At 41.0% G+C, this 60948-nt stretch overlaps 1 protein-coding gene and 1 long non-coding RNA gene across 2 annotated transcripts; both read left to right on the forward strand.

Annotated features, from left to right (window-relative positions):
- The first annotated feature begins 20332 nt into the window (after nucleotides 1–20332).
- Nucleotides 20333–56904, forward strand: ctnnb1 (catenin (cadherin-associated protein), beta 1). Its single transcript, XM_041183828.1, has 16 exons — nucleotides 20333–20483; nucleotides 45770–45826; nucleotides 47165–47392; nucleotides 47678–47931; nucleotides 48179–48417; nucleotides 48903–49104; nucleotides 49191–49335; nucleotides 49419–49522; nucleotides 49844–50182; nucleotides 51292–51450; nucleotides 51543–51662; nucleotides 52807–52957; nucleotides 53698–53819; nucleotides 54038–54098; nucleotides 55739–55965; nucleotides 56136–56904. The coding sequence occupies exons 2-15, from the start codon at nucleotides 45814–45816 to the stop codon at nucleotides 55945–55947; spliced, it is 2346 nt and encodes a 781-aa protein (XP_041039762.1). The 5' UTR covers nucleotides 20333–20483; nucleotides 45770–45813; the 3' UTR covers nucleotides 55948–55965; nucleotides 56136–56904.
- A 1112-nt stretch (nucleotides 56905–58016) lies between these two features.
- LOC121275655 lies at nucleotides 58017–59075 on the forward strand. The gene is made up of 2 exons (XR_005942533.1): nucleotides 58017–58125; nucleotides 58684–59075. It is a non-coding gene; the product is annotated as an uncharacterized LOC121275655 (long non-coding RNA).
- The last annotated feature ends 1873 nt before the right edge of the window (nucleotides 59076–60948 follow it).

Below are 60948 nucleotides of genomic sequence, written 5' to 3' on the forward strand. Positions count from 1 at the left end.
CACCATCCATCTGAATGTTGGTGCAGAGACCTTGGATTCCATCAGTGTGGCAAGAAGGGACACATTGAGTGTGCCTGTAAAAACAAAAAAGTAGCAGTGAAACAGAAAGGCAAACCAGAGAAAAAGGAGTCTGCTGTCTGGGTAACAAGAAGAAAAACCTGCATGTTATACAGCAGGAACAGGAGGATCAGTGAGACACAGGGTCTGAAGAAGAAGACCACCCCCCCCCCACCACATCTTGTCTGTGGCAGGTGGTTCACAGGGCTGATGGGTAACATCACTGCTGGAGAACCAACCAATATGAGTGGAACTGGATACAGGGGCAACAGTTTCTCTGGTCCCAGATGCTGTGTTTAAGGAGAAGCTTAAACATCTTCCTTTGACCTCTGCAAAAATCGTTCTGAAAACATATACAGGTGAATCTGTACCTATGATGGGCAGAACGGAAGTTAAAGTGGAACTAAATGGACAAACTGCTAAGCTACCATTGTTTGTGGTGAAAGGCAACTACCCAGCTTTAGTTGGACGGTCACAGCTTGAGAAGGTCTGGTTAAACTGGGCAGAAGTACGCAGTGCTGCAAAAGAAGAAACTGGTCTGACAGCTGTTATAACAAAACATGCTGTTGTTTTCAAAGGAGAATTGGGAAGCATGAAGGGAATCACCGTAAAATTGAATATCAAAGTTGACTCTCAACCAAACTTTCTGAAGGCCAGCATCGTGCCTTATGCCATGCAACCAAAAATCGAAGCTGACCTGGAGCATCTCATCAAGATAGGAGTCTTGATACCTGTCTCCCATAGCGAATGGGCAACACCAATTGTTCCAGTGCTCAAGAAAGATGGCTCCAGATGCAACTGTGGAGAGTTCAAGGTTCCTGTTAACCCCGTGTTGTGTGTTGAACAATATCCGCTTGCCCATTTTGAGGACCTTTTTGCTGGCCTAGTCGGTGGACAGGAATTCAACAAAATAGATCTATACTATGCCTACTTACAAGTGCACATTGATGAGAAGTCAAAAGGACATTTTACCATCACAACACACAAGGGACTGTACCGATATTTCCATTTGCCTATTGGAATAACCTCATCTCCAGCCTTGTTTCAGAGCGCCTGGTGTCAGATCCTGAGTGGCTTGCCTGGAGTTCAGTGCTATCTTGACAACATCTTGGTAATGGGCAGGACTGATGAGGATCACTTCAAGAACTTGGATGCCACCCTATAAAGGCTAAAGGAGTATGGCCTATGGTGAGCTTTCTCAGCCCTCAGTGGAATATTTGGGTTGGGGCACGTTATTGACGCTGCTGGGCTTTACAAGGCACAAAGTCAAGGCTATTGTGGATTCTCCAGCTCCTCGGGAAACCAGCCAGCTTCGCTCGTTCTTAGGGCTGCTGAATTATTATGGGAGATTTATTCCACAGCTGACAATCCTGCTGAAACCCCTGCATGAACTTCTGCATCAGAACAAAGTCTGGAAATGGCCAGAAGCCTGTGATGTTACGTTCAAGAAGAGTAAAGCGTCACTGACGGATTCTGAGGTACTGACACATTTTGACCCCTCCTTACCTCTACAACTTGCATGTGATGCCTCACCTTATGGGGTTGAGGCCGTTGTTTTACGCATAATAATGCCCTCAGGTGTGGAGAGGCCCATACAATTTGCTTCACAGTCTTTAAGCCAAGCAGAAAGCCAATGCGCTCAAATTGAATGCGAGGCACTGAGAATCATTTTCAGAATATGGGAATTTCACCAGTTCCTGTTTGGATGGAAATTCAAGCTGCTGACTGATCATCCGCCGCTCACCTTAATATTCGGTCCACACACAGAGGTATCCCTTCTTTAGCTGCAAGCAGGATGCAGCATGGGTCATTGGTGTCAGCTACTCCCATATATGAGATCAAATATCGAAAATCTACATTGCATGATAATTCAGATGACCTTTCGAGGCTGCACCTACCAGTTAGCCATGTGGACACTGCTCAGAAAGACATTTGGACCTTGTGATGCATGGCAACTCTTCCATGAACTTTCAAGTCTCACCTGACCTTCATCCTTACGTTTCCAGGAGGATGGAGTTATCAGTCACTTCAGGATGTTTGCTTTGGGGCATGTGAGTTGCTTTCCACCAACATTGAGGAAACCAGTGTTGGACCAGCTGTATGTTGGACACTGTGGAATAATTTGCACGAAAGAGATTGCAAGAAGCTACTTTTGGTGGCCTGGCCAGGACCAAGTCATTGAGGCCAAGGCAAGATCTTGTTCTTCATGTCAAAACGTGAGAAACATGCCTGAATTGGCACCCCTCCATCCATGGGATTAGCTGAAAAACCCTTGGCAGTGCATCCACATCAATTTTGCTGGTCCATTTGAAGGAACAATGTTCATGGTGGTTGTGGATGCTCATTCCAGATGGCCAGAAGTTTCAGCGATGTCCTCTACTGATGCTGAGAGTACAGTTCAGAGGCTCAGGGAAATGTTCAATCGTTACCAGAACAACTCGTGACCGACAATGGACCTCAGATTGTCTCACAAGAGTTTGAGAATTTTTTGAGAAGTAACAGAATTTGTCACATCATCTCAGCACCATACCATCCCAATGGATTAGCAGAGAGATTTGTTCAAACCATGAAACACACTATAAGTTCAGGCTGAGGATATCCCTCCATTCAAAAGCATCTGGACATATTTCTGCTGACATACCGTAACACACCACATGCTACAATTAAAGCATCCCTAGCATTCCTACTAATGGGACAGCAACTGCGCACTTGCTTTGATCTGCTGAGACCAACAAAAACACAAGTTGAGCAAGAGTGGAGAGAAGAGGACAAAGATCAAAGCCAAGAATTTTCTGTCCTGGACAAGAAGTTCCAGCTGTAATTATGCTAAATGAGTTCCTGCTACTGTAATTGTTCAGACAGGACATGTTTCGTACACAGTCCCAACTGCAGAAGATCTCACCTGGTGGAGACATGTTGTCCAACTTTTGCCAAGTCAAGCACTATCTAAGGATACACCTCTTATGGAAGAGCCATCTCCAAGTCAAGGAATGCCATCTCCAGTCCACCTCCTCAGTCTAGTTCAACTGACGTTGAAGTCATCTCACCTTCACCTGCATTAGTCACAGCTTCAGATTCAGTTGTAAGTCTTAAATTGCCATCAGTCTCTGATGAACATTAGCCTGTAAAAGCATCAGATGTCCACCATAACCCATGCCAGGAGAGACCTCCTAAGCATCTGAATTTATAAAGTCAGAGATGTTATGGCCCAGCGGATAGTAAATGCCGAGCTGCTCAAATCCCAGAGGGAAACTTGAAACAGCTGCCACAACTGTTTTGCAATTTGTATTTTATTTCGAGATGTGTGCCTTGAATTCAGTAGCAATAAGTCCACCAAGTCTTAGAGGTTTTTCACAAAACCAAATTAAACATTTATTAATTTAAAAAATGATTTTAAGCACATACATAGGTCTACAAATCACTGCTATGATAACTCCCAAATCCCCTAATTAATCTAGCTCCCAGTTACATCTCCATTAAGACATCTGTAAAACAACATAGATTTCAACAGACCCAGGCAAAGCAAAGAACACCACAACAGTGATATTTAAAATTAATTCTCTTCGCTTCAATTCCTGAAGACAGCAGCTTGTTACATAGAGACTGGAGACTTTTCATATTTGTTGGATCTTAGAATGCCTTCGTCTTACACATAACTTCATCTCCTTTATACAGGTTTGTTCCTTTTTAATGTAAATCCCGTTGTCCTAATATGGTCTTTGCAACTTTACTTTTTCCATAATATAAATCTTTCATTGCACTCATGTTATCAGTAATCTTTGGGAAAATAAATACACTGATTGGCATAGCCTCTGTTGGCTAGGTGTAACATCTTACCATCTCTTTGAAATTCACGACTCTGGTTTATCTAAAAATGCAAATGTTCTTCACACCTTCCAATCTAAAACTTCAGCCATGTTTACATATTTAGCATTTCAAACCCAGTTTCCCTTCTGATACATCAAAGCACTTAACACACACACACACACACACACACAGAAATCCAAACCCCACCATTAACCTACCTTTACAATAAACTACAATAACATTTAAGCAAAATTATTATATTTTCATGACAAAGGCTTGAGATGGGTTCAGTGGAAATAAAGGCAGTCTACCCTCTTTTCCTGGTTCAGAAAATGCTTTGTTAACTGACATTTCACATAAAGGGGGAGGAATATGTTATGTATTGAATGACTTGTTTAGCTTGTTGCACTTTGCAAGCCAGTGCATTATGGGATTGCAGAATCAATGTTTTTTTGTTAGTTCTGTTATTGCAGTAGAATAAACGAGAGCTACAATATTCAATCAGCACCACATCCTCTTGAGTATTGTTTAGTCTTTAAAAAGATATTGGTCGTACCAATATTAAAACATCTGATTGATGGAAAGTCGGTGGGAATAGTTTGCGTAGTGTACCCTAGACTAAGACATCTCACTGCAAGGGCGGCAACAGTGAATAGTTAGATCTGTACAGTAGTATGAGAGGGTTTCCCAGCTTTGTAGTCCTCCCCGAAGCATGTAGCAACTCAAGGGTATCTGTATTGTAGCCCCAACTGGTGGATATCTGAGTGATAAGTCAGAAAATAGAATCAAATTGGCACAGAAGGAGGCATTATGAGGATTTTGTTTTTGTAAAGCTACAGACCAGAATTTTCCAGCCCCTCTTGCCTGCGTGATACTCCAGTCCCGCCAATGTGAATGGAGATTTCAATGGCTCCCCAGCCCCACTGCGGGGGGGAACGCACCCTAGGGGGGCTGGAAAATTCCAGCCGCAATTTCTAATTTTTCTCTTTCTGGCTGGGTTTAAAAGAAAAAACTGAAAGCCTTTAAGAACAATGGGAGACTGCCCAGACAGATACAATATACAGCTTGCATTCCACCAAGTGGGACTAAACAAAATGACACAACTCCCTGGGGAGCATGAAAGACCCCATCTCCTGTTGGCTTTACATCACCCTGAAACTTCTCAAAAGTTTCTGAGATAAGACATCAAAATGCAATTACCTGTTCTAAAACAATGACTGCAATAGGCATGGACTTATATAATTTCTCTGGAATACACAGTCAGCAGACTACTTTAAAGGGTTGTTTTACCAAGCAGGAGAGAGATCTGAACGGTGCTGTACTGAAACAAGCTGAAGCTGTGTGCCCTCTCTGTCTCTCTCTCTCTGTCTCTCTCTCTCTTGGAAGTGGTGTGCTCAGGTTTGCAAAGTAACCAACCTGAGAAGGGAACCTACTGCAAACTGAGATCTTTTGGCAATAAAATGAGGAAATCTGCTCCACACAACTACACGCAAGAGCAAAACGGCCTCAACATGGAATCACCACACTGAGACCAGCCAAAGAATAGCTAACCATATACTCCTTTGTTTTATCTTCTTCGTGAACTGACAAAAATCCTTAAGTCTATCTTTTTATTCTGCTATCTGTACTAGTGTATGTATGGGGCCCAGGGAATGTGTGTGACTTAAGAATGGTGGTTGCAATTTACTTAGTTTTTTTTTAATTTGAGAAATAGTTTCAATAAACTTATCTTGTACTTTGTTTAACCTAAGAAAATCTGTCTGACTAATTCTTTACAGTCACAAAAAAACCCCGTTATGGCCAGACCTGGAGAGGGAGAATAGGGGTAAGTCCCAGTTTCCCATTCTGTCTTCACAACCCTTTCCTTCAAATGCTCATCTCTCACAAATGCCCTGACTTCTCCTTTGGAGGCCTCAGCCTCCAATTAATAACGGCTCATCTGCTTAACTCAGAATTGCAGAATAGTTATAGCAGGGAAGGAGGCCATCTGGCGCATTGTAACTGCGCTGGCTGTGCAAAGGAGGAATTTATTTAGTACCACACCCCAATCCTCTCTCCATAGCCATGCACATTCTTCCTTTTCAGACAATAATCCAATTCCCTCTTAAATGGCTCAATTGGACCTACCTCCACCACATCCTCAGGCAGCGCCTTCCAGATTTTAACCACTCGCTGTGTGAAATAGTTTCTCCTCATGTCTCCATTGCTTCTTTTGCAATTTACCTTAAAATGGTCCTTTTGGTTCTTGATCCTTCCACCAACACCTATTTACTCTATCCAGATCCCTCATGATTTTGAATACCTCTATCAAATCTCCCCACAACCTTCTCTTCTCCAAGGGAAACAGTCCCACCCTCTCCAATCTATCTAAATAACTGAACTCCCCCATCCCTGGAACTACTTTTGTGAATTTAACTCTAACATGCCAATTAAGAATATCGTGTAACAGGATGTTGTGGGCCTCACTGATGCCCAGTGGTCTGCTCCCTGCAAAGCACATGACATGTCAAAGCAGGACCCACCACCCAACAAGTAAAGGCAAGTCTCTGGGCTGAAGGTTATGCTAGCCAGTTGTCCACTCCCCATGCAAAATGGCAGTCGACCTGCCAGAAAGTGGGCAGAACCAATTAGCCACTGCAGCCCTGGATATGGCAAAGGCAATTACAGGCCCTCTGTAGTTGGAGGTAGTGGGGTAACCCAGATCCATCTAGCTACTTCTGAAACCTTACAACCACACAGAATCCAAGTGACCCTACGCCTAGCCACAAGCGCTGAGGGGAAGCAGTAGGATAAGTGGCACTGACATCACTGCTTCAATGACCAATGACACCAAGTGCGTAATTAAAGTGATAGCACTTTATTTGTACTCTGCCCAGTGTGTTCCAGTAAGGAAGGGCATCAATAGGAATGGAAGCGATAGTGAGGCCAAATGGGGAAGCCATGTTTTGCTTCACTTGATTTGAGTACATGTAGACAGGAGATTTTATCAAAGATACTAAGCTGAATGTGTTCTGACCGGCACAAATTTCCTCCTGCTGGCACTTATGTTTCGTCAGGGTCTTCTTAGCTAGTATCTGTTTCCTTATAAGCATAATTGTACTCTTCCTTCATGGTTAAATGTCTTCACAGGGCAAATATACGCAGCATGCATTGCAGAAACATAGAATTGTTACAGCACAGAAGGAGGCCTTTCTGCCCATCATGTCGCTGTTTAAAAATAAGGGGTCGCCCATTTGAAACAGAGGTGATATGAAATTTATTGACTCAGAGGGTTGTGAGTCTTTGGAACTCTCTTCCTGAAAAGGTGGTGGTGGAGGTAGAGTCTTTGAATATTTTTAAGGCAGGGGTGGATAGATTCTTGATAAGCAAGGGGATGATAAGTTATTGGGGGTAGGCAGGATGCAGATTTCAGTTCACTATCAGATCAGCCATGATCTTATTAAATGGTGGAGCAGCCTTGAGGGGCTGAATGGCCTACTCCTGCTCCTTGTTCATATGTTAGAATGCCTGTGCTGGCTCTCTGTACAAACAATGCATATGGTGCCACTCCCCTACCATCTCATCATAACCCAGCATACTCTTCCTTTGCAGATAATAATCAAATTCCCCCTTGAATGCTTCAATTGAACCTGCCTCCACCACACTATCAGGCAGCGCATTCCAGATGCTAACCACTCGCTGCATGCAAAAGTTTCTCCTCATGTCACTACTGCTTCTTTTGCCAATGACCTTAAATCTGTGCCCTCTCGTTCTCAGTCCTTCCATCAGTAGGAACAATTTAAATGGCAATGATTTTGGAGATAGAAAGAAAGAAAGACTTGCATTTATATGGCACCTTTCATGACCTCAGTAAATTCCAAAGTGTTTTACAGCCAATAAAGTACTTTTGAAGTGTAGTAACTGCTGTAATGTAGGAAACACAATACCTTTTTTTAATTCTTTCATGGGATGTGGGCATCGCTGGCAAGGCCAGCATTTGTTGCCCATCCCTAATTGCCCTTGAATTGAGGACAGTTAAGAGTCAACCACATTGCTGCAGATCTGGAGTCACATGTAGGCCAGACCAAGTAAGGTTGGTAGATTTCCTTCCTTCCCTAAAGTGCATTACTGAACCAGGTGGGTTTTTACAATAATCAACAATAGCTGTTATTACTTTATATCCCAGATTTATTAATTGAATTTAAATTCCACTAGCTGGCTGTGGTTGGATTTGAACTCTTGCCCCCAGAGCTTTAGTCTGGGCCACTGGATTGCCAGTCCAGTGATATCACCACTAGGCCACCATCATCCCAGAAATTGCACACAGCAAGTCCCCACAAATAGCAATGAAATAATGGCCCAATAATCTATAATCTCTCTAATCTACCTAATATTGATCAAGGATAAATATTGACCAGGACGCCTGAATAACTCCCCTGCTCTCCTTCGAAATAGTGCCGAGGATCTTTTACGTCCGCTTGAGCGAGAAGACGGGACCTCAGTTTAATGTCTCATCCAAAAGGATTAGGGTAAGGAAAACATTAGGTCAGGATTTAATAACCAGAATCCATGGCAGCGCTGTTTCTCAAGCACAGTCCTGTTTGAGCGTGCAAAGCTCGACTGCAACAGATACTTTGCAGCCAGGCATAGCAACAAGTTTCAGACTGGGATCCCAATGCAATCAGCCACACACAGTGAACTGGCAAGGGACTCAACAACAGTAACAAAAATGGAAAGACCACAGAGCAAGATAATAGACCTATTTTACCCCTCTTCCTCCAGTACAGACACAAGATTAATCCTTAGCACAACTCTTTCAGGGCATTTGGGTTGACTCATGTATGGTCGGCTTAATATAAAACATCTGATATAAAAAATCAACAAGGCACAACAATTCCTTTAAAATATTCTTGTACTCTGTTAAACTGAAATACAATTTAGTGAAATGGTTGGAAGGTCAATCCCCGGTTAGTTTGGTTGGTTAAAGCCAGCATTGTGACTGAGGCAGGTTCAAGCCACAGTGCAGATTGTGTTCGCCACTCTCAGCCAAGGAGATCATGAGGGAGGGGAGAGTTGTTTCGACTGGCCTCACCCTCTTTTAGCTACAGGGATGGAAAGTTAGCCACGATTCCAGCTCCTTATTGCTATCCAGAGGCCACTTACAGCTGGAAGCCCTGTGCCTACATAGCTGTGAGTTGGCGAGAGGACTGGACTGTCTGTTCAGATTGTCTCATCTGTGAGGCCTCCCAGACCTGGGTAGACTGCCAATGTCATTGTGACTTGCGCAAGAAGAATGTGAGGCTCCTTGAGGAGGTGCAGAGGAGCTTGACCAGACTAGTGGCAGAGACGAGAGATTTTAGCTACAAGGTTAATTTGGAGAAGCAGGGGTTGTTCTCCTTGGAGCAAGGGAGATTGAGGGGAGATTTGATAAGGTGTACAGGATTAAGACAGGTTTAGATAAAGTAGACAGGGAAAGGCTGTTCCCATTTGCTGTTAGTACAAAGACTAGGGGACACATGGTTAACATTATGGCAGGAGATGCAGGGGGAATGTGAGGAAGAACATTTTTACATGAGTGGAACTCACTGCCTGGGAAGGTGGTGGAAGCAGAGAGGGTGAATGATTTCAAAAGGAAATTGGATAGACATTTGAGTGAAACATGCCTGCAGGTCAGTGGGGATAGAATGGAAGTGACTGGACTGTTCTACGGAGAACTGGGACCGAATGGTTTTCTTCTGTGCCGTAATGACTCCATGGCTAGGAATAATATCCCCTTGGACAAAGTGTAAGAGAACAATCATAAATGAGAAGAGCAAGAATGGAACCAGAAAAGAGCAAGGCAGGAGTGTTAATGAGAAAAGGTGACACAGTCAGAAGCACATATGAGGAACTTGCACATGAATTTTCCATTCCTGCACAAAGAATGTTGAAGTGGAAAATCACCCCTTATACGCCTCAAGGATCAGAATGGACAGAGGTAGGGATTAACATCAAAATTCATCCAGAATATTTATCTGTTTCCCTCCTCTTTCCCCCTCCCTTGTCTGACGGTGTGGCCTTTTGTTGGAGTGCGGTTCCACAAGCAACAGGATCTCACCCACATGTCCAACATTTTATGCCTGTACTAATTTGCACAGCTTACCGCACTGCAGGACTCAGTGTGTCAGCACATAAAGCTTACACATGCAATGGGGGAGATTTTGACCTTGCATGCTAGTGTAAAATGGCAGTCCATTTTGCAACATTTGCAATTCAGGAGAGAGAAAAGATGATCCGCAGTTCCTCAGGGTAGTGTCCTCGGCCCAGCCATCTTCAGCTGCTTCAACAATGATCTTCCTTCCATCATAAGGTCAGAAATGGGGGTGTTTGCTGATGATTGCACAATGTTCAGCATCATTCACTACTCCTCAGATACTGAAGCAGTCCATGTCCAAATGCATCAAGACCTGGACAATATCCAGGGTTGGGCTGACAAGTGGCAAGTAGCATTCACGACGTACAAGTGCCAGGCAATGACAATCTCCAACAAGAGAGAATCTAACCATCGCCCCTAGATGTTCATTGGCATTTTCATCACAGAATGCCTCACTTAACATCCTTGGGGTTACCATTCACCAGAAACTGAACTCAATTAGCCAAGTAAATACTGTGGCTACAAGATCAGGTCAGAGGCTAGAAATCCTGCAACGAGTAACTCACCTCCTGACTCCCCAAAGCCTGTCCACCATCTACAAGGCACAAGTCATGGAATACTCTTCACTTGCTTGGATGAGTGCAACTCCCACAATACTCGAGAAGCTTGACACCATCCAGGACAAATCAGCCTGCTTGATTGGCACCACATCCATAAACATTTACTCCCTCCACCATCGATGCACAGTAGCAGCAGTGTGTACCATCTACAAGATGCACTGCAGGAATTCACCAAGGCTCCTTAGACAGTACCTTCCAAACCCACGACCACTGCCATCTCGAAGGACAAGGGCAGCAGATAGGTGGGAACACCGCCACCTGGAAGTTCACCATCCAATCACTCACCATCCTGACCTGGAAATAGATCACCGTTCATTCACTGTCGCTGGGTCAAGATCCTGGAACTCCCTTCCTAACAGCATTTGGGGTGTACCTACACCACATGGACTGCAGTGGTTCGAGAAGGCAGCTCACCACCACCTTCTCAAGGGCAACTAGGGATGGGCAATAAATGCTGGCCCAGCCAGCGAAGCCCACCTCCCATGAATGATTAAAAAAGGATTCATTTTTACCCATTTGAGCAGTTTGAGTAAAGAAAGGAGCGAGAGCAGATGGTCTGCTGGTGCTGGTGCCTAGTGAAGCAAAGTAGAGGAAAGGGAGGAATAATAACAACACTGAAAAATAAAGTTGTACTTTTTGATAAATTTTGAAATGGGGCCACAAATAAACTTGTCTGTTTAATAACTGCAGATAGTGCATCATTATAAAGAAAGCAGCAATGTGCCACAAGTTCTCATTCCATTTAAGCTATGTTCCCGTGAGTTCGATTTAGAGGCAGCACTGTATTTTCCTACAGTGGGTGGTGGGGGGAGGGAAGAGAGCATGTCACTAAAACTTAAGGAAGCCAAGCTGCTGGGCTCCCTTTATATCAAGCAGGAGAGCAGCAGGGACTCTCCCCTGTCCAGCTTTCTCCCGTCATGAGCCGAACCCTTTCATGTATTCTCACTCAGGGCAGACAAACCGTGCCTAAATCTGTTCCTGCTGAGAAAAGTCCGCACGATTCCACAAGCTTTTTCTCCCCCACCCCTCACATCCCAAGATCTTAATCTTCTGATAATAGCATGAAACAAGGCCCCGAGAAATACTGGGGGTTGCCTATTGGTAGAAGGTCTTTTCGAAGAGCTGAATTGCACTGTTCTTCATACCATAAAATGTTAAGTGATGAGATGCTTTAAAACAAATGTTACAGCAACAATGTTGAAGCATAATTTCACCAGCTTGCTGATTGTTTTTTAATGATATGATTTCATGGTCTTTATGTCTGCTAAGTACCATTCATCTTTCTCGAAATCTCTTGTGGGAGTTTTATCGCCCTAGTTCCATTTTGTGTCAGAGCATCATATCATACCTAAAGGGACATCAGATTCACTTTCAACAGGGCATATACCACAATTAGTTGTCACTCTCCCATATTTGCCTTCCAAAATTCATCTCAGCTATTGTGCTGCTACATTGCAACTAAATCAAAATAAAACAGCATCCTATAAATTTGGCTGCGACACATCATTAATAAAACCATAATGATATTTAGTCACAATAAGTATCGGGTTATGAAGTTCAAAGAGCAGCAAATTAATTTATTTTACCACTTTAATTAGCTTATTACTCCTATCTGGATTGCAGCTGCTGGCTCATCCACTCTAACAAGCACATACCGGTATTAATCTGCATTGTCTGCACCAGGTTATGTATTCCAGAGGATAAATTTGTAGTGTTTATTTTCTTTTTGTTCCTTTTGTTTCATTTTACGTGGGCACGCACACAAATAAATGTGTTCACTCAAAGAGGCCGGCAGTGAAGTGGCCCAGCGTTTAAATCCCCCTTTATTCGATATATGTGTTTTCTCTTGCTGATTTCAACAGTGAGGGTGAAAGAACATTCAAACAAAGATGGCGTAGGTTGAATTTATACGAGCGAATGTTATTCTAATATGCGCAGAGGGAAGATGGCGAAGGTTGGGGGGGGGGTTGCGAGTGGGGAAAGAATGGTTCAGTTTTCACAATATAATGGAAAAAGGCATACAAGTCTCGGTTTTCATTGTTGATAATACATATACACAGATGAATTCTGTCTTTCGTTTGTTCATGGTTTTCACTCTGCACAGCAGGGATGTTCTTAAGAACTTGCCCTCTGCGTAATTTCTCTAAATAGAAGCCACACACCCAGTGAGATGTGATTATATTCAGATCAGCCGTTCTCTCGGTATGAAAGTGTTATAATTTGAATCGATGAATGAATCGCACATTTTCATTGCCGGGGACTTATAAATACGCATTTCTTACTATTTCACTTGCTTGAGAAAATGCTGGGTACCTTCGTTGTTCAAAATAATTTTGTGATTGACAAGAACGTGTCTACTGCCTGCAGTCTCCGCAATAGCTCACCATGTCGCCTGCTGACCAGAGATCAAAAATTATCGATTTCATGCAACTGCGTGCTCTGGATATGTAAGTGAGATTTAAAATTGGATCAACCTGCAAACACAAACAACGAACTTTGCAAAACCAATAAATTGTGTAATTGCTGTTGCATTCCAGATGATTTTCCCTTCTTCTCCCCCCTACATTTTGCGATCCGAAATATTCGCTCTGTTTATTATTGAAGTATTTTGTCGCAGTCCACATCTGCAGTCCCAGGATCCTTTGTGGATCTAATCTTGCCTGCAAGTGGAATGTCTTCAATCTTTTCAAGGATTAAGAACTCAAATGGTTGCAAAAAATAAGAGACAGATATTAACAACTTAAAATTACAGTATTTTGCGTCGTATTTAGTAACAACTCAGAAAAATAAGTATTTTTAAAGGCAATGGAGCATGAAAGCTGCCCGCTTTTCTTCTGTTACTCGTTCAAAGACGCATTACCCTCCCCGCCCCTTATTATTTTGCTTTGTCAACTCACTTGATACGCTATTTTTTGGTTTGATTTCAAATGTCGTGGATACAATGTTCTAATCGCTTGCAATAACCTGTAAGTAGTTTTGAAATACTATATATATTCTTACACTGCCTCTTCCAAAGCTGCTTTTGGTAAAGGCGTTGGCCATCTACTGCATTCATCCTCTTTGTGCAAAGAAGATAGCATTTTGCCCAATGAATGCTTTGCAGATTCCTAGGTTTGCAAGTTTCATTTTGCACAACTTTTGAAACACAGTTCCTTTGTAAATTTGCAATACTTGATATTATAATGTTGAATTCTAGAACCACAAAGTGTGTTTTATCCACACAACACCTGATTGGAGTAAAATAAAAACTGAATGGTACCTTTGAAGTGTTGCCATAGAATAACGCCACCAGGCTTAAGGAGTTAAGAAGGATGTTGTGCGGGTTTTATTAATAATCTTGATGTGAGGGTCAAAATTCCAGCAATTCAAAGACTTTCTATGCACTGAGAGTTCTCATGAAAAATAGTGGAAAACATATTGTGTTTAAAAATACTTAATGAAATAAAACCTTTTCGCGCTTGAAATGGAGGAATATTTTTCATGGGAGGAAGAATCATCCTGATAAGAGTGTGATTTATTCTTTTCAGGAATAAAGGATTTTTTTTTTTACCACAACCAGGGGTAGCTTTTTAAATGGCTTAAGAAATACATAAAACTTTGCATTTGCCTGTGCCAGTGCAGCATGTACAATTGTTTCATGGTTGGTCATCCTGCAATTGTGAAAAATGTTTGATCATTCATTTACTACTTGTGTTCAGTGATAGTTGTGGTCATTTAATAGTAATTAATATGTAGGGATGAGCACACATACGTATTTATCAATGTACTTTGAGTATACTGTATGAATGTGGGTAGTTTATTTATTCATACAGATAAATATGTGCATTCCCTGTATGCCAGGTAATTTATGCTACCATGCTGAATGAAAGTAGCCACTTCAAGGATTAAACAGAAATGGAGAAAACCCATTTTATCATAAATAACGTTAAGCAATCCAAAACTATTAATATCCAGCCCAGTTTAATTATGCAACATATGTTGCCATTTTTCTTCCAACTTTCTATATAAAGCAAATTGAGTTTTTCCTAATTTTGAATATGTTCACCTTTTTTCCTTGTTAATATTAAGTACTCGCATTCATGCAAATAGGCTTTATCTTTCTTGCAAATATTTGTTAAACACACCTCTTTATGTATGCATTTCAGATTCTGTCATGTTTTTTCATACATAGCTCCTAAATGATGCAAGCTTTATATTGTAATTTAAAATATTAGTCTGGCCAAAGGCATTTGCCATGCATGTTTTCTTTATCCATGTTACAAAGGTGCTGTCACTTTTCTTTCCAAATGTGAGCATTTTTTTAAGTTTTAAAATATACGTGACAAGCCTGATTTCACTTTGAACCTTATTTTTTGGCAAAGTGGAACAGGAATGTAGTTTGCATTAAGCACAGGAAGGATCAGAGAGGTAAGCTTTTCCTTTGTGTGGGTTGTGTGTTCAATTCATAATGCAGCGGTCTAAGAAACACTTCAGATGTTTGAAAATAGAGCTATTTAACTAAAGAATATTGGTGTCCTCAGAGATTTCCTTAACATTGCAATACGGGTGGGGGTGGGCTAACATAGAATTACAGTTTTTGATATTAACTAAGACGGATGCATGTGATATTAAAAGTCAGTATTTGTTAACAGAGTATTAGTAATGCAAACATAAGCAACAAATCTATGTGAATTGCTTTCAACTTCAGAGTAAAATCTCCTCATTGTGCTGCCTGTATATAAATCATATAAGAACATATTTACAAATTCACTACAAATATAAAGCAACATGGCTTCAGCTAGAATCCTCTTATAAAAAGCACACAATATGTATTTCTGTATAAGGTGCAGTCCTAATATTTGGAGAGTTAATGTACTGTCACGGCAGTTATTATTAAATGTAGTGATAAAAAAATTAAACACTTGAATGATTTTAAAATGTATATGTTATTATCTCAGTACAAAGTCAAGTTAAAACCTATTCAACATATACCTTATTAATTTGGTTCACTGTACTTGAACAGGAATTAACTGTTTGGTAATAATCGAATTTCACCATGTTTATTTTTTTAAATAAAGGTAATAAATTCTCATACAAATCATTTCACTGCATTAATCTAAATTAATTACTTCAATAAGCAATAAATATGACCCAATAATACAGTATTGCAATGTAAAATAAAACCTTCCCTTGGGAACCATGCAAGAAACAGTGCTGAAAGGGGTATTTTATTCAGCTTGTCTGTAGTAAAGAGTTATAGACAATGTTATTGCAGTGAAAATTTATAATTACATGATTGATAATTGTGCATTTGCTTTTATAACGAAGGACTGCAACATAGACTCTCTTGGTTGTGGGATGTTCCAGATCACACTATAAGCCCCCTTGCAGTGGCAACATGCATGTTTACTTGTCTGGAGCTATGAATAGTGATGGTAGAGGCCCCAAATTTCCTTCCATCTCATGGCTGGCCAGGAATCTCTCCCACCCTTACCACCTACCATTGGCATGTGTTGAAAGGATTTGCAGATTGATACTCAACCTGCTTAGCCATGTTTACAAACACACCTTCCTTGACCATCAAGTCCTGATGTGGGATGTTGAACCCAGAGCTCCTGGCTCAGAGGCAGGGTTGCTACACACTGCACCACAAGACCTCTTCATAGACTTTCATACGTCATTCGAGAATGACATGACGTGATGTTGAACACTGCTGTTGCCAGAGATCTTACACATTCCATCAATGAAAATTCTAGATATGGGTACAATTTACTTATTTATTTCCATTGGTTTATGTTTAAAACACATCTTAGTCAGGATGCAAACTATTGAAATTCCTAGTGCAGCAATAATTTGCTTCCAGATAAACTATGTTGCTCTGACTCATACAGTCCCACTGTGAGAAAATAGAATACTTGGGAAGACTATTTTAGAAATGTCAATTTATTTCATAGCTGATGCAACTCCCTCATAATAATGTAGAGACATCTTGGCAGGAAAATAACTATCCGTTCACAGCTTTAGTTGTTCAGACGTTTTATGGAATCATCTTGGCTCCGATCAGATTTGTTTGCTGCATTCACACATATGCAGTTTGATAACTATCAATAGCCTAGCAGGAATAATCACAGGCACAACCTCAAGTGATTAATGACCCTCGCTCTTTCCTCCCCCTCCAAAAGAAATTTCATAGGTTCTAGGGGAGCCTAAAGTAAGAAAAACATTCAGTTCTTAATTATAAGAAAAAATATTCTTAGCCTCAAATAAGAAAAAATAACTTGCATTTATATAGGACCTCATCTCAGCCTCAGGATGTCCCAACATGTTTTAAAACCAATTGATCATGTTTGTTAGAACATTTAAATTAATGGAGCTTTGCTCTTGCAATTTAAAGTAATGCATGAACCAAAGAGGTATTTTACTGACCATGGTGCATGTATTCATGTGACTATGGAGAACCTGTGATTTGCCTTTTGGCTGCCATTGTCCAATTTCTTCACCAAGACTCAAACACTAGGATCAATTGCATGAGATGGCCAGATGCATTTGTTCCTGATCACAATCTCTTAATTTGCTCAAAGTTTAAAGGATTATGGTTTCTGTTCAGAAGGAACATTTTGTGCATTGTGAATTCTACAGAAGGAGAGGTCTACAATTGGATGTAATTTAACACATTGGTCCTTCTAGGCATTGGATCACATACATCCTTCACCATTCAAAAGAATTTCTTATCAACAACAACAACCTGTATTTGCATAGCGCCTTCAAAGCAGTAAAAGGTGTTTTTATAGGACCACTATGGAAAAAAATACACTTAAGGAAATATTAGGCCAGTTGACAAAAAGCTTGGTAGGTTTTAAGGAGTGTCTTAAAGGAAAAAAGAGAGGAAGAGAAGCAGAGTGATTTAGAAGGAATTTTAGAGCTTAGGGCGTAGGCAACCGAAGACATGGCCACCCTTGGTGGATTGAATAAATCAGGAATACTCAAGAGGCCAGAATGCCAATGAATCCTCAATCATCAGGCTGCATCAGATAACTGCAATGAAAAAATTAAATGCATGTTTATGTATAGAAAATATCAAGTACAAGATGACAGAAGCACTCTGCCTTAAAATGATAGAGTATGGATTTGATCGTGTAGTATCCTACATGTTGAGTTGCAGATCTTAATAATGCTTCCATTCAGTGGAACCAAGCAAGATCCAAGCATTTTCCTCTGAAATGAAATGTCAGAGAGCTAGTTACATTCTGCTGCCATCACACACTTCCTAATGCCTGGATAAAGGAAAGTATTGACAATGGCCTACAAACAGATAGTGAGCACAGCCAGAGAAAGGGGCATTAATAACAGCAGAATAATAGGGGAAAGGGAGTGAAAGACAAGGATATGATAATAAGACATAAACTGCCAAAACAAGTACAATATGTTTGCCACTGGATTCCAGAATGTCATCCAACCTAATTGGATACAAACCTGTTGAGATTGACTTTGATTGCTTATGAGATGTTAGGTCATGATCCCACTCTCCCAGTGGAGAGCTGTGTTCAATGGGAGCATGGCTCAGAGATTCAGTGTTGCAGCCCTGTCTCTGTCCCATATGCCCTTCAAGTGTGACAGGTTGCTGGGTGCACAGGATCATGCAATTACTCCTATAACATCACCTCAAAGTTGAATTACTGCCTCATAAACAACGGTTGGCCTTTCAGCACACTCTATGTTTGCAGTCAGCCATACAATGATGCTTATACATGATGGAGAATATTATAGATTTCCATTTATAAATTCAAGTTGTGGTTAATCAAGAGAATGAAGTATTATTCAAATATGTAGTTAAACATTTGATGTGAGGAAGCTGGGTATATGGTTCAATATTGGGCAGCTATTCTGTGACATATAAACTTTGATTGTTGTATTATTGACAACCATGTGGATTTAATTTTTGTTCACCAGCTGGCACATGTTTGGGCACCAGTTTACACGCTTGCTCTTAAGCTCAAAATTAATCTCTTGGTACTTTGACCATTATTTTGACCCTGACATTTCTCTTTCCTTCCCTGAGCTAATATATTTTAATGGCTCTTACAACAATTTAAACAGAAGTGATTTTTTGTTTGTTTGAGGGAGCTTGCTATGCGCAAATTGGCTGCCACGGTTGCTATAACACAACACTTGGAAACAGTTACGTTGACAGTGATGTTTTGGATGTCCCAAGACCCGAGTGGCCGGTATTGTTTATTATTTATATGTGCTCTTGAATAGATAATTCAGAATTATAAATTAAATACAGTTTCATACAGCACTTCTCACTAATAGTCCACAAGTCGTCATTTTCATAAATGATTAAAAATCTTACACAGTTCGGAGTTTAAACGTTTTATACGGGACCACTTCAGGGCCAGTGTGGTTATTTTAAATTAACGTAATAATTTTGCACAGCTCAAAGCAAACTTCTGTTAAACACCACGCTCAGAGCGCAGCGCCTGAAAGCGTAACTCAGCATTGCTGTACTTTTGTTTTCTCATCGGGCTGAGCCCGGCAGTCCATGTGGGAAGTACATGGGAGTCGAAAATTACATTTGTAAATAAAAGATCACATTGTCCTACTCTTTCTTTTTTTTTTGAAAAATAAAATCAAGTTTTATTTTCATTAATCAAATCAGGCTGCGAGTTCTGAAGTGCTTTTTGCAGACTGGAAACATTTTTTCCATCTATACTGCGGCATTCTTCCTTTGTGTAGGATGCCTAGAAATGAACTTTGTCCATGACCGTTTCCGTGAATTTAAGGGAGTTCATTCCTTTAAAATAAAAACGCAAGGCTGGACAAGAGGCTTTTATGTTTCACATTGAAAATGCAATAACCGAGAAACTTGTCCAGTTCCCGCCCCTGTCCCCCTAAAAAAAAAAATGGTGCGGGTTTCTACTTCTTTGCGTAACTCCGCAATCCTTTGTGTTTGCAGGAGGCTCAGGTCTTTGAAGTTTGGTGTTTACTTTAAGAACTCAAGTGAAACTTTTTTTGTGTGCAGAACGGTGGAGGGAGGGAGGGAGGGAGGGGGTGGTGCGAAGGATTGGAAGGAAGGAAGAAGTTGAATGCATTTTTTTTTAAAATAAAAACATAAACACATTCAGAATGCACGCAAGAGCATGAGCGAAAGAGGAGAAGAAGAAGAAGAAAAAAACAATATCATGAAAGGAAAGGAGGCTGTGCATAGGAGCTGGAGTTGCAAAGTTGCTCGGCTGAACTGCTACTTGCAGCTCCCAGACCACAAGGTGTTGTGGCCGCGGTACCCAGGCGGTATCCCTCCGCGGAGGTCCGGGCCTGGGAGAACGGTGGGGGGGGGGGGAAGAGGAGAAAAGACTTTTTTTTGAGGGGTGGGGGGGGAAGTTGGGAATGATAGATTTTCCTCATCAGACACAAAACACAGCAAAGTCAACCCAACTGCAGGCCGTGTTGGCCAAAATAAAAATAGAGATGTTTTTAAAATGAATCTTACGCGCTGCGTGTGACCAAGGTTTGGGGGGAGTTTTTATTGTTATCCCACCACCCCCCTCTCTCTCTCTCTCTCCCTTTCCCTTTCCCTTTCCCTCTCCCCTTCTTTCCTCCTGCCAGGTGTTGGTTTGGAGAGCGCCGCACTATTTGCCGCTGGCGGAGGGGCACTCCCACCACCACCACCACCACCACCCCCCCCCCCCCCTCCCCTCCCCTCCACTCCACTTCCTCACGCGCCGCCGCCGCCGCCGCCTCTTTAAAAGGCGGAGCTGGGGCCGGTCGCCATTTTGGTCGGAGTGGCTGGCGGCGGCGGAGGTGGGAAAGAGAGAGAGAGAGAGAGAGAGACACAGACACACATATATATACACACGGAGCACAGAGGGAGGGAGGGAGCCGCTGTCAGACCGGACCGAGGGGAGAAGGTAAAAAAAAAAAACAACCATCCTTATTTTTTTTTAAAAACACAAAAAAAAAAGTAAGTCCGAGTTTTTGCCCGTCCCCTCCCCTCCCCTCGAAACCGAGCCGAAGCCGGAGCCGGAGCCGCGGCCGCGGCCGCCGCCGAGTTTGGGAGCCCCCCCCCCCCCCCCCCCCCACGTCCTTCAGCAGCGGCAGCGGCGGCCGCGGCGGCGGGAGTGAGTGAAGGCAGCCAGCCAGCCGGCCGGCCGGCCTCCCTCACCAGCGACTCTCTCCCCCCCCCAACCACCACATTCCCTGGTGGTTAGGCTCCCCGCGGGGGGGGGGGGTCCGTCCAGATCCCGCCCGCCTCCCCCTCTCTCCCGCCCGCCCGCCCGCAGGATTAAGCATCAAAAAAAAGTCGATTAACTCCCCAAGCAACGTGGCACCTGGGGGGGGGGCGTGTGGGGGGGAGAGAAGAGAGGAGGAGGGGGGGGGGTGGGGGAGGAAGAATGTTTACCCCTACCCCCCCCCCCCCCCCTCCACCCCAAGGTGTGGGGGGGGGGGGGGGGGGGGGGGAGGAGAGAGAAGGGAAGCGAGTTTTACCCCACCCGGGGGAAGCATCTACCCCCGGGTTGGGGGGGGGGGGGGGGGTTGTGGGGGAGGAGGGGGGAGAGAGTACTTGACCCCTGCTAGGGGGGTGTGTGGGGGGGCAAGCAGTTAAATTTGGCCCCAGTGGGGGAGGGGGGGGTACAAAACATTTGCCCCTGGGTGGGGTTAGGTGGGCAGAGCATTTGTACCTCCCCCCCCCCCCCCCCCCCTTGGTGGAGAGAAGGGGGCAGAGTATTTGCCTAGAGAGGGTATTTACCCTGGTAGGTGGGAAAGGGAGAGTGCTTACCCTGAGGAGGGGAGAGAGCTGTTTATTTATGCTTTGAGGGATGGGGTTTGACTAGATGTTAACCCAGGCTGGGCGGGAGAGGGGTCAGTGTATGTACGGACTAGCTTTTTGATGCTGTTGTGGTGTGGGTAGGTGGGGGTGTATACCTGTTCTGGGTGAGATTGTGCAGCAGGTTTATTACAGGTCTGATGATAGTGGTTTGATTTCTGGCTCTGGGGTTGGGAGCTTCCCAATATCCAAATGCACGATGTGAGTGGATGCATGCTGGGGGAAAGTTGAGAAATTAAATTATTCCTAGAGTCTTGTGGGCCTTAGTTGGAGAAAATTGATGAAATGGGACAAAACTTGGGGTCTTGTTCATTAACAATCAAATGAGTAGCAGGTCATCGAGCAGTCAGGGATTTGCATTTTAAGAGATTTTCACTGAAAGAAGAAATGGTTTGAGCTTTAGACGTATAGAGCGATTTATGTTATACTGATATATAGTTTTTAAGCAGAGGGTGAGTTAAGAGGTTATTTACCTCAAGGGGGTTGGAGCAAATAAGCTGATGCAAATGCAGCTTCAAAACATGAACCTGCTTTGACTGGGGCTCAAACTGCAATACATGTACATAAGCAAGAACAACTTTTAAAGTATCTATTTTGTTGTGTAGTGTTTCTTTGAGCTTTCTTGTGATACGTAGGCTTTCTTCTGTCACCTCAGGTTTTATGTTCAAGAGGGTGGTTTTGCTGGTAATAAATAGAAGTTTAATTTGACCATGACTGCAACAATTATGGGTTGTTTTATGATTAATATTAATAGCTGGTGCCTTCCTTAAATTGTCTGTGATTGTGGCAATTGATTTAAATGTGATAGAAGAGTCAGTGTTCATGTTTGTTTAAATCCTGGGTCTTAGTATCAATGCTTACGAATTTACAAAACTCAGGACATAAGTTTGTATGGTTCCTAAGTTTGTTTATTTAAGAGGCATTAGTTACAGTTGTAAATAGAAATTAGGAAAGATGGGGCATATGGAAGCGTGAGCCTTATGACTTGATAAAGTTTAAAAGGGAAATTTAGGCACTTTATTGCTTTGCAGTTGAACGGAAGGGAAAGTATGATATTCAATACTAGACAATTTTGCTTGAATTTGGTTATACATTTAATTTAAAATTAAAATGTGGAATGGCTTGGACCAAATGTTGTTTATTGTGTGACAGTGACAAAAATCTTTTAGCGCAGTACTGTTAGTATGCTTGCTGTATTTAGTGTTCAAATTTCCTAGAAAATGGATGCAATCTCAGAATTCAGCCCTGAAATTAAGTTCCAGCATCCCATAATAAAAATGAAATTTGCCTTTAGTCACAAGGTCAGTAGTCATGATTTAAAGTTTGTATTTTAAATATATAGTTTTGTATAGAGTTCACTTTAAGCAATTGGCTCAACATAAAAGCTGTTTGTTCTGTTCGAGTTTCCACACTAGGTTTTCTTTACAGGTTTAATGTATTTTAGACTTTTGTATGCTACTTCTGTTGTAACTTATTAATAGCTGATTTCTTTTATGTAGTACCAGGCTATTTATAATGTCACAGAATTTATTTTATGGATTTTTAATGTGTACTGTTATGTTTTGGGGCATCTGAGGAATTAGTTAGATGAAATTTACATACCAGTGACTGATTTGTTTGTACTCTTGCCTCATTATTAATTCAAAGAATATCTTTATTTTGGATGTGTGTTAAGGTATATTGGCCTAACCAGGTTTTGTTGCCACAATGGGTCACCTTCAGTAATTGCGATTCTTGAATCATTGACCTGTAATGTTTGAAACCCTTTGGATTTTTTCTGTTACACTTACTAACCAATGTGAGAAGCTGAGAAACTGGATGGTAGAATCTGGCAATGTAAGGGCAGCCCTTCGATCACTAATCCAAGTTGCACTTTGATGTATGATGACTTCCATTGCTTGTAATTTAAAACCATGTTTTGTTTGCTTGTCTTGGATTTTTATGAATGAAATGGAGCTTTCAGTTAAAAATACATAAAATAGATAGGCATTTACACCATCCGAAAACAGTTGACTTCAGCTGTAGTATCATGAAAATTGCGACATCTATTGAAAGTGAGTTGTATGTTTTGAATAATCAGTGTTCTTTTCATGAGTTTAACCAAAAGAGATAATGGTGTGCAAATTTTATTCTTGTGTTTTGTACAGTTTTGAAAGTTGAATTTTATTATGGCTGTTCTGTCTGTATCTGTACTAACAAGTGTAGATATTTGGAAAGATAAAGGAATTTAAAGATGTTAAGTTAGCATTTGTATTCTGATAATTATCCCCTTATCTCTCCTTTCTTGAACACTGTGGCTCCAATTGGACCGCAGTTCGATGGCTGCTGGCCACCAATCAGTACAGTACTATACTGGGTGACTGTCTAATACTAAAGAAAAAGGAGAGCAGAGAAGGATTTGGCTGTTCAGCTTGACCCTCCCTGTGCATATGTTTATTGAAAAGCAAGTAGGGGGTCCTAGACTGTCATTTTTTTTGCTTCCTAGTCGATGGTGCTGACGGTAGTTTACTCCATTTAACATTAGCTATTCTTGAGTGGAAAATTGAATCTTCTTGATCAATGAGACGTCATGTAATGCATTTTCCACCAGGATGTTAGCATTTGTTATGGCATATCTACTATGTGTAAGAAAAATATTTCCGTTCTAAATAAGTGAACGGTTGAAAAAAATTGAGTAGTGTTCCTGATTGTGTTCTTCACTGGCCGTACTGCTTGCTTTGTAGCAGAGTTTGTGTTTTGTTGGTTTGTGCTGAACTGCAAAGCTTATAGGAGCTCTGTTAATCCAAATGTTGGTTTACTGGAATTCAGTTAGTGATTAACTGTGTCTGGTTTTGTAAAATTGAGTCACCTTTTGCGAAGTTTCAGCCAGCAGTAACAAATAGCTTTGGGGAAGGGCGGTTAGGGGTGGAAGGGAGTTAAAAAGTCTTGCACAGGTTTGTATCTACCATTCAATTCCTGAATGTAGCTGGGCATTGAGATTTTTGATGCAAATAGCGCATTTTTACTTTATTGTAAACTTAAGATCCTAGTCTGGTGCCTGATAAACCTGTCTTCTGTGTGGATTTATTTAGCCAGAATGAAGCAAACCACTTTAGTAATCTGTCCAAGTAACCAGTTCCCTGTTTAAATGCTGGAAGGGAAAGATTTTAACTGGATTTGAAGATGGGAATTAATGTAACGTTTATGCAGACAAAAGGCTTTTGTCCACCTTACTGGTATTCTTCAGAATATAATTGGAAAGTATGTAATCTAGACTGAGACTTCAGTGATGCAATTAGGGAGGCTACGTATTTTTTTGGAAGAACTGTTAAAACTATGCCAATTTGCCTGTTCCTATGGTTGAGTCGATTGGTAGATCCCAAGGCAATGTTCCCTCAACAAGCATTCATATAATTACTGCTTGTGGAGTCTTGTTGCGTGTCAACTGAATGCCATGTTTGCCTACATAAAGTACAAAGTAACTGTGTTTATGTGGTATAAGCAAAAAAAATGTTAAAAATAGCAAACAGAAATGTTGGGAATCATCACATTAGTAAGCATTTGTGGAAAGAACAGACAAGTTTTGATGCTTCAGCTTTGGGTCTATATGTTCCTCACTCTTGCCCCCAACTTAAAACATTTCTCTGCACACATGTTGCTTATTTGCACTTTTTTTTGCTATTTGTATAGCACCTTTCAAATTTATTCGTGGAGCTCCAAATGTTTTGCAACCAGTCATTTTTTTTTTAAGTGAGACAATGTATTTGTTGAAAAATATGAAGTATTTGAATTTGACCTTAGCTGTGCCAGCATAAATGACCAACATTTGTCGGATGGTTCTGAGAGTGTTTTAAGCAGGATTCCATCTTCAGTGGTTTAGAGTAGTTGCATGTTACTTATTTTATATAACCCATTCTGGTTCCCCTTTGTAATAGGAAGGAAGCTTGTTCGTCTGTGCCAGCAATCTAAAATATGTGAACTATGGTAGCTGTGTGGAATATTTTGACGTGAGTCAGGGTTATTGGGTCGAGAATTGGCATAATCCATCCAATGAAAAGCTGAATTACTTTCAGATATACAGCCAGTCTTTGAGCGTCTGAGAAAAAGTGTAACTTTGCCTTTGGCAGAACAGGACCATCATTCTAAGCAAACATACCTAAAATATTAACCCATTTCCCTGTTGGAAGCTGAACCAGCATTTCTAGCCATTTACAGTTCTTTATCTGCTATGTATAAAAGAGGTGTTTATGATGTGTATATATCTGTCAGAATTAATTACTTGAATGAATTGAGTCCAATTGGATTAGTTTTCAGGAGCCTTGTGTGTTGTGAACAGGATGGTTGAATATTTTGCTTGTACGTGGAGCAGCAGTTCACAGGACATGGACTTTGTGATGTAAACTTAACTTTCTGACCCTTGCAGTGGTCCCATTTCTGTCCCCTGATGTTATGTTGAAACGGCAAGAATCCAGGATTGATTCAAATCCTGCTACACTTTTTCTTCCAGTTAAGCAACTGGAAAGGTGGCGGCATAGTAAAATTATGGAATGCAGGTACAGTGGCCCTGTGCTTGCTAGTTTGATTTTCCTGCATTTTATTAAAAATAATATGGAATTGGGCTCTAGTGTGCTGCATTTTGTAACCAGGCTGCCTTACAGTGGAGTTTTTAAATAGATTTCAAATTCAACCATGGTTGCCTTTTAGTTCATTTTAATAATGGTTCCCTGCTTTGCAATGTATAAAAGGCTCCAAAGTTGGTCTCTGTACAATGCCTACTTTATTTCGAAGAATTTTTACACTCGTGCCAACACCAGCAAAAGATTGTCTTTTAAAGTTGTGGTCCTACAAATGCAATCAGTATGGTATATTGGAAAGAATGCAGCTGTAGTGGTTAGGGTGAGGTGTGTGGAGACTGCTGGTTCTTTGAAGTTTGTTAAATGAATTCCATATGTGTGAAGGAGTAACGACAACAAGCTTTGGAAAATGGTACAAATAGTCGGATACCAAACCCTTTTATTTTTGTAGTACATTTTAATTACTTTTATTGGAGCTGAGGGGAACCCGGAATGAATAGCTTGAAGGTGCTCTAAAGACTGAAAATTCAGTAGTGTTAAAGCAGGATGTTGGTTCTTGGTTGGCTGCTGGCTGACTTGAGGTGTTGCTGAGGGAGGCATGGCTGGTTGACAGTCATTGCAAAGTTACATGTTGTGTTCAACAAAAAAAAATGACTGTTAACTCTAAATGCCCAGAAGCTCAAAAGTAATTAGTGGAAGTGCATTTGGGATGTTCTAAACAGATGAGAGTTATTAAATTGAGTACACCAATGATTCAGCACAGAAAGATGCCATTTGGCCCATTGTGCCTGGGCTGGCACTTTGTTAAATGTCAGATAAATGTATTAAAATGGTAACTCTACCTGTGCTTGTAAGAATTTTCTCCTGCACCATTGCGGGCAGGGGATCTGCTCTAATGGGTGTTGAAGCTTTTGTTGGTTCCATAGGTGTGCAACATCAAGGGCAGCAGAGTTTAATTTTAAATTTCCATTAATTTGCTGCCAATGTTAATGGTTTAGTTCTGATTTTAGAATTTAAACACAGTGAAGTGAAAATAGCTCTTTGCAAATGTTCAGAACTTCAAAATTCAGCCAGGACAACTAGAAAGTAAACGTTTGTTCAAATAGAACTGCATTGTCTGGAAAATGAAGGCCATTTAAAAAATATTATTCATTCACGGGATTTGGGCTTCCCTGGCTGGGCCAGCATTTATTGCCCATCCCTAGTTGCCCTTGAGAAGGTGGTGGTGAGCTGCCTTGAACTGCTGCGGTCCATGTGGTGTAGGTACGCCCACAGTGCTGTTGGGGAGGAAGTTCCAGGATTTTGACCCAGCGACAGTGAAGGAACGGCGATATATTTCCAAGCCAGGATGTTGAGTGACTTGGAGGGGAACTTCCAAGTGGTGGTGTTCCCATTTATCTGCTGCCCTTGTCCTTCTAGGTGATAGTGGTCCTGGGTTTGGAAGGTACTGTCGAAGGAGCCTTGGTGAATTCCTGCAGTGCATCTTGTAGATGGCACACACTGCTGCTACTGTGCGTTGGTGGTGGAGGGAGTGAATGTTTGTGGATGTGGTGCCAATCAAGCAGACTGCTTTGTCTTGGACGGTGTCCAATTTCTTCAGTGTTGTAGGAGCTGCACTCATCCAGGCAAGTGGGGAGTATTCCATCACATTCCTGACTTGTGCCTTGGAGATGGTGGATAGGCTTTGAGGAGACAGGAGGTGAGTTACTCATCGCACGATTCCTAACCTCTGACCTGCTCTTGTAGCCACAGTACTTATATGGCTTCATGAGCAGGAGGTTGGACATTTCTGCTCTATGGCACTGTCACTCTGGAACCAGTTGTTGATGATATGTCATAATGTTTCTTGTGCAGAAGCATTGGCCTGTTGGCATCTTTCTGTGATTTCAGGAAGGAAGGGGGCAGGAGAAGAGGTGAGCTAGAGATGGAGAGGAAGCATTTACCTTGCCTTATAAAAGTTTGTCTAGTCAGCGTTAACTCTTGACACAAAGATAATGATTGAGATTTTTTTTCCAGTAAAGCTGTAAATATCTCCCTAAATATGATAGCAACCATGATAGGTACCCATCCCTCTGTATAATTTGGCTGCTTAACTATGCCTGATATGTTTTGGTTCCCTTTTTTTGTGGACATTTTCAGCACTCCTGAAGGAGCTGACTAAGGTTAAAATCAGTTCATCAGAACCTACAAAACCATATTGCAAAGTTTCTTGGGAATCAATTTCTAGTTCATCTAGCATGATGTATTTTGTGGGCAGACTAATTTCTGGGTGGTGACTGGTTCCAATGCTAATTTTTAATAACTATCGCCTACCATGTTAGAACATGTTTGGCTTTCTGTGCTAAAGGTCAACTGAAGCAGTAAGTAGACTTTTTTGTTTTTTTTTAAACAGCATACTTGAGATCAGGGATGTCACTACTGGAATTGCAGCATGTTTTTGCTTTTGGAATGCACTATTGTTGAGCATTTCCAGATCAGGTCTAACCTGGAAGATGAACAGTAAAGGTACCTCTAACACAAAAACAGAATTACCTGGAAAAACTCAGCAGGTCTGGCAGCATCGGCGGAGAAGAAAAGAGTTGACGTTTCGAGTCCTCATGACCCTTCGACAGAACTTGAGTTCGAGTCCAGGAAAGAGCTGAAATATAAGCTGGTTTAAGGTGTGTGTGTGGGGGGCGGAGAGATAGAGAGACAGAGTGGTGGAGGGGGGGGGTGTGGTTGTAGGGACAAACAAGCAGTGATAGAAGCAGATCATCAAAAGATGTCAACGACAATAACATCTTTTGATGATCTGCTTCTATCACTGCTTGTTTGTCCCTACAACCACACCCCCCCCTCCACCTCTCTATCTCTCCGCCCCCCACACACACACCTTAAACCAGCTTATATTTCAGCTCTTTCCTGGACTCGAACTCAAGTTCTGTCGAAGGGCCATGAGGACTCGAAACGTCAACTCTTTTCTTCTCCGCCGATGCTGCCAGACCTGCTGAGTTTTTCCAGGTAATTCTGTTTTTGTTTTGGATTTCCAGCATCTGCAGTTTTTTTGTTTTTATCTCTGTAAAGGTACCTCTGCCTTCAGAAAAGCTTTCCTATTGGTTACAACTTCTCTATTTCCTGCTAGCTGTGGCTGTACCTGAATTGCAGTAAATGGTACATTTGAGTGTTTGTGTTTGGGCCCAGATTCTCCATTCTGGCCATTGATACTGCTCAAGGAGGAGTAAAGTAGAGGAAGAGAAAATATAATTCAGGCCCAGTAATCAAACCCAGATCTCAGAGTTAAAAGATCGTTGGATCATCCAGTTATCCCAGCTATGGCATGAAAACTACAATTAAAGTCTAATGTAACAGACTGGAGTAATTTTTTTTTATCTGTCTCAGCAGTAGATTGTAGGTAGCTACAGTATTTTTTGTGACAATTACTTGCAATAACACTTTTTGCATAATAAAATATTCCAAGGGACTTACAGGAGCGTAGTCAGATACAGCCACACAACTGCTTGTGTTTAATAGCATATTAATGTAAAGCTGAACACAGGCAAAATTTGATGCCAAGTCACACGAGCAGATAGTGTAATAATAAATATAGCCATAAGTCAGTTTTAAGAGCACCTTAAAGAAAGGAAGTGGGGTAGAGAGGAGGAGTGGTTATAGGGAAGGAATTCCGGTTTAGGGCCTTGGCAGCTCAAGCACTTGCTAGTAGGGCGGGGGTGTTTAGAAATGGCAGGGAATCAGGCCAGGCAGTGCTTGAAAACAAGGGTGAGAATTTTAAAATCAAGACATTGCTTAACTAGGAGCTAATGTAGCTCAGTGAATACAAGGGTCATGGGTGAATGGGACTTGTGTGAGATCATGAACAGCAGAGTTTTGGGTAGAATGTGGAAAGTGGCCAAGAGTGCATTGGAATAGTCAAGTCTTGGGATAACAGGAACAAAGCTGAATGAGTTGAAGTGGGGCAGAGTTAGGTGATGTTACAGAGGTGGTCTTAGTAATGGTGCAGATGTGTGGTTGGATGCTCATATCTGGATCAGATATGGCCCCAAGGCTGTAAACAATGTGATGTTGGGACAGCTGAACAAAAACTTGGATCAATGGCAGGTTTAAAGTGAGCAAAGGCAGTATGGTGGGGTGGTAGGGAACTCTAGAACTTGGGGAACACAGCTGAAAGCGTGACGACCAATGTTTTTTTTTAAAGCAATTAAAATTGGGGATATGCAAGAGCCCAGAATTGGAGGAGTGCAGAAAATCTTGAGGGAGTGGGTAGATCTGGAGGAGATTAGAAATGGTACTCATGTTTTTGTATGTGTTTAATGTGGCAGTTATTTTGGATCTGCTATGCTGATGGCTTAATTGAGGATTGTGCATATTGTGGAACTTGGAAACATAACACATAGAAAATAGGAGGAGGAGTAGGTCATTCGGCCCTTCAAGCCTGCTCCGCCATTCAACATGATCATGGCTGATCCATTATCTCAATGCTGTACTCCTGCGCTCTCCCCATACCGCCCGCCCCACTGCCGTGCGCCCCCCCCCACCAAAAAAAAACAGCCTTCTGTGGTAAGAGAATTCCATCGGTTCACCATTCCCTGAGTGAAGAAGTTTCTCCTCGTCTCAGTCCTAAATGGTCTACCCAGTACCCTGAGAACCCCAGCCAGGGGAGAGATCATCCCTGCACCCAGTCTGTTCATCCCTGTCTGAATTTTGTTTAATATGTTTCAACGAGAACTGCATGCAGTAAAGTCCAGCTTTGATTCCTGGTCTGTGCTGAGTTAGGTGACATCAACCAGCAGCTCGCTCCCAGGCCATCAGAAAAATCAACTGGACTTTGCTGCTCATACTACTGCTAGAATTTTGCATAGTTTTACGGAGTGAGGACAGGATCACTCCTATAAGTTTTACAACCTGTAAGCTCTCTGGGTCGATATATAAAGAGAGAATGGCAAGTTGCTGGGAGGCTAGTGTGTTCAAAGTATCATGTCCAGTATGAGCAAATAAATATCTTCAGGAGGGGTAGGAAATTATTTGGAAGTAAGATGCTTTCAAATTGTTGAAACCTTGTGAAGACTGATGTCTTGCGTTGAAGAAAGTAGCTTTTTAAAGAAGAAAGTCAAAATGGCATTCTGGACTGGTATAGCAAGACCTGATTTAAGAATCCGGAATGCATAGAGTAACTAGAATTCAGGACAAAAACAGAAATACCTGGAAAAACTCAGCAGGTCTGGCAGCATCGGCGGAGAAGAGCACAGTTGACGTTTCGAGTTCTCATTACCCTTCAGCAGAACCGAATTCAGGTGTCTACTGATTCTTACGGCTGAGTAATAGTAACTAATTAATTTAGAGGAAGGGAAAGAAAGGAAATGAGTGGGAACTTGGAAGGGAAAGTTATTTAGTTCACGAGCCTGCACCATGATCCAGATTTATCTGTATGGCTTAGTAAATCCTTGTAGATTTATTTTCCCCTTAGTGCTTTGTTTTAACTTTGATTTTTTTTGTGGTCTTTCTATCCCTTATCCCTAGCTCAGGCAATAAAGAGCTTGTTAACGTGACTCCCGTCTTAGTGGGTGTTTATTCTTTGCGTTGTTAAAGTATTAGTTGTCAATTTTAGAAAATCTGATCTGAAGTTGAGGTTTATGCAGATCTCTGTCTCATTGTTTGGCATCATTAAGCTTTTCCTACTTCAGGTACAGGTTTGAAACGAGTGTTTTGTCAAGCATAACATGGACTGAACAGTACCAACTCAGCATTGTGCTGTGGCCTTGCAAGTTAAATGATAGAGCCTACATGAGCATTTAGATTTTTTAGAAGCAAGATTGTGTGTATTCTGAATACTTAATTTAGCCATTCTTTCAAGACATGTTACTAGCCAGAAGGTGTTGCATCCTGAGAGTAGAATTAGTCAGGAGCTCTTTGTGGCATTGTTAGCAAATTCTTGCACCTGAAATAAGTGAGTCATTCCTGTTACACATTTGGAAACTGTGTAAAGACTTCTGCAAATTGCTTATAGATAAGGATGATACAATTTACTTTTAATTGCTTGATTTTTTTAAAACTCCCACTTAAGAATTGCTCTCCTATCTGCTTTGTCACATTCAGCCCCTCCTCCATTCCACCTACCTGACCTGGAATTCTTGCCTGATTATTCAACTGAGAAAGATAGCACCGTAACCCCCATCCCTCTCTACCCATGCCCCATCCCTCCCGGATTTACACGTGCATGTGACAAGCCATTTTGCTGCTTGACCAACAACCTCAATTTTTTTTATTTCCCCCTCACCTGTTCCTGCACCATCGACTACCTGGGGAAAAACAGGTAGGTAATCTACTTAGGTAGGCTGTAAAAAACACTGCTTTGAACAACAGAGCTTTTTGTAACCCAACATTTCCATTCCACAATTGCCACATTAATTTTTATGACAATTGATGTTTTTATCACAACTGCAGAAGTTAGCTGAGATTAATTTTGCAAGCCTTAACCTATTCCCTAAATGCAATAATGATCATTAATTTTACTTTCATAGTCATACTGACAGAAATCTAAAATGCATGTTAGTGTCCAGCTGCATTTGCTAAGATTAAGTACATTGACTTCTGCCAGACCTATTTGTAAAAGACAGTTTTTGTGGGTTTTGCATTAATGTATTTGTTTAAAGTCCTTTAGAATGAAAGGTTTTACAAGATTCTCAAGTAAATGACCTAAAATGAAATTAAGCTGGTACTTTTTTTCATCTGAGTTCATCTTTGGGTCACTGGGGCCCAAGTTGGGCTTGCTTTGGCATGACTGAACTGCTAGCATAGTAATGTGATTCAGATTAATTACACTAGGATAATTGGTTTTCTGTAACCTGATTGGCTAAATTCGTGGACTGCACAGCACTTTTTAACATGGTTTTGGAATATTTGCCTAACCAGCAAAGAATCTTGGAAGAAGTACAGTCTGCATTAGTCTGGATTTTCATTTATTGCTACAGTAGCATTTTGACTCTGGTAGCAAGATTCCGGAGATGTGTCCATGAAGCGAGCTGATGTGTAGAAAAACCTGTCATTGGGTAATGTGCTTCCACTGTTGTAGAACAGTGTTTGCATCTGGTAATACCCTGAATTTATGTTTGTTGGTTTTCTCATCTTGGCAGCAGTGTCATGTGAAGGGGATATTATGAATTGTATTAATGCTCTATTCTGACTGGTACTGATGTATAGTCCTGCTGGTACTGACTGTCTGACTCTTTCAGGAAATTGAGTGGACGTGTAACCTGGGAGCTCCTGTCTTCTCCCTCCTTTCCTGAGGAAGATGACTAATCTGGGCCTGAGACTATTATGTTTGCAGTTCTCATGTGCCGTTTCCTTTTGTGTAAGCCTATGGGGTGAATTACCAACTTTCAGAGCACTTTTGATTCACTGCAGAAAGAGTATTTGCAGCAAATACTTGGCAAAGTTAACTCTGTACTGCGGTGATTTTGTTTTCTCTTAGTGAAGTTCGAAGTACTAGAACAATGTTTTACATATTCAGTAAGGCATAATTTTAGCTGGGAGTTTATTTTAGAAACTAAGCTTTTCATCTTTTTAATCTAATTTGAATATACAACTACTCTAGTGCAGCTATAACTGAGGTCTGCTAAATGGACAGTGATTTTGAATGGCTGACTAACATTTGTTGAGAGAGTGACGTGATGTTGAAATTATATCTACGTTGGTCTTGGGAAGATTGACTCATAGGGGTGTGGAGTGATTTTGAGTAGCAGAGTCCATAACTGCTTAAAGTGAAACCAGATATTTAGTTTCATTGATTAGATAATCCAAACCTGACCATGTTTTAAAAAAGTGGAGTGAAATATCCCAGAGATACAAAGGATGAGGGCTGGTGTTTTCAATAGAGGTGTTGGAATAATAGCTGTGTAACCTGTGTTCCTGTGATGAAGTAATTGTAATTTCTCATTGACATGCTGCCCTTGGTGAAATCATCTGAAAACACAGCATCAATTTCTACATAAAGATATAAAAACAAAAAACTGCGGATGCTGGAAATCCAAAACAAAAACAGAATTACCTGGAAAAACTCAGCAGGTCTGGCAGCATCGGCAGAGAAGAAAAGAGTTGACGTTTCGAGTCCTCATGGCCCTTCAGTTCTGCCTGGCAATTGAGGCTGAACCAGACAGTTTGCAACCTTGGTCTTATACGTAACCGCTATAAGAGCTTCAGACCACGCATCCATGTTGTCGCTATGACCTCCTGTTTTCATCTGTAACATTGCCAATTCCATCAGTGGTTCAGCTCATGTACTGAAACCCAAAGTTATGTATGTTACATGTAGACTTGACTGTTGCAGTGGAACTCTGCTGGCCTCAAGTTCTACCCTTCATAAAACTTGAGGTAATTCTAAACTCTGCCTGTGTCCGAACTCAAAGTTCCATTCAGCCATTCCACCCGTGCTTGCTGACATAGATTGGCTCCTGGTTAAGCAACGCCTTCATTTTAAATATCATTGCTTTCAAATATTACTATAGCATCAACACTACCTCCCCTGTGCTGCTTAAATTTTGGCCTGTTGAGCATCACCAGTTTTAATCGTTCCACCATTATGGCCCATGACTTTAGCTGACAAGGCCATAAGCTCTGATATTCCTTCCCTAAGCATCTCCACCTCTGTTACTTCCTTACCATCCTTAAGGCACCCCTCAAAAGCTACCTTTTCAACCATGTTTTTGGTCATTTGCCCTAATCAGTAACTCAGTGCCAAATTCTGTTTTATAACTCTCCTGTGAAGCCCCTTGGGATGTGTCACTATGTTAAAGGTGCTATATTAATAGAAACTATTGTAATATTGAGGCCAGCATGATTAGTGATGTTGAAATTTAGTTCTGAACATATAATTATAAGCAGAAAAGCAAGAGTCTCATCTGAGGAACTGGATCCTTGATCTTGCAGAATTTTTGTTTCAAACTTTTTTGTGTATGGATGGCTATCTTAAGCCAATTGAATGCTGGCAGTTTTGGGGAAAGGGATCTAGGGAATGTAAGGAAATCTTTTATAAATGTTTTGAGATGTTTGTAAAATATCAAATGAGAAAGCATCCTTTGTGGCTTTGCTTGATCTTCAAAAGAAAGGCCCTGAAACAAATCTTTTAGTTAAACTTTGTGTTCTAATTGCTTTAATTTAATGTTCCAGTCCGTTTTAATGTGTACTGAAGCAAGATGAATATGCATAGTAATTGTCTTTTTGGACGTACGTATTTACTACAAGAGGCATGTTGTAAGCAACAAGCAATAGAAACATTGTGCTCAAGTGGCATATAAATTCAGGTTAATCAGCTGCTTTTTTAAGTAGATCATAATTTCACAAGTGTGGATTCTTTGAAATAATGCTACCTTTTAGAGCTTGCAATACTGAGCCATACTAAACAGGAAGATCACCATTTCAATTCCTGGTCTATACTGAGTTAGCAGACCTTGGGGTAGCACTTGGAGCACCACCGTTCACTTCACCTCTGGTATTGGAAGGATTGAAACTGCTCGTAGGTGCAAATTAATGAATGTTGGGAGAGGAGAGGGATGGTTTTGGCTGTGATTCTCTGACAGTTGAAAGGCTGCCAAAACTTGCTGTCTGGACTTGTAAGAATGGTTGCTTTTATAAGGTACCAGACTTCCAAGCACCTGTGGAATTGTAAGCCAGCATTAGTTGGAAAGAGAAAAAAAAGTTAGAATCTGTCTTCTGCAATAAAAACAAAATGCTGGAAATACTTTGGAGGTCTGGCAGCATCTGTGGCGAGAAAAAAAACACGTGATGTTTCACGTTTCAAGTCGACGATCTTTCATCCATTCTGATGAAGGGTCATCGACCTGAAATGTTAACTGTTTTTCCATAGATGCTGCCAGACATGCTGAGTAGTTCCAGCCTTTTCTGCTTTTATTTCCGATTTCCAACATCCGCTATAATTTGTTTGTCTGCTGCAATTCTGACAATTATCTTTTTGGTGATACAGATTTTCTGTGGAATTCTACTGATGAGATGTAGAAGCTAGAATTCCTGTTTTCATCTATTCTGTCTGAAGAAATCTGTTACATGCTTGACAGCATTTGAGTCTAAAGAATAATGGACGTTTTAATGGTTCCTTCTGATTCAGTCATTACCTACTTGATTTGAAATGTTAACTGTCACTTCTTGTGGTTTTGACATGGGCAATAATTTATTCATTTAATGCTAGGTAAAATACATGTCCCCAGCTTTAGTCTGCCACTGTGCATCAGTCTATTAGACTCTTCACACCTCACCTAATTTTATTTCCTGTGGTCTGTGGTAGGAAGCCTTGTGTGTCTGTATTGCATCCTGTGTTGGTGAACTAAATCAGTTCTGTGGTTGAAATGGAGAGTTCAGTCAGTGCTTTGTAGAAACAGAAAGCAGAAATTACATCGCGCTGTAGTGATTTTTCTTTTGGAGGTGAGGTACTTGATGGAGCTTTGAATAACAATGGTAAATTTAAAGTTGGCTCTGAGTTCCAGCTGCTGTGGGACAGTGCAGTTCAAGTCCCCTTTACTCTTTTTGGATATCTCTTACTCTATTCCTTCCACCTATTATTCAGTTCCTTGTCATTGCTATTATTCCAAGTCCCCATGGTAAGATATTCTTTGTCTTGCCGCTTGTGTCCTGTGATTAATCACCTGACTTCAGCCATGTTAGCTTCCCTTTTGATGGAACCTACAGTTCCCATTATCCTTGCCTTTTACCACTGAGAAAATAGTTTCCTCAGCTCTTTTGCCAGTTCATACTCAACCTCTTTTTCTCTGTCCCCAACCTGTCAGACCACAACTATATATTGTCCCATTAACCTAGTTGTGAAATATGGTAGAGTTTTCCCAACTTCAGCATTCTTATGCCTAAGAACCACAGACTTGCAGAGCATCGGGTATCCTCACCAAGACTGAGACTATGTACATGGGTGTATCCTTCCAACCTTAACCCTCCTCTCACCCAAAACCTTTGGCCAGCTCAAAGCCACATCTTCATCCTAAACCTGATCATCTCAGTTTGCAGCTTTTATCAATTTCCCAAGCCTACGAGACTCAACATCTGGTCCCATGATTTCCTCATTCATCCCAATCCTGATCTCAACTACAATTCCTGACCCCAGTGTTTTCCAGTGTTGCATGATCCCTTTTCTTTTAAAATGGTCACAACTTTTTTCTCAAAAGCCAGCCTTATTCTGGCTGTTCCTCCAATCTCTTAAACAGACCTCTCTTGTCAAAAGGCCCTTGGAGTGAGAGTGTCATCTCTTGTGCAACTTCCTGTTCAAAGCTCTTTAGGCTGGTATGTGCCTTGCCAACAAGGCACACTTTCCAACGCTATCCTCTGATACTGAAGGCTGAAAATATCATTTTGTTTGTTGCTAAAAATTTGCGCTCATTTCATACTTCATCTTGATTACTCTGAACAAGGTAACTGTTCAACCTAGAAGTGAATTCCTAACCACTACCACAGCATTACCCAGCTTCGCTATCATTGGCACACCCTTCAGTCATGAATCTCCTGGTGATATCTAGATGTTCAATGTCACCCTTCCTGAATCCCACTCCTTGAACTCAATTACCTAATACTCTGCATTGCCCCATCAATCACAACAGCTTGTATTTATGTAGTGCCTTTAACATCATAAAATGCCCCAAGGTGCTCTAGAGGCATTATTAACAAAATGAACCAAGCCATATAAGGACATTTTAGGTCAGATGGCCAAAAGCTTGGTCAAAGAGGTAGGTTTTAAGGGAAGGCTTAAAGAAGGAAAGCGTGGGAAGAAGGGTGTAGTGGTTCAGGGAAGAAATTCCAGAGATCAGCTTTTCAGTTGCAGGATCAAGACAGGCAATATTACAGAGGTGGAAATAGGCAGTCTTAACAGTGACATGGATATGTGGTTGAAAGTTCATCTCTGGGTCAAATGTGACACCAAAGTTGCAGGCATTCTCTCTACCCCCCCCCCCCCCCCCATTTTTGCTGATGTACAATGTCCCCTCAATCCTTATCTCCCAGGCCCTCTTTGATGAGGCTTTCAGTTGCCTTGATCCTAGCCTTTGAACACCTTTCCCAAGTGTTCTGATTCTACCTCCCAATCCATTAAAGCCTTTGCAAAGCCCATCTCTTTAACCAAGCTTCTGACTGCCATATTTTCCCCGTGTACCCTGAAATACTATCTACTTTAAAGGTGCCATATCAATGTACATTGTGGTCAGTAAATTAAAATGTGGCAAAATGCTACCCAGTTCTTAGATTTTTGAACCATAGCTCTAACTTCCTTCAATTCCTGGAGGCACTAGTTGTTTGTGGGGTAATGTGTAAACCAGCTTAATAGATTTAGAAGGACTTGAGTTTAAACGAATGGTGTCCAAGTGTTGTTGTTCTTTAAGGTTTGACCAAGAATGTTGGCAAATTACTTTGTATTAGGGCACCACAATTGACCTGATGCTATTTGTTGCAGGGTGTCCACACAATGGTCAGGCAGGAGTCACTGAATAGTAATTTGTGGGTGCGGTGGTGTTTTTCTTTTCTCAGTGTGGACGCTGAAGCCAATTATAGCCCACTCTAATACTAGACCCAGGATCTGAATCTTCTGTAGGTGGTTTTACATTGAACTTCTATAGCTTGGATCATCGGCATGCAAACTTGGTGTTTGCATGGCTAATATCAGTGCTCTTAGCCAAATTACCAAAATGTAGAGCCATGAAAATACACAGCTGCATTTGCATAGGCATAACAAAATATACAAGTTGCTTAAAAATGGTGAAGTTTTGAAATGCTAGACATTCTGGGCTCACATCCTTACTTTTAAATCCAGAAAAGTTTTTTTTCCCTCTCCAATCTAAGGATATTCTCGTTTCATGTGTAGATTTTAAGAGTACCAGGTTGATGTGTATGAGGCTGGTGTCAGGCTGCTGGTCTATTAGTTAAAATGTGGTGTGAAATGATGGACCTCCAGGACATTCTTGTTAATCACTATTTAATGTGTTCCTTTGTCCTGCTCAGAGTCAGACATCAAGTACCATGGTTAATGAATATTTGCATTCATTTCCTATTGAGTTTTTGTTGGTGTTTAACTCCTTACCCTCCCTTGGTTTAAGTGCTCATCTGATCTGCAGAATAACAGAAGAAGGTGGTGTGCTTGCCTTGAACTATAACTACTTCCTGAATGTGTACAGCTAATTATGAGAGGGTGGAAACTATGTAATAGAAACAGAAAATGCAAACAATTTCCAGCAGGACTGAGCCTGCCTTTGCAGTCTTGCCTGCACCCAGGTGGCTGTAAAGAGGGTGTGGTGTCAATTTAAGGCCTCTAACTGGTGGCTGCACAAAGAATGGAGTTTCTTACAGATGCCAGTCGCACCATTTTGCTTTATGAAGTTTCCTTGTTTTAATTTATTTTATAGTTAAGTTCCTTTATTAGTTGTGATCCTTCATATTAAAAAGGGGAGGGCCAGTGTAAATGGGTTTTTTGTTTGCCATTGCAATTCTTGAGAGTTTTTTTAGAAAAGAGTTTCTGAAAGAAAAGTTAACTGCAGTTGTGGCTTTTGTTCCAACAGTGCTGTAAAGTATAAGCTGCTTCCACATTGCAAACCTGGGTTTCAGTAGCACAAACTAACTGAGACCCTCATGCTTAACTCATCACTGCTGGATCGTTTTAGCATTGTTTTCACAGCAAGTCGAAATCTGCAACTCCCTCCCCAAAATGTTGTTGAGGCTAGGTAATGGAAAATTTTGAAACAGATTTTTATGTGCAGATAAAAAAGTTATGGAACGAAGTGGGCAGATAGAGGGTGATACAGATCAACCGTGGTTAAATAGGTTTGAGGGGCTGACAGGCTTGCTTTGTTTCTATGTAAATTTCTGAATATATGGTGCTGCTGTTCTTGCTTTTCTGGGCCTGTCCCTTTCCTCCTCCCTCAGTTTCAGTGACCCACCCTCATTGCCCCTACCCTAAAACGTTGTAGTGGCTTTAATGTTACTCTCTTCTAAGCCCCTTGGCCGTCTGCCTTCTCTTCGTTGGTTTCCCAGCCCTGTGGTATGAAGCCAGCAGTTTGGTATTGAAAGCCCTTACTGTGTAAATGCTAACTGTACAATGAATGCTTTAACAACTGAACTGCTTTCCAACTCAAATACTGGAAACCAAGCAAAAGGCAGTTGAGCCCTGAAAAACGGGGCAATAGAGAAAAACAAAATAGGCATCCATCTTGGGAAGCATATTTCGGAGGGTGAACAGTATTTTTAAACAAATTTATAGGACTGGAATATAGAACCTGGGTGTAAATCACAAGAAAGAAAACATCCACGGACTTGTATATAATTAATTAAATAGTGCGATAGTGCTACCTAACTTTGAGGACTGAAGGGTGAGTCTGCATGCTTTACAATTTTGCATGACATGAGCTTACACATCTTTTGAGAAGTTACATTTAGGTATGTAGTTGGTTCTCCTGTGAACTAGCTCCAGAGTGCCATGATCTTTTAACCAGTGAGTTGAGTTTGCAGTAAAGGTTTGGGTGATGTAATGAGAATCATCATATCAACTGAAATGTGGGTAACAATAACACAGTGGGGAAAATGGGACTTTCTGCTGCTAAAACATTCTAGCAGTTTCACCTTTATGTGGCTCCCTGTTGTGGGAGTCGGCAATGGACAGCAGTATAGAAATACTTCCGTATTACAGATAAGTATGGATAGGTTGATGTTTTGGTTGTGGACCCATTTCCTGTGCCAGAGTTTGCCTTCCTTTCCTAACTTTTCTTCCCATTTCCCACCCCCACATCAACATCTTGCATTTATCCAGTGCCTTTAACTTGGGAAAACATCCCAAGGCACTTGAGGAATGTTGTTACAACAAATTTGACACATACAGTGAGATATTAGGGCAGGTGACCAAAAGCTTGTTCAAAGAGTTAATGGAGAATCATAAAGTAGGAACGAGGTGAAGGGATTTCCAGTGCTTTAGGTTGGGCAGCTACCAGTGGAGGAGTGACTAAAATCCAAGATGTTTGAGGCCAGTGTTGGAGGAGCACAAATGTCTTGGAGGGTTGTAGGGCTGGAGGGGATTAGAAATAATGAGGTATGAGGCCACTGAAAACTGAACTGTACATCTGAGGTGTTGTTTGACTGGGAGCACACATAATGTTGAACAGGGCTTGGTGCAAATAAGTGCAATGACAGAAGTACTTTGGGTGACTTTGGGTTTATGGCAACTAGAATGTGGTAGCTGATCAGTAGTTGTTGGAATAGTTAAATCTAGAGCTAACAAGGTCATAGATGAAGGTTCCAGCAGCAGATAAGACCATAAGGTGTAGGGGCAGAAGTAGGCCTTTTGGCACATCGAGTCTGTTCCAACATTCAATGAGATCGTGGTTGATAACCCCCAACTCCACTTTCCTGCCTTTTCTCCATAACCCTTGATTCCCTTACTGATTAAAAATCTGTCTATCTAAGCCTCTATTGCCCACTGCAGTAAAGAATTCCACAGATTGACTACCCTCCAAGAGAAGAAATTCCTTCTCATCTCTGTTTTTAAATGGGCACCCCCTTACTCAGAGATTATGCCCTCTGGCCCTAGACTCTCCCACAAGGGGAAAAAACCTCTCAGCATCTACCCTGTCAAGCCCCCTAAGAATCTTATGTTTCAATAAGGTCGCCCTAAAAATGAGTACAGGCTCAACCTACTCAACCTCTCCTCATAAAATCCCTCCATACCTGGGATCAACCTAGTGAAACTTCTCTGGACTGCCTCCAATGCCAGGTAATGCTTAGATAAGGGGACCAGAAGTGTTCACAGTATTCTAGTTATGGTCTAACTAGTGCCTTCTATAGTTTTAGCAAGTCTTCCCTATTTTTATATTCCATTCTGTTTGGAATAAAGACCAACATTCCATTTGCCTTCTCTATTACCTGTTGAACTTGTATGTTAGCTCTTTGTGATTCATGCACAAGGGCTCCCATATCCTTCTGTGCTGCAGCCTTCTGCAATCTTTCTCCATTTATATAATATTCAGCTGCTCTATTTTTCCTGCCAACGTGTATTACCTCACATTTTCCCACATTATATTCGATTTGCCAAGTTTTTGTCCACTCATTTAACCTGTCTATATCCCTCTGTAGACTCTTGTCACCCTCACCACTTAGCTTCCCACTTATTTTTGTGTCATCCGCAAACTTGGCAATAGTACATTCACTTCCCTCATCTAAATCATTAATATATATTGTAAATAATTGAGGCCCCAGCACTGATCCCTGTGGCACCAGTTACCATCCTGAAAATGCCCCCCCCCCCCCCCCCCCCCCCCCCCCCCCCCCCCATCACAACTCTGTCTTCTATTAGTTAGCCAATCCTCTATCCAGTATACTGCCATGGGCTCTTGTCTTAAGTAGCCTTATGTGTGGTACCTTGAGCTGAGATGGGCAGACCCAGCATATTACAAGTTACTGCATTTGACACCTTCCTTAGTGAGTGATTTAGGTTTAATGACAATTGAATATAGATCAGTGAATTCTCCAGTGGCTTGGTGGACAAATACAATACTGTCTTACTGAGCTATATGGGAATAGTGAGGCACTCGTGATAGTTTCTAGTCTCTCTTTAGTAATCTGATTGCGGCTGGCAGCATGCCTAACCCTACTGTTGTCGGGGCTAGATAAAGGAAAAATCAGTCAGGTTTCTATTTTGGATTACTACCCAGTGAACCTTTCTGAAAAGAGTACATGAGGTGTGTGGTTCTGTGTATAACCCCTTTGCTGTAAAGGCTGATGTGAAAAGTAGTTGCCTGGAGAGAGAGGTGGATGGTGGGGAGATTGCTGTCGCCCATGGTGTAAACTGTTTGCAAAGAGAAAAAATGTTGGGGAGGGGCAGTGTAAGAGCAAACTTGGCATATGACTCATGCCTATTGATGAATATTAAAATATGACCGTGTTGCCAATTAGTGTTAATTTCATAATTTTGATTTAAGTACAGTGCCTGTCATTCACATGATGCAAGACAATAGAGTGCCACCTATATTAGGCAAATACTGCTGACCATTTGCTGTTGCCACAGATGCATCTTAAATTCTATTGAGTGCAGTGGGCAGAGCAGGTAGCTATTTGCACCTTGTTACAATGCACTTATTATCATTGAGTCCCAACCCCCCCTCCCTCCCTCTCTCTCTCTCTCTCTCTCCCCCTCCCCTCCCCCCCAACCAAATCCCAACTCATGGCCCTTGGTGCTCACCCACAGCTGTGAACCCTTCATTGCAGCTTGCTGAGATGGACACCTCCCAACTCACTTTAAAATTTGTGACAGTCTGGCTACCTCTTAAAACAGATTGGGCTTTCATCTTTTTCTTAACTCAGTATATCAACCTTTTTTTTATCGTCCTGTGCATTGTTTCGAACCTGGAGCCTAACAGTTATTCATTATACTGTAAATAAAGACATCCTGAGAGCAGTTGTAACCATTGAAACAGCTGAAGCCAAGTTTCTTCAGCTGTTCTGTTGGTGGGGTTTCTTAGTTGCACAGTCTCAGTGCTTGTTGAAGAGGAAGCATGAATTTTATTTTTAAGAATTGACTATATGAGCAGAGAAGAATAGTGGTATTGTTACTGACTAGTAATTCATAGGCCCAGATTAATATTCCAGAAGAATGGGTTCAAATTCCACCGTGGAAGCTGGTGGAATTTGAATTCAGTTATTTAATAAATCTGGAATAGAACACTAGTCTCATTAATAATAAAATTGAAACTACCAGATTGTCATTTAAAAACCCGTCTGGTTCAAAAGTGTCCTTCAAGGCAGGAAATCTGTCCTTATCTGGTCTACATGTGACTCTGGATGCAGAGCAATGTGGTTGATTGGTGACTGCTCTCTGGAATAGCCTGGCAAGCCATTGTAGTTTACCACTGCTTGCTCAGGGGCAATTAGGGATGGGCAATAAATGCTGGGGTGTCCCTATCTCAATGATTTTTTTTAAATAAAGATAAGTTTGATTAAAACATTGGACTTTTTACTTTTGGTTGTGATTGAACAGCCCTTGAACATCAGGATTTCTTCCTCGAGATTTAAGTCATGAAGTAAAGCAGGGTAAAAAATCAAAAATAAAAATACATGGGAAAACCCAGCAGGTCTGACAGCATCTGCAGAGGGGAATACAGTTAACTCAGGGTGCTTTGTAAAGGGGATACGATTTGTTAATGAAGTGCCAGTTTAGGCAAAGCTAATTATCATGTGTATGGTAGAATCATGGCAGCAGTCAAATGTCAAGGTCATGGTGATAGAAGTTTGAACACATTCCTAGCAATGAACAGTCAAATATATATGACTGCTTTCAGCTGTATCATTCTTTGTCCTGTGATACCACAAGAGAAACATTGCAATGTTGCAGTGCCACCTTGGGATTGGAAGTGTGTAATATGGCAGTTATATACTTGGCTCATGCTGATATGTATTTGTTTCGCCATGGCACAGATTGGCAGATGGAGTAGCCAGCTAAAGCTGCAATTAGTTTTCCTTAAAAGATGAATTATTTTCTGGACAATGACAGGACAGCTAAAATCAGACACACCATGTTTTAGAACTTAGGTGAAAAACTCTGGCTCCTGTTAATTGGCATGTTTGTTTAGAAAGTCTGCTGGCATGACTAGCTTGATATTGCCAGTGGGGAATGCAACCAAAAGTGAATCCTAATGGTGCATTTAAATTGGAGAAAACTTTCTAGTAGGTGTGGAAGCTAACCTGTTACATATTGTGGGCTGGATTCTACAGCAATAGGATCTACTTAATATATTTGCCATTCAGCACAGTGCATGTACCTTGACAGTTGGGATAGTGGGAGAAAGAAAAAAATGAAGGTTTGTAACTCCTACTGGGAGCAATGTCTGTATGGAGATGGGCAGGAGCCATTTAGTCCATAATTTTCTGTGTGGCTACTTCTGCACTTGGGCTTACTTAAAGGATTGGAGGGTTAGCTGGAATGGATGTATTTTGGTTTTGTCAGTCTGTCTTAATTATATTGCTACCTTTATGCTAAATTTACAATTTTAATATAACTTATTCCTATTAATCAAAATTAGAGACATATTATCCATTAATCCTTCACATTATTGCAAGGCCAGGGCAACACTTTTTCAGATGTTTGAAGGCCAAATAGCAGTTTATATAGGCCATCAGTAAACGTGGGATCCATTAGTGCTGGATGACTAGTTTAGCACTTTGCTAGAAAGTTCATCAAGCCTTCTTGGGTCTGTGGTGTATTTTAGTTGCCTTGTTGTAGGAGCCTAGGACCTGATTGCATTCTAAATTTGTTTCAAAACTTTAAATGTTCACTGAGATTATACTTGTTTCTCTACCCCCAGCCCACAGAACAGAACATATGCAGTCAAGGTTTTTAAAAATTCATGCTGGATTTAATATAGGTGTATGTTTAACAGTGTATGATATATGCTGCTGTGTATGGCAGATTTAAAGAATCCAACCATCACGCTCAATTCTTCTCAACTTTTGTAATGTATTAAAGGAAATTTTTGCTCACCTGGTAGCCTTATGAGGCTCCATTGTATTTAAAGCTAATGTAATTTTATGTAAATTTGAGCATTACGCAGTGTTGGTGTATAAAATAGTTAACTGTTTCCTGAACTTTTCCTCAGTTAAAGCTTAAGGAAAGAGGTGATGATTTGGAATAATATCCTAAAGTGATTTAGCATTTATCTCCACTGATCTGCTTGTATATTCCAAGAATTCTAACTGTGCTGTTGATAATTTGAATAGTTGATGATTTTAGTATTGTTTAATGCTAATTTTGTTTGAATTTAATCTGTTGTCATCTTTCTTTTAGGTATTGGAGGTTAAAGGACTGTTGAGGCTGATTGAACTGAAGAGATGACTACCTCAGGTACAGTATTTCTTAAGTATCGTTCCCTTAGCAGTTCTTCTAACCCTAGATGTTCAATATTTCTATAGACCTTGACACAGTTGAAAGCAAATTGAGGTTTGTATGTGCATATTGGTGTACATGAAGTGAACCTTTCTATTTTTGCTTAACATGACCTCTGGTGAAGACTTAATTTTAGGCTGATCTGCTGGAGCCTATAGTAGTCAGAGTGCTGTGTTTCCTGGGAAACTGGGTCATATTGTAGGCAGAAACGCTGTTTCAGTTTGTGCACCCCACCCACATTCAGAATACTGATCTTGACAAGGTAACAAGTGCTACACAGCCAAAACTAACACAGCTCACATTTTATTTTACTCATGTTAAAATGTTTGTGCTCTGCTCAGTATTTTGGAATATTGCTTTGGGCACATGCATGCAGTCTTTTCAAACCTCTAGTCTGTAGTGAGGAATCTGGCCAAATAGAGTAGATTCATTGACTTTTTATCTAGCTAGTTCATGAGACTACAAAGAATATCCACTTGGGAGAGTATTAGAATGTACTATAGGCAGTTTGCCATGTGGTGAGACACTAGGGTATTGATGTACCTTGTACTACTCTAGTGACACTATTTGAAGATTTGGAAGCAGTTTGACCAGAAAAAAATGGTGTGGATGGATTTGAAATGAAAAAAATGGAAGAAAATTGCAACATACACTTATAATACATTTAATGTGAGCTTAAGGCTGCTGAGAGCATTGGAATAGTGGAGTCTAGAAATGATAAAGATGTGGTTGATTGTTCATTGGCTGACTGGCAAGGCAGAATTGGGCAATGCAATGGAGTTGGCAGTAGGCGATCTTTTTGATGGAATATAAGGGCTTGGAAATTGATGCTGAACTTGCTGTGTGATTTAGTTCCAATGAGGGACGGATTGAATTGGTTACAAGTGAACAAAGTTTATGACATGGCAAAAGGTGATGTCTTCAGTCTTCCTAGTGTTGAGCTGGAGGAAGTTGTGCCTTATCCAAGACAGATGTCCGACAAGCAGTCTGATGATGCAAGCAAGGTATAAAGGTGGCGGAGAAGTAGATGTGCGTGTCATCAGTGTACAGGTGGAAGCTCACCTCATAATTTCAGATAATGCCACCAACGGGCAGCATGCAGGCAGGGAAGAGGAGAGGGTAAAGGGCCGGATCCTTGGGCGACTCTAGACAATAGTAGATCAGGAGAGGTGAAAAGGTTTCCATTGCTGGAGATGCTCTGACTGACCTGATAGGTAGAACTAAAGGCTGCATGTTGTTGAATAAATTAATGCATCTTAAAAACTCAATTTCTGGCTTTTTTTCCCCTGGCAATAGCTGATTTGATGGAGCTGGACATGGCGATGGAGCCAGACCGTAAAGCCCAGGTCAGTCACTGGCAGCAGCAGTCATACTTGGATTCAGGTATTCACTCTGGAGCCACGACTACAGCCCCTTCACTGAGTGGAAAGGGCAACCCAGAAGAGGAAGAAGTGGATACCAGTCAAGTGCTATATGAATGGGAGCAAGGTTTCTCTCAGTCCTTCACACCAGAGCAAGTAACTGGTAAGTTTCTGATTTTTAAATACTTTATAAAAAACGTTTATATCATCTGTTTATCAGCCCTGTACTTGGAATACATTGCTAAATTGGAATATGTTAGTAGTTAATTGTTTGTGCTGCATTTTGTCTATGATGCTGATTGATTTTCCCCTAGTTTGTATATGGAGGAATGTCTCTTCCCTTGATGCTTTTCATTAGTCTTGAATATAGAGTTATTCATAGTTATATTTAGCTGATTAATATGTTTTTGGTTTGCATCTTTTCTGATTATCTTGTCCTGTTTATTAGATATTGATGGACAGTATGCTATGACGAGAGCCCAGAGGGTTCGTGCTGCCATGTTTCCCGAAACACTGGATGAAGGCATGCAGATCCCGTCAACACAGTTTGATGCTGCTCACCCAACCAATGTGCAGCGCTTGGCTGAACCATCACAGATGCTGAAACATGCTGTTGTTAACCTAATCAACTATCAGGATGATGCAGAACTGGCTACCCGTGCTATCCCAGAACTGACAAAACTGCTCAATGATGAGGACCAGGTAGAGGAACTTGTATAGCACAATTAACAAGTCTTGAGCCTCAATAGTCACAAGGCCTATCAGTCTAAATATTTAGCGGGTCTCAACGGCTAGGTTTAGTGACTGAAGCAATTTTACATCTGAGGTTAATGCCAGTACTATTTTCTAAATTCCTCTAACCATATGATGGTAATGTAAAGCTTACAACCTTGAACTCTCCAGGTCTGATTATTGTATACTGACTTTTCTTTTCACCCTTCTGTTTTAGGTTGTAGTAAACAAAGCTGCTGTGATGGTTCATCAACTATCAAAAAAAGAAGCCTCTCGCCATGCCATTATGCGTTCTCCTCAGATGGTATCTGCTATTGTCCGTACCATGCAGAATACCAATGATGTGGAGACCGCACGCTGCACTGCTGGAACTCTACATAACCTGTCTCACCATCGTGAAGGGTTGCTGGCTATCTTCAAATCTGGAGGCATCCCTGCCCTGGTGAAAATGCTTGGGTGGGTGTTAAGACTTTGGACTGGTGTTAGTTTATGTTGAATGTGTCTATACAGTTTTGAGATTTTGGTTAACTATTTTACAAAGTTTCTCTCATCCTCAGGTGATGATTCCAAATATGTTAACAGTGCTGCTATGCTAACTATTATACTCTGCCACAGGAATGTTGAGATCTCGGTTGTGTCTGAGATTCTCCGCATGAGTATGAGAAGAGACCAAGTGCTACTCCATCAGGGAGGAAATCAGAGCATCAATTTGTGTGATCTGAACCTCTTCATGGCTGATTTTTTAAAAAAATGTTAATTACCGTAGCTTTAGGATGGATTGAACCTTCACTAGAAAAATAAATACTTGAAAAAAACTTATTAAAAATATTTTAAAATTCCTTTAATTGTTGAATCTGAAAGATTTTTTTCATAATTGATTTCACAGCATTTGATTAGATGTTTATTTAATAGACTGAATCATTTTCCTATTATTTTTGTAGGTCTCCAGTGGATTCTGTCCTGTTCTATGCCATAACAACCCTTCACAACCTGTTGCTGCACCAGGAAGGAGCCAAGATGGCAGTGCGTCTGGCTGGTGGGTTGCAGAAAATGGTTGCCTTGCTAAATAAGACAAATGTCAAATTTCTGGCCATCACAACAGATTGTCTTCAGATATTGGCGTATGGCAACCAAGAGAGCAAGGTAAGAGATTTAAATACATTTTTTAAAAAATCCCAAAAGCAACTCTGTTAGCCTCAATTGTACTAAAAGGGCTCTTTGTTCTGTAGTTGATCATTCTGGCAAGTGGTGGGCCCCAGGCACTTGTGAACATCATGAGGACCTATACTTACGAGAAATTATTGTGGACCACCAGCCGTGTACTCAAAGTGCTGTCTGTTTGCTCCAGTAACAAACCTGCAATAGTGGAAGCTGGTGAGTGCTTGAGCCTTTCTCTAGTTATTCCTGTTGACGTGAGGCAAATGGCAACTTTTAAACTATTTTCCACTCCATTTCAGGTGGTATGCAGGCTCTTGGACTGCACCTTACAGACCCAAGTCAGCGACTTGTTCAGAACTGTCTCTGGACTCTTAGAAATCTGTCAGATGCTGCTACTAAGCAGGTAACTATTTGTTGGTTTTAGTGTAGCCACGTAGCAGCTCTTTTAACTGAATAGTTGACTGTGTACTAATGCATTCTTTTGCACAAGCAATTAGGTTTTTAAAATGCTGTCCAGAGAAAATTTGGCAGTGGATAGGTCATGTTGTTCGGAGCATTAAAACCAGATAATTGATAATGATTGGATCGGGAACCATATCTAAAGGAATTGGCTTTAGTATTCTAGCACTTAGATCAATTTTGTTCATTTAATTCAAAAATGCAATGAGAATCCCTTTTAATTATTTTGGTGCATTTTTTAATACTGCTTTGTTTTCTGTTTCAGGAGGGAATGGAAGGTCTCTTAGGAACCCTTGTCCAGCTCCTGGGATCAGATGATATTAATGTTGTGACATGCGCAGCAGGCATCCTTTCTAACCTGACATGTAATAACTACAAAAACAAGATGATGGTCTGCCAGGTTGGTGGTATTGAGGCTTTGGTGCGCACTGTCCTCCGAGCTGGTGACAGAGAAGACATCACTGAACCTGCCATTTGTGCTCTTCGTCATTTGACAAGCAGGCATCAAGATGCAGAGATGGCTCAGAATGCTGTACGCCTCCATTATGGGCTGCCTGTAGTGGTTAAACTCCTGCACCCTCCATCACACTGGCCTTTGATTAAGGTAATATCCCAGAACAAATTTTCCTTCACCTGAAGATATTATTAAATGTTGTGAAAGTCAGACTGCCATTCTTCGTGTTTTCGGCTCCTTCAATCTCCCACCCCTCCTTCCCCGCTTCAAAATAAATGTTGTAATTGTCACAAGTTGCTTGTTTACTTCATTTTTGTAGTATGGCACTTCCTCATCAAAAATTACAGTTGTCAGATCATCTTGCCTTTTGTCCCTCCCAAAATAAGTTTTGGAGAATCTATGTTGGACAGTAGCAAACCTGTGATAATCTCTGATAATTGATTCTCACTTGTAAGTTTGAGATTATCTGACCTGCAGAGGAGTTTATAACATAGGCTGATCCTTTCCTTACCCATGTCTGCATGTACCTGTACAGCAGGATCATTCTTTAGAAATCCTAGTGATCCTTCCGGGCTTTTAAGCATCTTTTGAACCTCCAGATCCTGAAGCCAACCACAGTGCCCCTACCCTCAGCCCAGTGAAAATCAGGCATCTATGTATTGAAACCTGGAGATCCTGGCTGATTCAATAGATAAACTCAGTGAAACTGAAAGAGTTAGATGTCTGTTTATAGGAAACCTTTCTCCTGCTATAGAAAAATCAGATTTTTTTAAGTTGCAACAAAAAAAAATTCATGTAGTTCCTGTGAAATGGGATTCTAGTTTCCATCATGTGCCCCATAATAAAAGCTAGTTTCCTTTCTTTCAATCCTCTAAGCTAACACTGCCAGGTGACCATGCAGCAGTTCGAAACGCTCTGTGCACAAGTTGGTCCCTTTAAATTACTGTGCGTACACAGCAGGTCAAAAGGATTTAATGGGGTTCCATGCTCAAAAAAAATTAGAGGAATATTGATTCACAAACTTATAACATCATTTCAGTAATAGATGGGAAGCAATACTGCTGAATCTGAAAGCCTTTTTGGAGACCGGTCTGAAACGATAGTGCTTTTGTGTATTTTCTTGTTTCCCCATGGGATGAGAGCTGATGGCAAAGCCAGCATATTTCTTATCCCTAATTGGCCTGCAAATATTGAAGGATTTGCAAGGCTATCAGTCTGAACACACATTTAATGGCGTCTGTGACTTGGTCTTTTTTTAGGCTACTGTTGGTCTCATCCGTAATCTGGCCTTGTGTCCAGCTAACCATGCCCCACTTCGTGAACAAGGTGCCATTCCAAGATTGGTTCAACTGTTGGTTAGAGCACACCAAGACACCCAGCGCCGCACATCAATGGGAGGCACACAGCAACAGTTCGTGGTAAGCTTATTCTGGAATATCTATAATAGTATACTCCAAAAGATATACAGTGGAATCTGGATTTAGAATATTCCCTGACTTTTGTTTGCTAGGAGGGAGTGCGAATGGAGGAGATTGTGGAAGGCTGTACTGGAGCTCTTCATATTCTTGCACGTGACGTTCACAACAGGATTGTTATTCGAGGACTCAATACCATTCCGCTCTTTGTGCAGGTAATTTTTTTGCATGCTTTCTTCCTTGGCCTACTCTCCAGTGGATTATGGGTCAACAGATGCCTGCTGGCACTTTGCCCAGCTGCCCATTATTATGCTCAGGAGAGCTGCTGTGTTTTGGGGAGTGGGTGGCATGGGGAAGGTGGTAATGACCATGCTGAGCTCAATCCTTGATTGATGTCAACTCCTCTAATGCCCTTCCCAGTAAATGTTTCTGCAGAACAATCAATTGAGTACTTTGACCATTACATCCCCCTATCCTAACCCAAGCTGCCTGACATCACCAATTCAGCACTGACTAGGAGTTGAACCCATGACTTTTTAATCTGTATGGCTCAGTCATGTATCTATAAACTTACTGAATCTTGGCAGCTGACATTCCTGTCTCATGTTAAATATATTTGTTTCAATTTTGAACTATTGTAGTGAATCTGCACTCAACTGGGGCCACTGACTTAATCCAATTATCAACAACACACTGCATAAAGAAAACCACTCTGACAGTGCCCTAGTTATAAACATGGTCCCTTCATTTTCCCTTACCCTGAAATCTAGAAAGATTTCTGTAGCACCTTTCGCGACCTTGTTGCAAAGCGCTTTATTTACCAATTTAGTTCTTAAGTGTGGTTGTAATATGGGAAACATGGCAGCCAATTTTGTACACTGCTAACTCCCATTAGCAGAAATGTGATAATGACCAGTTAATCTATACTTGGTGATGTTGATTTAAGGGATAAATAATGGCCGCACCACTGCAGATTACTCCCTTGCCATTATGTGAACTATTGCCGTGGGATATTTTATGTTCACCTGAGAGCGGACAGGACCTTAGCTTAATGGAGACGTTTAAAAAAAACCCAGCTCTAAGCCTATTGTGAGTAAGTGGACAGTTACGTTTTTGTGAAAGAGTTATAGGTATCGCTTGAAATTGCTTCTGGACCTGCTTTGTAGCTAGAAGTGGTTTCTGCTCTATTTGACTAGTCAGCTGCAATCTAACAAAAATATAAATTGGTGATCCACTTGACAATTGGTGCTGCATGTTTGTTCAAAATTAGATTCTAACTTCTTTACAGTGCTAGGTATAATAGGGCTTTCTAATAAAGTGTAAAAATCTATGGGCTTAGTTAAAGCTTTTCTCTTATAGCTACTCTACTCTCCGATTGAGAATATCCAACGGGTGGCTGCTGGTGTGCTGTGTGAGTTGGCTCAGGATAAGGAAGCAGCTGAAGCTATTGAGGCTGAAGGGGCCACAGCTCCTCTGACGGAACTGCTGCACTCGAGAAATGAAGGTGTTGGTGAGTATAATGAAATGGCAAACTTGGTTTGTTGAGTAATGGGTGCATGGTTAATGAGGCTTGGTAGTTGATGTCTGTACAAAGCCTGTCTGAGAGAGAATGATTGGAACCTGTTGAGCCAATCTGACATGTCTGTGTAATTGTGTGAAAAAGCATCAAGAATTCCATAGACCTAACGTGAATTTTTTATTGAAACAAAGTTCCTAGATGGACCACATTAGATTTCAGGCCGTTTAATCTCTGACCGATGCTAGTATGAGCACAGTACAATGTGGCCATCAATAGACTCAAGCTCAGAATGGTACCCACTCAAATTCTGAGTCATGCGCATCACCATAGACCCAAGGCAATAAAAAAAAGGTGCAGGAAATACTCAGCAGGTCTGACAGCACCTGTGGAGAGAGACACAGAGTTGATGTTTCAGGTCAATGACCTTTTATCAAAATCTGAAACCTTAACTCTATTTCTTTCTGCACATATGTGGCAGGCGGCTGTTTTTATTTCAGCTTTCCAGCATCTGAAGTACTTTTGACCTACCAGCATTTGTTTTTATGGTTCAGATTGGCTGCCTTTTCATTTATGGCTGTTCTCTATTACATGAGATGTACATTGTCCCTGATTTCTTTGCGTTTGTTCAGATTGTTCCCAAGCGTGCATGCATGACACTTGGAGCTTGTGTTGAATATGCCAAACGGGATAGAAGTATAAACCGTAATGAAGTCTAATTTGTATTTATAAAGCTACCTATGCTGCAGCAGTATTGTTCCGTATGTCTGAAGACAAACCACAGGATTATAAAAAACGTCTCTCTGTTGAGCTTACGAGCTCGCTGTTTAGAACTGAGCCGATGACATGGAATGAGGTGAGCTTACCAGGGGCAGTTTTTGCATGCTTATTTTCCTGAAGAACATTTAGCTTTGTTTGAAAATATTTCAGCTGAAATTCAATATTTATGTATTGATTTAAGATTTTCCCATAGAGTTCTAGTGTGTTGTATGAGAGAGTGCACAGAAATGCTTGTGGAGGGATATCTGAAATGGCAAATATAATTTGGCTTTTTCAAAACTTTGCTCTACATAGGCAGGAGATCTTGGAATTGACATGGGAGGCCAAGGTGAACCTCTTGGATACCGTCCAGATGGTACGTCTACTTTATCATAGCAGTTGGTGTTGTTTTTATGTAGTTTAGTTCAGAAAGAACAAAGATGTTAGTGTTTAAATAGTTTAGGGAAATTGAATTCAGCAAGTTGCTGTAGGTCCAGCTATTGCATTGCTATGAAATTCTTGAATAATGTCTTAAACAGCTGAGCTAGAAATTCTCCTTTCCCTTCTGAAGCAGTTGTGTCTAACTCACGTGGCCTGTTGTTCAGCATGTAAGGTAATAACGGCACCTCATTCAGGCCACTGGTTTAAAAATTGGAAGTGCTGCTGTGCCTGGGAAACAGCGGCAGATCAAGACCCACTTTGAAGGCAACTTCCAGAGACTTCACCTGAATGCAGAGTCTCGCTAGCATGCTAAGCGATGTAAGGTACAGCATTGTAGTCTGATGTTTAGGGTCAGCGTTTGCCACTAGCAACGTTATGCTTTGGCAGTGGAGCTGTGCAAAATTACCCTTTATTTGCAGGACCTAGCACTTGAGTGTGAAGTTGCATTATTCAGAAAGCAAAGTTTATGCTGCTAAAAGTTTTATCACTAAGTATGCATTCTTTAAAATAAGTATTTTGGCTTTGTTTGAACAGAAGTTGTTTTTGAAGCAATTGTTCAGAAATTGTAGTCAGCTCCATGTCCTTGTCCACTGTTGCCAGATTCCAGAAGATTTGTGATACATGATTCCAGTAGACTGGGACATTACCTTTTTTAATGTACTAAGCTAAAGGAGATGGAAGCCAAATTGGAGAAATACTCGAATTGGATATCAAAGGAAAACAGTTTTAAAACATTGATAGGTAGAGACTGAACAGTGACCATTAAAGAAGGCAGATGAAAAGAGAGAAACTAGAGGGCAAATGTAGAAGAAAATTGGGGATATAGATTATCTGATGGAATATAAATGGAGTAATTTAGGTAAACTGAAACCTGAGACCATCAGGCTTGTGTTAGCAACCTCAATTTAAAGTTATCCTTTTATTAAAGGTGAAAGTAAATTTTGGAAATGGTAACATATGGGTATTCACGAGGAACAACTGGTTTTATCTTCGTCGAAAGATACTGATTTTTAAAATTAAAGTTTTAGCCATCGCAATTATGGACTCCTAACCCCACATTAAATCTGAAATGTCTGGAAATTAAATGTTTTGGAAATTAAAGACTGCATGAAGTTACTGTCTTAAGCTAAGGAACTGGCTTTTTCAACAATTCTCGTGATTAGCACAAGTTTTCATGTTTATATTGTAAGAGTAATTATTGGTCTTTGAATAATTCACCATGCATGCCTCCCCTGTATATAGCTCATATGGTTTATTGAATCACTGGTATGCTGCTGACAACAATGTGCTTTGTATCTGTGCAGCCACTTTAGAACAGAAAAGGCTGCTCTATTTGAACAATGCAGTAACTGTTGAGTAATGAATGTGGCCTTGGCCTTTCATGCTTTTTAACTTGGCAAAGCTGCTAGAAGCTGGAGGATATGAAATGTGTTCTCACACTTTGATAGTTGCTGTTTTTATTGCCTCACATTTGTTCTCATTCTGCTTTTATTCCCCCCACTCTACCCCCTCCCACTTACCCCTGCTTAACCCATTTCCCCTTTTGCTTGCCCTACCATTATTCTGTGAATACAGATCCTAGCTTTCGCTCTTACCATCCAGGAGGATATGGACAGGACACCATGGGTATTGACCCGATGATGGAGCATGATATGGGTGGTCACCACCCTGGTGCTGAGTACCCGGTCGATGGGCTGCCAGACCTTGGACACGCCCAGGACTTGATGGATGGGCTTCCCCCAGGTGACAGTAATCAGCTGGCCTGGTTTGATACAGACTTGTAAATATAATCTGCATAATAGGTATGGACATCATATAAAAGGGTGGAGAGTTATTAATAACTAACTTTGTACCATTGCTACACCATTACAATTTCTGCTTGCATTTTTAGGTAAAATTTGACTAAATTGACACTTTAATCATTTATTGACTTTGCTTTATAGTTAAAGTTGTTTTCTTTTCTTTTCTGCAGTTATACTGTCTGAATGAACTTGCATTGTGATTGGCCTGTAGAATTGCTGAGAGGGCTCGAGGGGTGGGCTAGTTTCTCAGAAAGTGCCTGACACTAACAAAAAGCTGAGTTTCCTATGGGAACAGTCAAAGTAAACTTTTTGTTCTGGTCCTTTTGGTCGAGGAGTATTGGAGGGAATGGATTTGGAAATGGCTGCCTACTTTTGAAGAACGCTCAAGATTGGATCAAGAGATGGAACTTATAAAAACTCTAGCCTTGCCTGTTAACTTTTTTTTATTATTTTTTTTTAAATCTCTGTAATGGTACTGACGTAGCTTGCTTTGAAGTAGAGTAGACTAGTAAATGATATTCCTTTTAACATAGTATTGTAGTGTTAAGTTATAGTGGCAATGTTATAGCCGTTCTTGATTTTTAATAACTGAAGTAATTGTGTAGAGCACTAATTCATAATAGATTTAATTGTATTCTGAAGTGTAACACTGTGTAGCTTTTGTATAAAAAAAATGTGAAACTAGATGAAAGTCCACTTGCAGTTACTTTTAATACGCTGAGAAATGCAAGCAGGTGAAATGAAACGTGTTTGATCAATATTGCTTCATCCTAGGGATTTTTGGGAGGGCTCAGTAGAACTGTCATTTCTGCAATGGTTGTAATAGTTTATTGAGAGGACACTCCTCCACCCCTCCCCCAAAAGCTATTGTATCCTGCAACGCAGATGCTTCTTGGAAATATGCGGTTGTAGAAACAGAATTAAACTGGACTTATTTCATTTTTGTGTGAGTGACTTAATTGCTAGAGCACCAATATCAAGTTTATATATAGTTTAAGGAATTTTGTCTCCTCTTACTCAATTTCAAGTATGTATAAGTTGATTGAATAAAAAATGGTTGAAAATCCCCAAAATCTTTCTTTAGGGTGCTTCATTCATGCACTGAATCTTTCATGGTCACTCCATTTTAAAGGGGCATTGACTACGTGGAAAGTGCTTTGGCAAGCGTTCTTGGATTTTTTTTTTTTAAAAAGTCACATTAAATTTCATTTTTATTTGACCAGAATTGTTAATGGCAAATGTGTTTTCTTCGTAAACAAAATATTTGCAAACACCTTTTATCAAATCAATTGTACTGTCAAATGTCTTAATAATGGCTGAATGTAGACGGTGCATCTTGGCATAGTGTTTGCCGGCCTCCATTTGAATGCTTCACTTAGCCTCGGCACTCATTGGGCCCACGCATTAAGGAGAAGGGTAAAGCATGACATTTCTGTTTCTGGCCGTTCTTGACTAGAAGGTTGTGTACTGTATGTGGATGTCTGCTAAGAATGAGAACAGTTGTGATGCCTTAACGCAAGGGTCTCCAAGCTTAGCTTTCCTGGGCTGCACAAGTGTGACCAAGAAGCCATGTGGGCCACAGTTTAAATCCATGCTCCCAAAAATTGACACGTGTCTCAAGTTGCTGATTGTAATTGATTTTGGTATTCAGACTCTGGTTTTATCTGTCAGAGATAAAACCAAAGAGCGGACTCTTCAGATATCCAGGCCAATTAAATTCAAACAAATCATAAATAAGATCGGCAACTGGAAATAGGATTGAGTTGCTTGGTGTCTGTATGTGCCCATGGGCCATACTTCAGGCACTCCTGTATGATATGGCTGATACGCTGGGACAGCATGAAAATGGCTATGTAGGGTACTATAGAATTGTGATGTCCATGGCTTTTGGATAGGAGGGAGAAGGAGATGTACTGACTTTTCAGTTTGTTGATTTCTTGTCATCAATAGGAGTACTACAATTGATCTGCATCAGCGTGGCAAGCTCTGGGAGAGAGTTGCCGTGGTTCTTGTTCAGCACTTACTGAGTTTTGTTTGGCTTCTGGTGATTTGGGCTCAGCTGTGAAGGGATGGATACATTTAGAAACGGCTAAATGATAACTTCAGAAGTTCTTCTCCATAAGCACTGTTTAATGCGAAGGTTCAAATTAGTGGAGATGGGTAGGTTTGTGGACTGTACCACTGCATTTCACAGTGGTTTCTGTAACCATACACATCTGAATAAGATATGACAAAATGAGAGGTGGTGAAGGAGTAGGGTACCGAGCAAAATCTATTCCTGTCTAGGAATAATGAAAGCTTCAGTGTGAGCGAGTTTGCGTGCCCTATTTCCCAATCATAAATTAATTTAGATCCACATTGAGGTGAATCTCCCTGAAACGAACCATAAGGCAGTCTGCCCAATGGTTGAGCTGACTATGGGTATATAACTTGTGTTAAGGCATAAGTGAGAGTTTATGCATTGGTATTTGAGATTTTACAAGGAACATTTCAGAATTACAATAGCCAATATAATATCCTTGAGTTGTGACTGTTCCACAAACCACTGAGCTTCTACACTGAAGAAATGACCCAGTCCCCAAGGGTTGTACCCCAAAACATGCTGGAAAATTCAGTTGATCATCTATGTTATGTACCCTACCCAATCATGGCTCCAGCATATACATGTCCAATCTCAGACACTGTCTAGTAAACATTATCTTTTTGGCTTTTCTACAGACAATCCTTCAGCTAATGGAGACCCTGATACCAACATCCATTCCTGGTGGAAAGAAATCCTAACTTAAAAGCAGAATTCTAATAAAGGAAACCGAAAACTGCATTGCAATTTCACAAACTTAAGCTCTGATGGATTATATTAATTATATTTCAACAAATAAGCTCTCAGGACACAGCGCAATAAAGAGAAATGAGATAATATTGCAGCCAACTTCCATCCTGCACCTGTCAAAAATCAGTAAAGTCCTATCATTTGTGAGGGTTATGTTCTTCGAAAACGTCAAATGAATATACTTTATAATAGGAGTCAATTTGGATCCAATAGTCCAAAAATTTGACATGTATAGAGAATTAAAAACAATTTTTAATAAATATAAAGATATCCTGTTTAACAAAAGTATATATTTGTCACGCTTAACCTTATAAGGCTCTCCAGCAGAATGTGATGGGCTTGGAGGTGAAGTTAGTGGAGGTTTACTTGGAAGGTGGAGGGAGTGGATGAGGTGGCTGAAGAGATGTGATTATTATTTTTAACACCCATGTGCAAACAATCCAGTAAACAACATGGCTGATGACGCATGTGCAGTGTGCTCGATCTAGTCCAGGTACTATGTCATGGATGCCTTCTGTATTTTTAAATTCATTTAGGTACTTTTGCATTTTTTTTGACACTTTCTCTAACCTTCGTTTTTCCTCTGGAAGCGGTGGATATGTGAACATTGGATCCACAATCGGTGAAATGGTGTACATAATGTTTTGTGTGGCAAGGTGAATTTGAGACTTCACTACAGTACAGGCGGAGGCCATTTGAGCAATTTGAAAAACAATCCAGTTTGCACCACTTTCCTCATATCCCTGTAATTTTTTACTCCCAAGTACTTATCCAATTCCAAAAAGAGGAATTAACAATTAAGGAGATTTTTAATGTAGCTATAAAATCAAGAACATACTGTCCAAAAGCAGAGGAGCAAAAAAAAGGCTTAGGGTCATTTAACTTGATGTTTCAAGGCAGCATTTGACCAAGTGCGGCATCAAGGAGTCTGAGCAAAATGAGTCAATGGGAATCTGGGGGAAATCTCTCCACTAGTTGGAGTCTTACCTAGCATAACGGAAGATGGTTGTGGTTGTTGGAGGTCAATCATTGTGTCCTAGGCCCAACCACCTTTAGCCGCTTCATCAATGACCTTCCATCATAAAGTTAGAAGTGGGGATGTTTGCTGATGATTGTACAATGTTGAGTACTATTTGCGATGACTCAGATACCGAAGCAGTCTATGTCCAGATGCAGCAAGATCTAGATAATATCCAGGCTTGGGATGATGTGGGAAGTAACATTTGTGCCACACAAGTGCCAGGCAATGACCATCTCCAAGAAGAGAGTCTAACCATTGCTCCTTGACATTCAATGTACCATCACTGAATCCCCCACTTTCAACATCCTGGGGTTTACCAGTTGACCAGGAACTGAACTGACTAGCTATATAAATATTGTGGCTACAAGAGTGGTTCAGAGGCTGGGAATTCTATGGTAAGTAACTCACCTCTTGACTCCCCAAAGACTCCACAATCTACAAGGCACAAGTCAGGAATGTGATGAAATACTCTCCACTTGCCTGGATGAGTACAGCTTCTCCAATGCTGAAGAAGCTTGATGCCATCCAGGACAAAGCCCACTTGATTAGCAACCCCATCCACCATCTTAGACACTCACTTCTCCAACCACTGACGAACACTGGGAGCAGTGTGTACCATCTTCCAAACCTGCGACCACCACCTTGAAGTACAAGGGCCGCAGATACATGGGTACACCACCACCTGCAAGTTCCCCTCCAAGCTACCATCCTGACTTGGAACTATCGCCATTTCTTCACTGTTGCTGGGTCAAAATCCTAGAAATCCCTTCCTAATAGCACCGTGGGTGTACCTACACCACATGGACTGCAGGTCCAAGAAGGTTGCTGCTTATCACACATGGATGGGCTATAAATGTTGGCCTAGCCTGTGCCAAGCCCTTATGCAACCATACAGCTCTCATTGCACTGCATGCATAATTCTGAGGGCCTAGCTAGCGATGCCCAGACATTAAGAATAAAACAATGTCTAATCTCTCAAGCCTATATTCTTACCATGAGAGAATAGCTGATGTAAAATGTCTGTCTTCCTACAAAAAGGATAGTCAACTTAAAGATGCATGAAATTCCCCATCTTTCCACTGGTCCATCAGATGCTTTGACAACATGCAATTAATATAAAGCACCTTTAATT

This window comes from Carcharodon carcharias, chromosome 3 (genome assembly GCF_017639515.1).
Source record: "Carcharodon carcharias isolate sCarCar2 chromosome 3, sCarCar2.pri, whole genome shotgun sequence".
Taxonomy (NCBI): domain Eukaryota; kingdom Metazoa; phylum Chordata; class Chondrichthyes; order Lamniformes; family Lamnidae; genus Carcharodon; species Carcharodon carcharias.

Bases quoted from the DNA above. Each gene is read 5' to 3' on its own strand.
- ctnnb1 (XM_041183828.1), top strand. The intron at 50,183-51,291 runs GTAATATCCCAG...GTCTTTTTTTAG, and splicing joins CACACTGGCCTTTGATTAAG to GCTACTGTTGGTCTCATCCG. The intron at 51,663-52,806 runs GTAATTTTTTTG...TTTCTCTTATAG, and splicing joins CCATTCCGCTCTTTGTGCAG to CTACTCTACTCTCCGATTGA.